General features: G+C 37.1%; 6 protein-coding genes across 7 annotated transcripts; 5 read left to right on the forward strand and 1 right to left on the reverse strand.

Moving 5' to 3' along the window:
• Positions 1-5,589: 5,589 nt before the first annotated feature.
• LOC115526203 (olfactory receptor 8G1-like) lies at positions 5,590-6,555 on the forward strand. Its single transcript, XM_030333685.1, has one exon. It carries the CDS (start codon positions 5,596-5,598, stop codon positions 6,553-6,555), a length of 960 nt encoding a protein of 319 aa, XP_030189545.1. The 5' UTR covers positions 5,590-5,595.
• A 5,689-nt stretch (positions 6,556-12,244) lies between these two features.
• On the forward strand, positions 12,245-13,183 carry LOC115525115. The gene has a single exon (XM_030332093.1). The coding sequence runs from the start codon at positions 12,248-12,250 to the stop codon at positions 13,181-13,183; it is 936 nt and encodes a 311-aa protein (XP_030187953.1). The 5' UTR covers positions 12,245-12,247.
• A 10,795-nt stretch (positions 13,184-23,978) lies between these two features.
• On the forward strand, positions 23,979-26,714 carry LOC115525412 (olfactory receptor 8G5-like). 2 transcript variants are annotated; one of them, XM_036064309.1, is made up of 2 exons: positions 23,979-23,997; positions 25,789-26,714. In XM_036064309.1, exons 1-2 carry the CDS (start codon positions 23,979-23,981, stop codon positions 26,712-26,714), a joined length of 945 nt encoding a protein of 314 aa, XP_035920202.1. The 2 variants fall into 2 exon arrangements, with proteins under 2 accessions (XP_035920202.1, XP_030188463.1); XM_030332603.1 differs by lacking the exon at positions 23,979-23,997 and having other exon boundaries at positions 25,742-26,714.
• Positions 26,715-30,931: 4,217 nt separating this feature from the next.
• Positions 30,932-31,870, forward strand: LOC115526090 (olfactory receptor 149-like). The gene has a single exon (XM_030333566.1). It carries the CDS (start codon positions 30,932-30,934, stop codon positions 31,868-31,870), a length of 939 nt encoding a protein of 312 aa, XP_030189426.1.
• Positions 31,871-48,009: 16,139 nt separating this feature from the next.
• On the forward strand, positions 48,010-48,933 carry LOC115525511 (olfactory receptor 8D2-like). The gene has a single exon (XM_030332734.1). The coding sequence runs from the start codon at positions 48,010-48,012 to the stop codon at positions 48,931-48,933; it is 924 nt and encodes a 307-aa protein (XP_030188594.1).
• A 19,221-nt stretch (positions 48,934-68,154) lies between these two features.
• Positions 68,155-69,084, reverse strand: LOC115525448 (olfactory receptor 8D1). The gene has a single exon (XM_030332650.1). It carries the CDS (start codon positions 69,079-69,081, stop codon positions 68,155-68,157), a length of 927 nt encoding a protein of 308 aa, XP_030188510.1. The 5' UTR covers positions 69,082-69,084.
• Positions 69,085-72,089: the final 3,005 nt, after the last annotated feature.

A 72,089-nucleotide genomic window follows, 5' to 3' on the forward strand; every position in this document is an offset into this window, starting at 1 on the left:
AGCGTTTATGCGGACATTTATTTTCAATTCTTGTATGTACTTAAGAGTAGGACTTCTGGGGGCGCCTGGGTGGCTCAGTCGGTTAAGCGGCCGACTTCGGCTCAGGTCATGATCTCGCCATCCATGAGTTTGAGCCCCAGTTTGGGCTCTGTGCTCACAGCTCAGAGCCTGGAGCCTGTTTCAGATTCTGTGTCTTGCTCTCTCTGACCCTCCCCCGTTCATGCTCTGTCTCTCTCTGTCTCAAAAATAAATAAACGTTAAAAAAAAATTAAAAAAAAAGAGTAGGACTTCTGGGTCATATGGTAACTTTTTGTTTAACACTTTCAGGAGCTACTGAACTGGTTCTCTAAGCAGCTGTATCATTTTGCAATCCCACCAGCACTTTATGAGGGATCTAATTTCTCCAGATCCTTGCCTATACTTGTTATTGTCTGTCTTTTTGATTATAGCCATTCTAATGTGTATTAGGTGGTATCTCATTGTAGTTTTGATATGCAGTTCCCTAGTGACAAAAGATGGTGTTCAGGTGCTTATTGGTCATTTGTGTATCTTCTTTGGAAAAATGTCTACTCAAATCCTCTGCCCATTTTAAAATTGGGTTGTCTTTTTATTGTTGAGTTGTAAGAGTTTTTATATTTTCTGTATACAGGTTCTTTGCTAGATATATGACCTGCAAATGTTTTCTCTCATCTGTTGGTTGTCTTTTCATCTTCCTGGATGATATTCTTTGAAACACAAAAGCTTTTAATTTTGATGGTATCGTTTATTTTTTACATGGTTTCTTGTACTTTTGACATCTTATCTAAGAAGACATCTCCTATTCCTAAGGCACAAATACTTACTTTTACATATTTTTTAAAGAGTGTAATAGTTTTAGCTCTTATGTTTAGGTCTAAGGCCCATTTTGAAGTAAGTTTTGTGTATGGTGTGAGGAAGGGATCTGACTACATTCTTATGTATGTAGCTATCCAGTTATTCCAGAACCATTTAATGAAAATATTATTCTTTCCTCATCAATTGTTCTGGAATCCTTGTCAAAATCAATCCACCACAGATGTATGTGTTCATTTCTAAACTCTAATTTCAATTCCATTGATATATGTGTCCATTATGTCCATTTTTATGTTAGTGATACACTGTCTTGATTACTGTAGCTTTATAGCAAGCTTTCAAATTAGGAAGTCTGAGTCTTCCAACTTTGTTCGCTTTCCAGTTTATTTTGGCTATTGTGAATCCTTTATATCTTCACATGAATTCTAGGAAGAGCTGTTCAATATCTGCAAAAACAACTAACATTTTGATAGAGACTGTATTGACTCTGTAGCTCAATTTGGGGAGAATTGCCTTCTTAAAAATGTTAAAGATTTTTTTTTAATGTTTTATTTATTTTTGAGACAGAGAGAGACAGCGCATGAGCAGGGAAGGGGCAGAGAGAAAGGGAGACACAGAATCTGAAGCAGGCTCCAGGCTCTGAGCTATCAGCACAGAGCCCAACGTGGGGCTTGAACTCACAAACCATGAGATCATGACCTGAGCCAAAGTCAGATGCTCAACCAACTGAGCCACCCAGGCGCCCCAAAATGTTAAAGCTTTTGATTCATAAACATGGGATATATTTTCATTCATGTAGGTCTTGCTTAATTTCTTTCAATAATGTTTTGTAATTTTCAGTGTACATGTCTTCTGTTTCTTTGTTTAATTTACTTCTAAGTATTTTATTATTTTTGATGCTATTAAACATGGAATTTTTTTTGGATTATTTATTGCAAGTGTATAGAAATACAGTTGAACATTGTATGTTGATCTTGTATTCGTCAACCTTGTTGAACTTGTTAATTACTTCTAAGATTTCTTTTGCAAATTCCTTAACATTTTCTATAGGTTACATCATGTAAGTTGTGAACAGAGATAGTTCTACTTCTTCCCTTCCATTGTGGATGTGTTTTATTCCATTGTCTTCCTTGATTGATATAGATAGAATCTCCAGTATAAGGATGAGTAGAATTAGAGGGATGGCCATCATTGCCATGTTCCTCATCTGAGGGGATGATATTCAATCTTTTTTCCATTAAGTATAATGTTAGCTGTGTTTTTTTTGTGGATGCTGTTGATGTTATTTAAAATATAAAACAATATTTTTTGACAGGGCATATGCTCTTCAAATTGCATCATAACATTTTAATTTTTAGTTTATTTTTTATTTTTTTAATATTTATTTATTTATTTATTTATTTATTTATTTATTTATTTTTGAGAGACAGAGAGACAGAACATGAGGAAGGGAAGGACAGAGACAGTGGAGTCACAAAATCAGAAGCAGGCTCCAGGCTCTGAGCTGTCAGCACAGAGCCTGACGGGGGGCTCGAACTCACTGACGGCAAGATCACATGAGCCGAAGTTGGACGCTTAACCAACTGAGTCACCCAGGTGTCCCAACATCTTATTTTTTTTTTAAATCAAGGCGGTCCTTTGAGTCATTTAAGTTTGAGAAATCTTCAGGACATTATGTTAAGTGAAATAAGTCAGTCAGAAAAATACAAATACTGTATGATTTCACTTATGTGAGGTACGTAAAGTAGTTAAATTTATAGAAACATACAGAATAGGACTTAACAGGGCCCTAGGGAGAGAGAGAAAAGGGATTTATTTAATGGGTACAGAGTTTCAGATTTGCAAGATGAAAAATTTCTGGAGATCTGTTTCACAACAATGTGAACATATTTGACACTACTGAACTCTACACTTAAAATGGTCAAGATTGTAAATTTTATGTTATGTGATTTTTTTTTTTACTACAAACAAATGAGAAAATCAAAACAAATTTAATTTTGATCATTTGAATAAAAGAGAATTTTACAGTTGTCATTATTCCTCTCAAGGGAGAGTCTGTTTCCTAAAGGAGGACAGGAGAGAAAGTTTTAGAGAAGATTTACAAACTCAAATACTTTCATGGGTCAAGTAGGTAGCAGAAGTATATAGAGGTTTTAAGTTTATAGAGAGTGGTGATTTGAAAACTGCATGTTCTGTAACATATTCTAAAGCTGTGCTATCAAGATAAAACATAGCTACTGAACTACTTCTGCCTAACTTGTTATTCCTTTTCTAGAAAGAGAGGAGAATGTGGCAGTCAAGCACTGGCCGCTGCAAGAAAGAAATTCCTTACACCATGACTTTGTAACATTCAGTTTGAAGTTGTATTCTGCCAAAGGTATAATCACTACATTACGACTAAGCCTTTAGTAAAAATGTATTATATCCAATGGTCATGTATTAATGGTGCTTTAAAAAAAAAAAGGAAGAACATCGTGGGCAGTTTTATCACTTCCAGTCATTAATGGGTGGCAAAGATGGGAAAGGCCCAACAAGGAGTTATTGTTGGAAAATGTACCTAAAGACAGCAGTGAGGCAGGCTGCAGTGTGAGCTGACTCGGGAAGATGTAAGACAAAAGCTCTTTTCCCAATACAGTTTCAAGAATGGTGACCCACTGTGGCACCTGGGTGGCTGGTTTAACGTCCAACTCTTGGTTTCTGCTCGGGTCATGATCTCACAGTTTGTGAGTTTAAGCCCCACATTGGGCTTTGTGCTGGCAGTGTGGATCCTGCTTGGGATCTTCTCTCTCCCTCTCTCTGTTCTTCCCCTGCTCTCTCTCTCTCTCTTTCTCTCTCAAAATAAATAAATAAACTTAAAAAAAAAAAAAAGAATGATGATCCAGGTGGGGAGGGAGTATAGGAGCAAATACATATATTACAAATTTCACTTTTTTTAAGTTAAATAAATTTGTGTCTAAGAAGGCAAACAGTTTTACATGGTGCTATCACTAAAATCTGGATAAATAACTTTTAAAAATCACAATTTTGCAGTGTCTTGCTACCTAAAGATGTCTTCACCATCATAAGTGAATTCTATGCCTAGAGATGAAAGTGCCAACAGTAAGAGAATGGCAGAAAACCATTTCCTATTTAAAAACATTTGAGATATACTTTTACATAACTAAGCAATAGTTAACAAAATCGTAAGCATGTGAAAACTGTAAATTCCAAAGACTGAGATTATTTTACTATAGAAACAATCATTAGTATTATACTAAAAAAATGTTGGAACTGGAAGACAGAGTACTACATAGAAGATTATATTTTGGCTTGATCTGTTTCCAGCCATATCTTGCACAGTGTAAACATAAATACCACAGACAGATATTTTAGTCACAGAATGGCACCGTGCTCCTAATAGTTTAAGTGCAACTGACAAAGGCTTTTTGTTTTTATTTATTTCATGCTGTGAACCCAGTTGGTTCCCTTTATTCATACACTATTCTTTGGGCAATCCATGCATAGATAGGTAACCAGTATCAGATTCATCTCTATAGAATCTTACCTAGACTCTGCTCTATTTAGAATCACTCAATAAATGTTAGTATCACTATTATGATTTTTTTCTCCATCTCTTATGTTCTCTGAACTAGCATGTGTTTTGTACATGCTTTGGTTTTAGAAAGAATGGTGTTTCTGGCAGATATCAGTATTAGCTCAAGCCCATTATTATCACTTTTATTTCTCGTGGCTATTTTGAATTTTTCACCTGTATTATTAGGAAACTATCATCCACACCTATAATGAAAAGCCACAGAGTCTCCACTACCAAGTAACTGAAGTCCCTGAATTTTAGTTTTCTCATCTGGGAAAAATAAATCAGATACCTTTTCTAAAGTGCTTGGACAGCAAACCGTTATGTACCTAATACACAGTAATATCACCAGTCTTTTCATTTTTGTTTTTTTTTAGTTTCTTTTTAAATTCCAGTTAGTTGACACATTGTAATATTAGTTTCAGGTGTACAATATAGTGATTCAACAATTCCATACATCACCCGGTGCTCATCACCACACATGGACTCCTTAATCCCCATCACCTATTTAGTCAATCCCCCCCAACCCACCTCCCCTCTGGTAACCATCAGTTTGTTCTCTATAGTTAAGAGTCTGTGTCTTGGTTTACTCTTTCTCTATCTTTTTTCCCTTTGCTCATTTGTTTCTTAAATTCCATGTACAAGTGAAATCATATGATATTTGTCTTTCTCTGACTGACTGATTTTGCTTAGTGTAATAATACTGTCTAGCTCCATCCATGTCATTGCAAATGGCAAGATTTCATTCTTTTTTATGGCTGAATTATATTCTGTTTTATATATATATATTATATATATATATAATATATATATATAAATCTTTACATTTTTATCCATTCATCTATCAATGGACACTTGGGCTGCTTCCACAATTTGGCTAGGGTAAATAATGCTGCATAAACATAGAAGTGCATAAGACAAACTTTTATAGCATAGAACAAAAAAGGGGTAGTTCTAACTGATATTTATTTACATGCCCCACATTATGGAGACCTCAGAGTCTTTGAGCGCTAACATAGATCAGGGACAGACAGCACTGAAGCTACATGGCTGAAAAGACAAATTCTGTTTCATACTACATTGCATGGCTGAAAAGACAAATTCTGTTTCATACTACACTGCATGGTGGGACAAGAAATATCTACTACAATTTTTCTTCTTCTCTTTCTACATAAAATTCCCAGAGAAAAATGACAGCAGGAAATCATTCCACAGTGACTGAGTTCATCCTTGCTGGGTTAACAGAGAGCCCAGAACTCCAGCTGCCCCTTTTCTTCCTCTTCCTAGGAGTCTATGTGGTCACAGTGGTGGGGAACCTGGCCATGATCACACTGATAGGGCTCAGTGCTCAGCTGCACACCCCCATGTACTATTTCCTCAGCAATTTGTCCTTCATTGATCTCTGCCATTCCACTGTCATTACCCCTAAAATGCTAGTGAACTTTGTGACAGAGAGGAATTTCATCTCCTACCAAGCTTGCATGACTCAACTCTACTTCTTCCTTGTTTTTGTTATATCAGAATGTCATATGTTGGCTATAATGGCGTATGATCGCTATGTTGCCATCTGTAACCCATTGCTTTACAATGTCACCATGTCTTATCAGGTTTGCTCCCGGCTGGTGGTTGGGGTGTATATCATGGGCTTGACTGGTGCCACAGCTCACACAGGCTGCATGCTAAGAGTGCTTTTCTGTAAGGCTGACAGAATCAACCATTACTTCTGTGATCTTTTCCCACTGTTGGAGCTCTCCTGCTCCAGTACTTATATCAACGAGGTGGTAGTTTTGTGCTTCAGTGCATTTAATATCCTCGCCCCCAGCCTCATGATTCTTAGCTCCTACATCTTCATCATGGCCAGCATCCTCCGCATCCGCTCCACCGAAGGTAGGTGCAAAGCCTTCAGCACCTGCAGCTCCCACATCTCAGCTGTTGCCGTTTTCTTTGGATCCGCTGCGTTCATGTACCTGCAGCCATCATCTGTGAGCTCCATGAACCAAGGGAAAGTGTCTTCCGTGTTTTACACCATTATTGTGCCTATGCTGAACCCCCTGATCTACAGCCTGAGGAATAAAGATGTCAGAGTTGTCCTGAATAAGATCCTTGAAAAAAGAAGGAAATGGGTATTTTGCTTGAGAAAAGCTTTGTAATTCTCGGAGAGGGTTTGATAAGGAAACAATCCAGAGACAACAGTGTATGTCCACAAGTAATGAAATTGTTCATTCTACTTGATAATTTTGAAGAACATTGCAGGAGGACTGGATTCATAGTGCCAGTCACAAGGACAGCATCACCATATGATAGGGTATATTAGACATTGATCTGGGCACCATGTGGACACGATAGCACACCAAGTGTATTGGACATAGAGTTAGAAAGCAAAGTGCATGCAAACAAAATTTGCAGAATTGGGATATCTCCTAGAAACAGGATGCATAACAATGGTTATTTGCTAACTTAAATTGATGAAATAAGTCAAGTACAATTCCTTTGATAATACTTATTGCCTTATATTTTAATATGTTTTTCAAGACTTAACTTCTACTAGTTATAGGAAAGGATGGTATATTGTAAATCAGCGTTATTAAAATATAGGGTTAATAAACTTTTAATTTTACATGTTTGGCATGAAGACTATGACTAACCACAATAGGTAACATACACTACCTGCCAGCCAAGGTCTTACCAGTAAGCTTTCCTTTCCCTCTTTTTTTTTTTTTTTAATTCAAATATAGTTGACACACAATGTTACTTCAGTTTCAGGTATAGAACATACTGATTCAACATCTCTGTACATTATTCTATGCTTGCCCCAAATGTAGCTACCATCTGTCCCCATAGAATACCATTACAATACCATTAACTACATTCCATTTGCTGTGCCTTTTATTCTTGTGAGTTACTCATTCCATAACTGCAGGCCTGTACCTCCCTCTTCCCTTCATCCCTTTTTGCTCATACCCCATCCATCTCCCCTCTGGCAACCAAAAGTTTGTTCTCTGTATTTACAGGTCTGATTCTACTTTTTGTTTATTCATTTTGGTTTTTAGATTCCACATATGTGTGAAATCATATGGTATTTGTCTTTCTTGGTCTGACTTATTTCACTTAGCCTAATACCCTTTAGGTCCATCTATGTTGTTGCAAATGGCAAGATCTTTTTTTATGACTGTGTAATATTCCATTGTATAGATATGCTATATCATCTTTATCCACTTATGTATTGATGGACACTTGAATGGCTTCCATGGACACTTGAATGGCTATTGCAAATAATTCTGCAATACACATAAAGGTGCATATATCCTTCTGAATTAATGTTTTGTTTCCTTTGGGTAAATATCCGGTAGTGGAATTATTGGATCATATGATATTTCTATTTTTAGCTTTTTTGAGGAACCTCTATACTGTTTTCTACAGTGGCTGTACCAATTTACATTTCCACAAACAATACACAAGTGTTCCTTTTCTCCACATCTTCACCAAAACTTATTTCTTGTCTTTCTGATTTTAGTCATTCTGACAGGTATAAGATGATACTGTAGTTTTGATTTGCATTTCCCTGATGATTAATGATGCTGAGTATCTTTTCATGTGCTGTTGGCCATCTATACATCTTCTTTGGAAAAATGTCTCTTCAGGTCCCCTGGCCATTTTTAATGGGATTAAACCATCGATTTTTATTACCAAACAAATAAAATGATTCAGTATTTATACAGAAATAAAATAATTTGTATAGCACACATATTTCTTTGCTCCTCATCATTTCTCTTTATTTTAGAAAAAAATAAAGCTACCATATCTCCTTCTTACTCTAATTAGGAACTTCCCAGGGATTTATGCAATATTTAGCATATGCTTTCACTTAGGCCACAAGTTAAAATATTCCAAACATCACTGTTTTCTGAGTACATTATGAAATCTAAATACAGTTAACAGAGACCAGTGAAAAAACTTTCAGATCTTACATAACCAGGTTGTTTTCCCTGATTTTCTACTTTGTCCTTGTGGGAAGGGACTTCAGAAAACTTTAGTGTATGTCTTATAAATTTCCTGAAATTTTGCATTTAAAAATGGCCTGGCATGAAATTCACCAGAGCTCTAACAGTATCTCTCACATCCTTGGTTCTAATGTGTAACCTAATAAGAACAATGAATAACACTTTTGTGACACTATTAAGCCCTTGAGTACCAATGGAGAAAGGGAAATTCTAATTGTTTCTTTTCCCATGAGTGGATACTTGTGGGATAAGATCCTAGTGGGAGGTCATTATCATTGTTTGCTCTTAATCAGACCTTTAGCATCTATACCCAGAGTGTAAAATCCTCAGATAATATCAACCAACCTTTGCAGGGGGACAGACAGTTTTGGGCATCAGCTTCACCAGAGATCAATATCAGTGACTAAAAACAATGGCCAAAGGAGACTTATAGGCTATGACTCCCTCAGCACTAAAGAGTCCTGCAAGGTTGGTACTCCAAACTATCCACCAGCATCGTCAGATCATTTTTCCCTTCAGAACAATGAAGAAGAAAAGTGCACGGCACTGAATTCTCTGTGAAGAAGGAAAGCTATGTCTGAATCACAGTCCTTGGATTTTAAAATCTTAGCTTTCCACTCAGGCTCCTTTCCCAGCGCACACAGAGATGTACGCAGCCATTTCATCCTCACCTGTCCTCGTTCTATTGTTCACACTTTCTCATGACCACAGGCCCCTTTGTTATCTCTCTGTCCCCTCTAGTATAAAATTATGGCAGAAACTTTTTTGTTTACTCATTTCAACTCAGGCAGTGTGAGGGCTTTGCCGACTTAGATTGAGTCTATGTTAATATATCTCTAACCTTCCTTCATAATTTTATTAAACACATATCGATTGAGGGTCACTAGATGCAAAGCACTGTGCTAAGTACTGTATTGATTTTACAGTCTAGTAGAGAAGGGAAACCAGTAAATAACTCATACTAATTAATATAAAGTAAGTGCTTATGTAAAACACAAGAAATGTATTCATAGGCACACACACAAAATGGTCATGTTAACTGGGGCTCTCCTACTAAACTTTTCAAATATTTTTTTAAATGTTTATTTATTTTTGAGAGACTGAAAGAGAGAGAGAGAGAGTGTGTGTGTGTGTGTGGCAGAGAGAAAGGGAGACACAAAATCTGAAGCAGGCTCCAGGCTCTAAACTGTCAGCACAGAGCCCAAAGTGGGGCTGGAACTCATGAACCCCGAAATCATGACCTGAGCTGAAGTCTGACGTTCAATCCACTGAGCCACCCAGGTGCCTCTCTCATATTAAATTCTTAACTAAATGATCCTAACTGCTGAATAAACGTCATAAGGTAGATGGAATGGAAGAAGAAAAAAGCTAAAGGGATATGGTGAGTAAAAACTAACAGTCTACCAAATAACTAAATAACATGGTATTTGTTGGGATATAAAAAAGAAAACTTTGTTGTTATTGTTGTAAATCTTTGAATGACAAATTAGTTTGAACTTTATATGGAGACCTTGGAAAATACTGATTATTTTAAGAGGTTACTATTCAGTAAAAAAGTTGAAAATCTCTGTATTATCATGTGTTCATGGAAAGAAACAACAAAAAGATCTGCTGAGGAAAGAAATTGGAAACTCTTACTGCCATTATGGGAATGACAGTGTTGGGCGAATGAAAAACAGAGCAGGGAGATACTTAAATAGATTACAATTGAAACAACACTGACATTGATCAAGTTCTTACCAAGAGCCAGGAACTGTGCTGGGGACCTCACTTTACAGGGATCATTTAATTTAATTTTCACACGGGACAGAAATTATTGTTTTCATTTTTCAGAACATTAGAGCAAATGTAGGACTGAATTTTTTGCATCAATGGCTACTATGCTAATATCAGAACCTATTAGAAGTACACAATTATGAAAGTTGGAATTTAAAGACATATTCAGGATGATTTAATCCAACCACCCATCTAAACCTTGCATCCATCAACAATATCTGCTCCGTGGCCTTTTAGGCTGTGCTCTAACATTTCTGGCTATAAGATCAGATTATATGTGACTGTAATGTTCTCTGATGTGAAACCAGATATTTCTTCTAATAGTTTCAAACAGGTCATTTGACTTCATTCTCTTGGAGACATATAAAATGAGTCCAATATCGAAATGGGGAACCTGGGTGGCTCAGTCAGTTAAGCATCTGACTCTTAATTTCGACTTAGGTCATGATCTCGGCTCAGGTAATGATCTCACAGTTCATGTGTTTGAGTCCTGCACTGGGGGTTTGTGCTGACAGCACTGAGCCTGCTTGGGGTTCTCTCTTTCCCTCTCTCTCTGTCCTTTCCCAATTTTAGCATTCTCTCTCTCTCTATCAAAATAAATAAATAAACTTAAAAAAATGAAACCAACATCTTTTGAATGTAGCATTATGTTGAACATTTGGCAGTAACTGTTATGTGTCACATAAATCTTTTTTTGCTAATAAATATCCTCAGCTACTTCAGCCATTCCTTAAAAGACAAGATTTCTGATACTTTTTCTGAAAATTTCCAGTTTTTCTAAATCACAGAAAGTATTGTAACCCAAATTGAAAACAATATTCCAACTGTTGCTTGAGTATTAAGAAAATAAATTTCCATTTTCTAGAATCTCTTTAATTTCTTTGCAATCTAAATGAAATATATATTAGCCTTTCTTAAAAAAATCACATTGTTGTCTCGTATTGAATTTAATCTAAAATTTGTAGTTGTATTTTGCACGTGTTCTAATAATCCATACCTCTATCATCTTTCAATTCTGTAGAGAGTACGTGAGAAATACATGATAAGAAGACACCAGGGTGTTTTTCTTCCAAAACCTTTCTCATATTTTGGGAATAAGTGTAGTTTTCTGGCCTCCACCACCAACATGAAGTCCAATTAACTTAAATTATTTATAATCCTCTGCTTCTCTGGCCATAGTGATGCAATATATTACCTAAATTTTGGCCATTGTGTCACTCCCCTGGGATTAGTTGAATTTATAAACAAAGGAAGACAGTTTTCACTATGGGAGAAGTTGTTGAGGTGTAAGTATGCTATGTTCTTACCTTATGAGGCAGTAGCTTTCTTCCTGGGTGAAGGAACCCTCGACAAGCAGACTAGCAGAATTCCAGGTGGGATGGTATTGGTAGTTGCCCAGTTCTTCAGGTTTTTATTCGGAGTTCGAATTCTAGTAAGGAAAATGATTCAGGTCAAAATAACAACTTTTTACAGACTTGTGAATCCTATGTTTATTAACTGTAGAAAACAAGTTACTCTTTCTTATTTTGAATTAAATGAAAATTTAATCATTATGCCATTTGGTAAGTATGACATTAATATATACATATAGGATACCCCAAAGGATATAGGAAAGAGTCATTAGAAATAACAGTAGCTGAATTACCATATTGTAACCTGAAACTAGTTATTAGACTGCATGTTAATTAACTGGAATTTGAATAAAGACTTAAAAAAAAAGAAATAATGGTAGTAACTTTCCTACTAACTAGCTCAAAAAAAATCTAAAACTTGGTGTTTTCTGTTAAAAATTAGAAATATCTTAATTATAAGTTTCTTGAATTTTCCTCTGGTCAGCTGGAATCATAGGTTGCCCTAGAGTGATGGAAGAGATTCAAGAGATACCAACATTATGAATGTCCCTTGATGAGGAATAAAATAATGATCTCCATAAAATTATTCTGTCTCACACTCTCTCTCTCTCTCTCTCTCTCTCTCTCACACACACACACACACACACACACACACACACCACACAAGTACACTCATTTTCTGTTTTTTAAGCTTAGAACCAGATGAGGGGATAATGGACCCTGGAAATAATTCCACAGTGACTGAGTTCATCCTCGCTGGACTAACAGAGAAACCAGAACTTCAGCTGCCTCTTCTCATCCTCTTCCTAGGAGTCTATGTGGTCACGGTGGTGGGGAACCTGGCCATGATCACACTGATAGGGCTCAGTGCTCACCTGCACACCCCCATGTACTATTTCCTCAGCAATCTGTCCTTCATTGATTTCTGCCATTCCACTGTCATTACCCCCAAAATGCTGGCGAACTTTGTGACTGAGAAGAACATAATTTCCTACTCAGCATGTATGACTCAGCTCTATTTCTTCCTCGTTTTTGCTATCTCAGAGTGTCACATGTTAGCTGCAATGGCTTATGACCGCTATGCTGCCATCTGCAACCCCTTGCTTTACAATGTCGTCATGTCTTCACACATCTGCTTCCGGCTCACAGTGGGAGTTTATGTTTTGGGCATCGTTGGATCTACAATCCATATGCTGTTTATGATGAGGCTCCTTTTCTGCCAGCGCAATGTGATTAACCATTATTTCTGTGATCTCTTTCCACTCCTGGAGATATCCTGTTCCAGCATCTTCATCAATGAATTATTGGTCCTAGTCTTGAGTGCATTTAACATTCTGACTCCTGCCTTCACCATCCTTGCCTCCTACATCTTCATCATTGCCAGCATCCTCCGCATCCGCTCCACCGAGGGCAGGTGCAAAGCCTTCAGGACCTGCAGCTCCCACATCTCCGCTGTTGCCGTTTTCTTTGGATCTGCTGCGTTCATGTACCTGCAGCCATCGTCTGTGAGCTCCATGGACCAAGGGAGAGTGTCCTCTGTGTTTTATACCACCATTGTGCCTATGCTGAACCCCCTGATCTATAGTCTGCGGAATAAGGATGTCAAATATGCCCTGAAGAAAATTCTGGGCAGTAGAAAATGTTCATGAATAGAATCAATATCATAATGTCATATCAGAAGCAGGTCTTTCAGATTTGCTGAGATATGTAATGTGTTAGGTTTATTGTACACATTTTTGGAAATCCAATGACACTTCCCCAAAGAACACAATTCCTAAATTCCCCTCTAGGCCACTCCTGTAAACCTTATTACAGTGATTATGTGTGGAGAAATACTAAGAATGAAATCAAAGACTCTTGAGTATGAAAAGAGCCTCAGGTTTATGTTTAATAATAATACACCCAACAATAATAACGATGATGATGATGATGAAGATAATAATTATAGCATATGTTATGACATCCTATGAAATTTGAAGTATTGTGTCAAGCATTTTAAGTAAATAACTTTATTTAATATTTATTCTGTCACAGAATGTGCTATTTTCCTTTGAAAGATGAGGATATAGAACCTTATTTGGTTTGTAGGTGCCCTGGTCCTAAACATAATAACGATCTTTCTACAAAATTGACTCCATGGCCCACAATTTTATTCAAAGTGGTACTTTGGCCCCGGATGATGGTGGATAAGTCTGGGACATCCTTGAGAATTTCTTTCTACATGTATATCATCTCCAGTTCCCTATGTGACTGATGCTTTCGTATAAATAATTTCAATGTGAACTGCACTTTTATTTCATGTGATACAAAGAAAATAATAAAAATCTTTCAAACCTGTACAGATCAAAGCCAAAACAGAGCAAACATGGAGACTCATTGTGGAATCTCTTTACAGAGTTTCACGTTATTATACTTGAAAACAACCAGTTTTGTCCTGCTCAGTTGTATCATTTTCTTGTGGTTCATGTTCTTTTCCCCAATAATTTAGAAAGAGTTGCCATTTCATGACAATTGTCTCTTTGAGACAACTCTTCTTTCCTTTCATATTTTGTTCTTCTGTTTTGGGGCATTTAAGATCTTGTAACTATACATTTACATAATAGTCTAAACTGTTGTCTTTTGTCTCTTCCTGGTTCACACCATCCACATCAGTATTGTCAGATCAATGTCCTGAGGATAATGTGCTGTTATTCACCTGATATAAAAAGTTGCAGTATTTACACATAGTTTCCAAATATAGGACAAAAATAAATATCTTACCACTCTTGTACCCATTATGTATCCACTCACTGATTGCAAACATTTATTTTCAAAAAGCCGTCATATTTACTATTTGACTTAATTTTCATCAGTTGTATGAAGCAAGGGAAAAAGGCTACAAGTGCACCACACACATTAGGTGTGATTCCTAGTCCAGTGTTCTGTCCAACAGACACAGAAAGACTCACATAGGACAAACAAAAAGAGTCCTGGTTGGTAGACCTTTGAATTACCTGGGCTTAAGCTTCTATATGAAATACAGACCATGTGAAAGGTAATGGTCTCATCGCTAAGAAGGGAAAAGCCTCTGCAGACCCAGAAAATCATGTTACATTTGGGGTGATGTGGCAAAGCTATGAAAAGAGAAAAGTTACAGAGGACAGTTCATGAATCACCTCTGGGTCACTGTCAGACATATCTCCTTATTTTAGTGAAGGGAGGTGCTACACATTTTTTAATCAGGGAAGTGAAAGAATTAGCTTAGCATGTTAGTAGTATCACACTTACGCTGGTTGGAAGATAATGGAAAGACAACAAGTCTGAATCAAGACCCATCAGCAGCCATTTGATTGTTCTAAACAGGACACTTCATGCAGTGACATTGGAGCTAGAAAGGAAGGAAAGTCTCAAGAGATTTTTGAAAAGTGGATTGTTCAGACATGGCTGAACCGAGGTGAGTTGAAGTTACAGGAAACTGTGAGAATGGATACAAATTTCTAATTTGGATTACTAAATGGAAGGATGACGATTGTTGAACTCTCAAGATTAAGCTCACTAAACCTAAGTAACAATTCATAGCGACGCAACTGGGACACGTAAGTCTTGGTAACATTCAAATTTCTGTCTCCTTGTTTCTCTTTATATATTCTCTCCTGAATCTGTACATATACACTGACACAATGAACACTATAGCTACTATGAATTTAATATTTTCATTATTGTGCAATCATTTATGGAAAGGTCTGTTCCTACCCTTCCCTTTTCTGACTTTAACCAAGTTCCAACTCCCTTCCCACTTCTTTCGTTCAGGACACATCTTAGTCTGTTCACTTGTAAGGTTGCTTTCCCGACACATAGTATTCTACCATAAACATTCCAGAATCCTGCAGCCACTGCTATTCCAAAGATGAAAAGCTTTGTAATGCATGGACATGTGGGACCTTGCTTGAATTTGAAAGAATTATAGTGGAAGGGATTCAAAACAAGAGATCATCTAACATCTTGTTCCTCAATGTGATCCATAGGCCAACAGCATTGGAATAGCCTGAGAATTTGTTAAAAATTCACAATCTCTAGCCATACACTAGATTTACTAATTCAGAATCTGCATTTGAATGAGATCCCTAGATTATTCTCATGCACACTAAATTTTGAGAAGCTTTTTAACAAATATTGATATCTGACCTTGGACTTTAAAATTTTGATTTAATTGCTGTGGAGTACACCCTTGGTATTGAGATTAATAAAACTTTTTTTTGATGTTTTAAAATGTGCATCTAAAATTCGAAAATTGAGAAACACTAAGATGCAACCAACCTTAAACTTCTTTAAAGAGAATTGAACCTGATATATTTAACCATATTTTATAAGAGTTTCCCTGATGTGAGCATCCAATTTACCTTGATTCAGATTGGAATGCTTTCAAATATTCCTATTAATGAAAAAAAGTCTGAAAATATATAATAAAGGAAAGGAATATGAAACATAGATGCCTGATAATAAAATACAGTAAAACCTTGGTTTGAGAACATAATTCGTTTCAGAAACGTGCTTATAATCCAAAGTGCTTGTATATCAAAGCAAATTTCAGGAACCATGGGCTCAGTTGTGATCACGTGACATTCGACCTCATGTACTACTTGTATTGCAAGACATGGATAATTTACCAAGTTAAAATTTTTCAGAAATGTTTGCTCATCTTGTGGAACACTCACAGAACAAGTTACTTGCAATCCAAGGTTTTACTGTACTGTCTTTAAATACACAATTTAGCAAATGGAATTATTAGTAACAGGGACCTCAAAAAGGCAAATATTATATCAATATTCAGAGTTCTTGTCCCATAACTTCAAAATTCAATTATACACAGATTTTACTTTTGAATCAAGTAAGTATATTACCTACTTATGCATAAAATAAATTACACATATTTTGTGCGAGGAAATAAATGGTTTAATCCATTATTTTAAAATTAGTAACCCTATTCCACATAAGACGCCTTGGCAGGATATGCCCTGACCCTCCAAAACCTGCTATTCACAGTGTGGACTGTGAACCAAAAGCACTGGCTAAGAATTTGTAAGAAATGCATAATCTGATCCTGCTGGATCACTCTCTGCATTAAAAAAAAAATCCTAAGGTGCTCCTGTGAGCAAATCTTCATCACTAATTGGTAAGTTCAGAATTGAAAAAGAATCTCTCTAGAAGGAAAAAATTACACAACTGGGAAATGCCAACTGCAATTGCTTCTTTTCTCAAGAGTTGGTTGCCTGAGACATGGAAATCCTCAAGAGTATTTGTCCCCACGTTATTTGGTGCCTGGCATGCCTAAATCCAGGACCAATTTTCAGAGAGCAGCGATCAGAAGTGATCAGGGAACTGTGAAGGTAAGGGGTTTGCTACTCTGAAGCTGGAGAAACACAAACTGGAGACCTACAATTGGAGACGCTGGCCTGTGTCACAGACCTGCTCAAAAAGTGGCTCAGGGACCAGTGGCTGTGCCTGCTGTCTTGGCACTAAAGATAGCGGAGTGTTGCATCCCCAGTACCAGCATGAGTGTTTTCTGCTCTGAGAGCATGTAGAAATACAATTTGGAATTGAGGTTTCTAGGAAGAAGAGAGGTGACTGTGCCCATCTCACCTTTGTGATTTGAGATGATTAAGTCTGGAAGTAATTACCTTGGAATTCAGGCAAATATTCCTCAATACATTTATTGATTGATTGATCTATAAAATACTTCTGGCAATTCTCCTTAATGTCCCAAACATTGTGCTACACACTTGGGACACAGAGGAGAAGAGGTCTGATTTGGTCCATCATCTGACTTCTAGGGTAGTTCAAGTCTGAAAATGTGCTGTTTAGAAATGACAGTTTTCTGAGAATGCAGTTGAAAGGTCTGATCAATTACAAGGAATTGGATAATGTTTCAAAAGTTTCTTCAATTTAAATGAGATTTGAAAAGGAAAATGATATTTAACAGACAACAGAGAGACAAAGAATTGGTAAAGCCATTTCATGTGAAAAAATAGCAAATAAAAAAAGGTAGACAGTTGAGAAAACATCCCATATTCCAGGAGCTGACAGAAGCCAAATGTTTTGTGGTGGAGGAAGACGATACAAAAACTAAGGGTGGAGAAGGGCAAGAGTGTGGATTTTTGTACTTAATCCTAAATTCAATTAAGGACATCTTTTCTCCAGTGTCCCTGAATGTGGATTATCAACTGGTTTATGGTTGAGTGTATTTTATCACTAACAATAAATAGCTCATTCCATTTCTAATAAATGTTAGAACATTTTTCCTTACATTGGTTAAAGGGTATATATATTCATGAATGTTTCCAGCACATACACACAATGAACTCTATTCCCGTTTGATAATGCAAGTTATCCCATTACATTCAAATATTTTCCAAACTCTTGATACTTCTGCATGCTTTCTATAGTGTCAATGCCCCTCCTCCTCAAAAAAAAATCCATAATTAATACAGAACTATTGATATAAATGGATATAAGTGTAGCACAGTGCTTCCTAGCCTCATGGCACACCTGGAATATTTAATATTGATGTGGCATAATGGGGTAAGGGGATGAGATAGTTTGTGGCTGTTGGTGACCAGCTAAGAGGCTCTGTATGTCCTAAGCTGCCCCCACTATCCTGAGGGCTAAAAAACAATACTTCACCATTGTGATCATTTCATGATATTCCAATTCTTCAGCGCTTGAGTTGGGGGGAAGCTGTATTATCGATCTTATGTGGATTATTCATCATCATAGTCTAGCATTTTTATAAATGAAATCAAAATCTCCCATTGCCATTTCTTTCACCCACTATTCTATGGGCTTTACTGATTTATTAAGGAATATGCTTATTTTATGTTTCATAAGAATTACATTCAAACCACATACCGTGTACAGGAAGAATTTTTTTTAACTTACGTTAGAAGTTAACAATTATTTTCTCCACCAAGTTCTAACTTGTTTGCTTTAACTATTTTCTTTTTTTTTAATATGAAATTTACTGTCAAATTGGTTTCCATACAACACCCAGTGCTCATCCCAACAGGTGCCCTCCTCAATGCCCATCACCCACTTTCCCCTCCCTCCCACCCCCCCATCAACCCTCAGTTTATTCTCAGTTTTTAAGAGTCTCTTATGGTTTGCCTCTTTCCCTTTCTGTAACTTTTTTTCCCCTTCCCTTCCCCCATGGTCTTCTGTTAAGTTTCTCAGGAACCACGTAAGAGTGAAAACATATGGTATCTGTCTTTGTATGACTGCTTGAACTATTTTCAGTGTCTGGGTTCATTTTCCTGGTAGTCCTTTAGGGCAGAAGTTATAGTTATATGATGGTATTGTTGATGGTACGATTTACACCATACGACGAGGGAGTGGCAATTTCTCAAACCAAGCTGAACTCACAAAAGGAAAACTCCACAGAGTTTGATTCCACAATGCTTTTTACAACCGTACTCCCCACCATGACTACTACAGTCCAAGTAAGTAAATGGTAGAAGGAAAAGCCTTCAATATTTATGATGTTCAGTGACCTTATCTCATTCTTTGATGTTATATGATTTATATTCTAAACTGGCTCTGGCCGGACTTTTTATTGCCATTACCATATATGCTGAATTTTTAATGACCAAACTTGAATGTAATAGACAGGGACCCCTATATGCTTAATTTGTCTTTATGTTTATAGGGGCCATAGGTTTTTTCACAAGCAAAGATATTTTTCAGAGCCTTATATTGATCCTATGGACATTAGGTTATGACAAATTATAGAAAATACATTTTTACACTTGATCTTAGTCAAAAGGCTGAGAAATGATTAGAAAATACATTTTTAAATAAATAAAAACTCAAATACATTTAGGTTCATAACTCTGAATCAGTTAAGGAAACCATCCAAAATTTTTATTTCTCTCTGACTTCACTCTGATTTTATTGCCACATTATGTCTAATTATAAGGAATATTAGGCCTCCTTAAAATCAAATCTCTACACAATATTTTCTCTAGCTATTAGCACAGGTCTGTTGGGTTGTTTTAAAAGTCAACTTCACTATTGATTATTAGGCTATTCCTCCCAAATTCATTTAATCCCTAAGTTAGATGATCACAACATTTGCATCTTAATCTTTAGAAGGTATTGAAAAATATGTAACAAAATAGGAATTAGATTTTAAATTCTATTAGAGCAAGGAGTATGTCATTTTACTTTTCATATCTCTATACCTCAGCCCAGTGTCGGGCACTCTGTTGTCTCTCAGTAATTTTTGCTCAATTAAACCAAAGAAAGAGAGAAGCTCTCCATTTGAACCAATAGACTGACTTTAATTTCTTAATCCAATTATTCCCCAACAATCACCAGAATTACTCTGATAGTTTTGTTTGTTTTCTTTTAATTTTATTTTTAGAAAGTTCAGTTCTATAAACTTTCTCACCCTCAGAGATTCTGATTCACAATGTCTAGAATAGGGGTGGAAATTTTATATTAAACAAACTCTCTCCAGATGAGTTGAGAGAATTTTGAAAGTTATGAATAAAGGAGTTTTGAGAATATTTTTAAATATGCAAAAGTGATTAAGAAAATATCAAAAATAGAATCCAACTACTAGATATTGGAATGAGAGGGAAGGTGATGGTTACCACTTTAACTTTTTAATAAAAAGTAATTTTACCTATGACATGGAAAGTTTGTTTAATGTTCAAAGTTGATAATTCTAGAAATAGCAATATGAACACATTATTTAGAACTCTGGAGGTAACCTTCAGAAAAAAATGGAAAAGAAAAAAAACTTTACCAGAGATATTCTGCAGACATTACGTTATTGCTCAGGAACAGACCAACAGCACAGGGAGGGTGATTCAAGAAATTCTGTTTTTCATTATAATTATGTTTACAGTCATCATTTTTGTAAATACTGTAATTTCCCTAGATAACCTCGATCAACCATATTGAGGAATCCTTGACCACTCTGTGTTCAGATATGGTCTTCTACATCTGGCTGAAGTCTAGCACAGTCTGTAAAGCAACCAGCCCATGGAATTCTGTATTACCTACAGCTTATTAGTATTATTACCTGTGCCACCTGCCTATATGAAATAACAATAAATTGTGTCTGTGTTCATATTGAACAACTGACATAAAATTCTTCTGACTTGGACAAATAGGATTCTAGAAAGAAAGGCATTTACTGATCCAATATGTATAAATTAAGTAAAAACAGATATAAGGAGAAAGGGATATAGAGAATGAAGTCTAGCACAGGAAAATGTGCTTGAGTTTCTATAGTACAATATTTAAAACCTTTTGAGAATCAATATCATGATTCTCCTCTGATATGATACTAAGTTGGTATTTCCATAAATCCATGAGATGACCAGAAGTAGCCAAATGATCCCTTCAGGACCCTACAGGTGTGTTAATATACTGATTATCTGTTTAGAAGTTCTATCTAGAAAGAGTGCCTGGGTGGCTCAGTCAGTTAAGCAGCCAACTTCGGCTCAGGTCGTGATCTCACTGTTTGTGAGTTTCAGCCCCACGTTGGGCTCTGCACTGACAGTGCAGAACCTGCTTTGGATCCTCTGTCTCCCTCTCTTTCTCTCGCACTTTCTCTCTCAAAAATATACAAGTAAACATTAAAAAAGGAAATTATATCTAGGAAATGAAATATGTTGAAACTATCCCTATACTTGAGAGGGATATCTTTACACTATTCAGTTTTTTAATCCATGCATATGGCAAGTTTCTCTCCTTATTAAGGTTTTTTCTAGTTTCTCTCAGAATTAGTTATAAGTTTTAGTGTATAAACATTGCACAAATTTTCTTAGATTTGATGTATTTGATGTTTACCTGTTCTTATTTTATGCGATGCTATTTTAAAATAATTGTTTCACTTGTTGCCTCTTTCAAAAAATATGCAGAAATATTAAATAGATGGACAATTAAAGGCTTTGCAAACACTAGCCAAAAATAAATTTCATGATGATGTATTAATATCAGACAAAGGAGACTATAACCAGAACACATTACTAAATTTAAAAGGGGCCATTCCATAACAATAAAAGGTTTAATTTAAGGCTTGAACAACTAAAGGGATAAAGAGACAATCTGAAATTTGGTAGGAGACACTGACATACCTAATCCCAATAACTATTAGAATAACAGACAAAAAAAATCATTATGCATATGCAAAATCTAAACAACATTGTTAATAAGTGACAGTGTATTATTTCAATATGTGATTTATTTCAATAATTGTAATAATATATAGCACAAGACCCTCAAAAACAAACAACATGCCTTAAGATGCACTGGTAATACTTATAATAACTGACCTTATACTTCATTATAAAGAATTCTAAGCAATTTTCAATAATTTAGATAATTCACAGTATGTTCATCAGACATAATGAATTTAAGGCAAACATCTAAAAACAGGACTACCTAAAAAAAAAAAGAAAAAAGCCCAACTTCTGGAAAGGTAACAATTCACTTCCACATAATCCATGGAGCAGTAAAAATAATGAAACAGAAATTATATTTTAAAGTAAATGATATTGTACATTTGATGTATCAAAACGTGAGATTCAGTGAAGTGGAGTTTAGAGAGAAATGTATAACTTATATGTACACACTAGAAAAAAAAAAGCTGAAGATACTGATTTAAGCTTCCATTTTAAGAAGTTAGGAAAAGAACAGGAAATCATGCTGAAGAAATTAACAAAGAATAAAAAAAATAGTTATTAGAAAGTAAACTAAATAGAAAATAGACATATATTTTATAAAATCAACATAGCCAAAAGTTGATTTACTGAAATCAATTCATAAAATTGAAAAACTTCTAGAATGAGAAATCAAGGAAAAAGAGAAGTACCATACTTTGCTGATTTTAGAAATGAATAAGCAGAAATCTCTGCATAATCAAAAATATTTTTCAATGTTAAAGAAATCATCATGAAAAACCCAATACCACACATTTGATCATTTTCAAAGTGGATGAATGCGTTGAAATTTCATTTTAGGAAAACTCAGAAGAAAGAAAAAATAGGTGGTATCTATTAAATGAATCCAATCCTTTGCTAAAAATTCTCACACAAAGAAAACCTGAGTACTATTCCATTCTCTGTATGTATGTATACATATACGTGTGTGTGTATATATATATGTGTGTGTGTGTGTGTGTGTGTGTGTGTATGTATGTATATGTGTGTGTGTGTATGTATATATGCAATGTATTTTACAACTCATCCATCTATTCATCAGTTGATGAACATATATTTGAGTTGTTTCCAATTTGGTGTTGTTATGAACAAAGCTGGCATGCACATTTTTGTACAAATTGTTGTAGATATAAATGCTTACATTTGTTTTGGATAAATGAATTACTGGATTAAATAGATCTGTTTTAATTTTTTTACTTATTTTAATGTTTATTTTTGAGAGAGAGAGAGAGACAGAGACAGAGACAGAGACAGAGCATGAGTAGGGGAGGGACAGAGAGAGAAGGAAACACAGAATCAGAGGCTCCAGGCTCTGAGCTGTCAGCACAGAGCCTGACACAGGACTCCAACCAGGAACTGCGAGATCATAACCTGGATGAAATCTGACGCTTAACAAGAGAGCCACCCAGGCACCCCTGATTTTACATATATATATATAATAAATATATTTATATTTTTTATATTATATATACATTTATGTTATATATAATTATATATAATTATTTACATTTATATATATTTATAAGTATATTTATATATAATTTTTATATTTATATATGTATATATATTTATATGTAATTATATTATATATCTAATAAATATAATATATTTATATTATATTATATTATAGTTATATATATATATATATATATATCGTGACCACTTGCTATTATCTATTGTTGGGAGCACACCTTTTTTTTTTTTTTTAAGTTTAGTTATTTATTTTGAGAGAGAGAGAGCCTGAGAGAGCGTGTGTGAGAGCAGGGGAGGGGCAAAGAGGGAGAGAGAATCCCAAGCAGGCTCCACACTTGTCATCCCTAGATCTGTTTTAATGTGGACTTACTTTAATTGTTGGATTGTCTATTTCAATCTACAAGAAATTGCCAACTTCTTCCCCAAAGTGGCTGAACCATATTAGTATCCCACCAGTTTTGTATCAGTCCAGTTGCTGCTCACCAGCATCTGGTATTGCCAGGGTATTTGTGGTTGTTCATCACCCAATCCAATGTAGGTGTATAGACGTGTCTCGTTTAGTTTTAAATTTTCATGTCCTTGGTGACTAAGGATATTGAGTATATTTTCATATACCTCTTGACTATTCAAATGCATTTTTGTGAGGAATCTGTTCATATATTTTAAACTTCTAAAAGTTGCTTGTATTTACATTAAAATTGCAAATATTGGGATACCTGAGTGGCTCAGTTGGTTAAGCAACCGACTCTCGATTTCGGCTCAAGTCATGATCTCCCTATTGGTGAGTTCGAGCCCCACCAACTTAAAGCTTGTGCTTTGGGATTAACTGTTCATTTTCTTTTCTTTTCCTTTTTTTTTTTTTTAATGTTTATTTATTTATTTTTGAGAGAGAGAGAAAAAGAGAGAGAGAAAGAGAGAGAGAGCACAAGTGGGGGAGGGACAGAGAGACAGGGAGACACAGAATCCAGAGCAGGCTCTGGACTCCAAGCTGTCAGCACAGAGCATGACACAGGGCTTCAACCCATGAACCATGGGTTCATGACTTGAGCCGAATTCGGACACTGAGCCACCCAGTCTTCCCGCTTTTCATTTTCTTAATGGTCATTTTTATTTTTATTAATATGAAATTTATTGCCAAATTGGTTTCCATACAATACCCAGTGCTTCTCCCAACAGGTGCCCTCCTAATTTTGATGAAGTACAAGTAAACAATTTTTATGGTTAGTTTTTTGTTGTTTATATCTTTTGTTTTTGTTATTCTTGTGTATGTATATATATATATATATATATATACATACATATATATCCTTTTTAAAAAAAATCTAAAACTACTCCATGATCTAAAAGATTTTCTTCAGTCCCTTCTTTCTGTTGTTTTAGTCTTTGTGCTCAGATCTGATTGCAGGTTTATATTGGAGCAGAAGTGAGATAGAAATTTTTAGATTTTTTTGTATTTTCTATATTTACATAAATTCAACTCTAACCCATTTGAAATGTTTACTTTGGTGCACGTAATGGTAAAATAGTCTTTTTGCCATTTAACTGAATAAGGAGGACGTTTGTAATTCTGTTTTCTAATTTTATGCCTCTGCTTTGTATCAAAGATGAAGGAACAGAAAGAAGGACTGAGATACTAACATTTCTGTTTCTGTAATTTGAAGTAAGTTACAGCTTATTTTGCAAATGATAAACTGTTAATCATGAAAAACAACACAGTAATTGATTATTTTCACTTTCTGATTGATAAATCTCTCCCAATTTTATGACAAAGTGGATAATATTGTTATTTCTCTTTTATAGATTTAGAAGGCAAGACACAAAGAGATTGATTGACTTGTTCCAAGGGTATCAGCTACTAACTAAATGACGCTATCAGAATCTGAATTTAAGGCCTGCCTTTTAACCACTACTCATACTGCTTTCTTTTAAGCAAAGGCAGAAGTACTTGGTCCAGGACCACAAAGCCACTAATGGTGGGCCAATCCACTTGGTAGATTTGTACAATGATAGCTGTAGGTGTTGTTTCATCTGAATAATAGTATTTAAACATCTGAAGACTTTATGTAGAGATTCAGATTTCCTGATAATTATTTTTAAAATGTAAAGATCTGAAAATCATAAGATCTCATTCATTTCTGCCAGAAATTAATTGCAGGCTATTAACGCTTAGAGTATTTGGTCTCCTCAAGGTGTCATGAGGCCAGTTCTACTCATCTACGCTGGCTTCTCTAAATATTTAGGTTTCTGAGCCTCAACTAAGAAATATTGGCTTGATTATTGTTGAAATGTTCAAAATGGGAAACACTTGGCAATTTTTAATGATTTATAAACATGGTTATTTTTATATAAATACATTTATTATATTTGAAAATGAGGCTTAATAAATATTAAATCATGATGAATTTCACTTATGTAAGTTGACCTAGAGTTAAATAACCATATAGACCAAGAGGATATCTAAAACAAGAATCATCTACATGGGGCATCCTACTCTAAATAGAGAATAATGAAGTTTTCCCAACAACCATGTTTTTCTCTGTCCCCTTCAGAAACCACTCACGGGAACATGGCAGCAGAAAATCTTTCCACAGTGACTGCGTTTATCCTCACTGGGCTAACACAACAGCCAGAACTCCAGCTGCCCCTTTTCTTTCTCTTCCTAGGAGTCTATGTGGTCACAGTGGTGGGGAACTTGGTCATGATCACACTGATAGGGCTCAGTGCTCACCTACACACCCCCATGTACTACTTCCTCAGTAATTTGTCCTTCATTGATCTCTGCCATTCCACTGTCATTACCCCCAAAATGCTAGTGAACTTTGTGACAGAGATGAACACCATCTCCTACTCTGAATGCATAACTCAGCTCTATTTCTTCCTTGTTTTTGCTATCTCAGAGTGTTACATGTTAGCTGCAATGGCATACGACCGCTATGTTGCCATCTGTAGCCCCCTGCTTTATAATATCAACATGTCCCATCAGGCTTGTTTCTCCCTGATTTGGGGAGTGTATATTATAGCCCTGGTTTGTGCATTTGTTCATACAGGCTGCTTGTTTAGGGTTCACTTCTGCAAATTTGCTGTGATCAACCATTATTTCTGTGATCTTCTTTCCCTCTTAAAGCTCTCCTGTTCTAGCACCCACGTCAATGAATTACTGATTCTAGTCTTTAGTGCAATTAATATCCTCGCCCCCAGCCTCATGATTCTTAGCTCCTACATCTTCATCATGGCCAGCATCCTCCGCATCCGCTCCACCGAAGGTAGGTGCAAAGCCTTCAGCACCTGCAGCTCCCACATCTCAGCTGTTGCTGTTTTCTTTGGATCCGCTGCGTTCCTGTACCTGCAGCCATCATCTGTGAGCTCCCTAGACCGAGGAAAAGTGTCTTCTGTGTTTTATACTATTGTTGTGCCTATGTTGAATCCTCTGATCTACAGCCTGAGGAATAAAGATGTCAATGTCGCACTGAAGAAAATACTAGAGAGAAGAATATTCTTGTGATTAGAAATAACATGAGGATCATTTATTAGTCTCAGTCATTGTCTGTTACATTGTATGAATCAATATGTTTAATTTCAGCCCATTTGTCAATACACATCCTCAGTTAGTGGGATTCTATTCACATTATTTCTTACTCCTGTGGCCTTTTGATGTCACTGCTCTCTGGATTTTTCTCCCATGAGTATCACTGAGACACAGATTAGAAGTACTAAGGATGACCTGGATACATGAACCCACTAATGCCACTACCATCACCTCCTCCCCTTGTCTTCGGTAAACTGATAAAAACTCCGTTTGCAACCATAATGAAAGTATCTTCCAGAAGTGCTTAGCCATATCCTTTTCTTCTATGCAGTCAAAAATATAAAAATCATAGCAATGTAATGACTGTAATCTCTAGTTTTTGCACACCTCTAATCTGGGAAAACCTCTTTCCCACTATATCCTACCCTGTACTTTCTTTTTCTGAGTTATTTCCTCTACTTCATACTTAAGAAACTTAAGAAACTTTTTTTCTCTCTTTCATACGTAAGAAACATTTTTTCTTTTTATGCTGAAGGGAAATCTAACTTTTTATTAGTTCCATTTTTTCTTTTTTTACTGGTTATTAACCGTGGAAAAGCACAGAACGTTAAATCCGAGTTACAGGCCCATGTGGGTGTTGTTATTGTCCCCAATCCAATATCCTCTGCTTTGGCATCCGTTAATTAGTTTGCAATGATCTGTGTATTGTCCAAGTTCACACTAGACTGTAATCTCCATCAAGGTAGACCCCTGTTCATGCAGTTCAGTGCCATATCTCCAAATAGCATAATGCCTGCTACCTGGAGGGTCTTGATAATTTTCTTGGTAATTACTTTCCCCCTATAAATTATTCATGTGAAAACTAATATTTATCCAATGTAGGTCTTCACCCATTAACCCCTTCAAGTGATATATGTGGCTTTCTGGTTTCAGTTTCAATCAATGAGGTGTAACTTTGGAGAATTCTCTAAGGATCTCTAAGATAACATGTAGCATCCCTAGTTGTTTCTGTACAAGGACTAAGAAATACTAGTCCTGGGGTACCTGGGTGGCTCAGTCGGTTGAGCGTCCAACTTTGGCTCAGGTCACGATCTCACGGTTCGTGAGTTTAAGTCCCACATCGGGCTCTGTGCTGACCGCTCAGAGCCTGGAGCCTACTTCAGATTCTGTGTCCCCCTTGTTCTCTGCCCCTCCCCCACCCATGCTCTGTCTCTCTCTGCTTCTCAAAAATAAAGAAACGTAATAATAATAAAAAAAAACTAAGAAATACTAGTCCTGAGATTCTTCTGTGGCAAATCCCAGCACAGATATGTGCTGAAAATACCTGATTTTTTATGTCATTAACCTGTCAACAATCAAGGAGCCCCTAAAGCAAGTCTAATTATTCATGAATTTAAGTATGCAGCCTTAGAGACTCAAAAAAATTAAGTAGATTTGAAATCAAATGGGTCAACATGGCAAATCATGTGGTAGAATGATGTCTGGGGCCGAAACAACCCCGTCTGGCCACCGTACCCAAATAATTCCACCTACTGGCATAGAGGAAATTCTTTGCTATTTAAACTTAAGAAGAAAGGGCATTAAATATTTAAATGTAAAGCCTTGGTTATTGCTTCCAGCAGTAGAGATACATTATACTCTTTTTTTAAAAATTTGGTCTTTGATTTTCCCCCTTTTATGTATTTTTATTATTTTTATTTAAGTATAGTTGACACACATTACATTAGTCTTCGGTGTAGAACGCAGTGGTCTGACAACTCTATACATTATGCAAAGCTCACCACAAGTGTAACTACCATGTCTTGCCATAAAACACTGCGACAATACCATTGACTATATTCCCTATACTGGATCTTTCATTTCTGTGATTTATTCATTTCATAAGTGGATGCCTGTACCTCCGTCTCCCTTTCGCTCATTTTTCACATCCCCTGCCTCCTCCCCTCCAGCAACTATCAGTTTGTTCTCTGTATTTATGGGTCTATTTCTGCTTTTTTTTTGTTTTTGCATTTTTTTCTTTTTAAGATTCCACATATGAGTGAAATCATATAGTATTTGTTTTTCTCTGTCTGACTTATTTCACTTAGCATAATACCCTCCAGGTCTATCTGTGTTGTCCTAAATGACAAGATCTCATCCTTTATATTGCTGAGTAATATTCCTTTATATTGCTGTGTGTGTGTGTTTCTACACAAGCATGCATGCATGCGTGTGTTTGTGTGTGTGTGTGTGTGTGTGTGTGTGTCTCCACCTAACTTTGCATTTGAGCCCAGACCAGTTGTGCTCAAAGGCCTCCTCTGCCCTGTAAGCATGCCCTCTTACTCATACTTAAACCCTTATAGTGATAGAAACTCAATCCTTCACAAGTTATTTTATCCCATTAATTTTTTTCTTTCTACACTGAAACGAAATCTAACTTTTTATTAGTTCCATTTTTTTTTACTGGTTATTCACCGCGAAAAAGCATGTAATAATTCTAATTAGCAGCTGCTCATGAATTTGAAAATAAGTGTCATGTCTCTGCTTTTGTATGCAAAACGTCCCAGGAGCTTTCATAGTGGAAAAGTTTGAAGCTTTGGTCTGGAATCAGATCTGGAAAAGATCTGAGATTTAACCTCAGCTCACTTTGCAGCTATGCGATCAAGTTCTAAAACTCCCAGTGCTTTTATTTCCTCTCCTATTTAATAAAATTGTTTTGAGACCTAAATTTAAACATAAAAGAACAAAAAATAATAAATTAGCATAGTACCTGCCAAATGCTCAATGTATATTACTGTTATTTTTATTAAATCTTTTTCATACAGGATGGTTTAAAGACACTTTACCGATTTATAATCTTCCTTTGAAAGTACTTAGCTTATTAATGTTTTTTTTTGTAAGGTGCATTTGCTAGAAAAAACCACATAAGATGATAATTAAATAATTCCTTATTATTGATTATATCCTGTCTGCAACAGTGATACTCATTGTAAATATCTACATAGTCCTAAAAATGTTTGCGTCCTTGAAAATAAGGTGTTGCAATATTACCACATGTAAAGACAGGCAAGTAAAGGAGGCAAAAAAAAGTACTCAGCCTGAAGCCTTGAAGTCAAGATTGGAGTCCATTCTCCAGGCCAGCAGACTTGAAAGAGATGTAGATGTTTTCCATTTCAAAACATCTATAATTATTTTGTCTTGGGGGTAAATGTGGTTAATTTTAATCAAATTGTTCCCTCAGAACTACCACTGTGAATCATGAGAAATGTCCAAAGGGATCTGAAGGAGATGACCCAGAGGGAATGAATGTGTTCAAGTCTTGAGGGTACATGATCTTGGTACCTTATTTTATAAACACCTAAATCTCAGTTCCTGTGGCTGGGGTACTTTGTGTTCTTCTGGGAACCAGAGAGTGTGACTTGGGTTATCTTGTTATTGTACTACAGAAAATTCCACCGTGTTCCCTGTGAACAGGGTGCGTGTTCAGATTTTTTCTCACCTCACAGACATCTTTCGCTTCTTATTCACCGAAGTGTTGGGATCCAGTTGTTGGGAGTTGTTAGGTTTTTAATTCTTGAAGATGACTCTTACTTGAAAAGGACTGAGAAAACAAGAGGATCATAGATTTGTTGTCTTAGGGATAGTAAATTATCCCTGGAATGGAGCCACCGCACAATTCTGCAATAGTGACCCCTCTCAGCTCAAAAGCACAAGAGAAAGAAGGAAAAAGTGGAAGCACAGGTGTGGGGGCCTCTCCTCCAGGTTTTATTTCCTTTTCACAATCTGCTTCCTTCTGTTTATGTTCAAAAGTTTTTAGGTAAATACATTTTGTGTTTTGTCTGGTGGTTTTTTTTAAGTTTTATTTATTTTAGAAACCTCTAGACCCAACATGGGGCTTAAAGTCTCAATCCTGAGACCAAGACTTGCCTGCTCTTCTGACTGAGCCAGCCAGGTGTCCCTCCAGAGTTTTTAATTGTAGTCTCTGGGGAAGATAGAATATAGTGAACTGAATCTAACTTGGCCCAAACCAAAGTTTTCAGAATACAGTAAAAAAATTTTTATTTTATCTTTTGATGTAGAAATGCCCTTACATAAGGTTTACTGTTGATTGTTAAAACATGAAACCTACACGTCCATCCGTTGGAGAGATTCTCAGTTTTACATCAGTGTTCACACTTTGGACACCTATGTTCTATTTTGAAGTCCAACATCTGATGAAGATGGGGAATGCTTCAGTGGTGACCAAGTTCATCCTGCTGGGCATCCCACACACGGAGGATCTGGAGACTACGCTCTTTGTCCTGTTTTTGGGCTGCTATGTCTTCACTCTTATGGGGAACCTGCTCATCCTACTGGCGATTGTCTCCTCCACTCGGCTTCACATCCCCATGTACTTCTTCCTGTGTCAACTGTCTGTGTGTGACATATTTTTCCCTTCTGTGAGCTCCCCCAAGATGCTCTTCTACCTCTCGGGGAACAGCCGGGCCATCTCCTATGCGGGCTGCGTGTCCCAGCTCTTCTTCTACCACTTCCTGGGCTGTACCGAGTGCTTCCTGTACACGGTGATGGCCTACGACCGCTTTGTCGCCATCTGTTACCCTCTCCGCTACACGGTAATCATGAGCCACAGGGTGTGTGCCATCCTGGCCGTGGGGACCTCTTTTTTTGGCTGCATTCAGGCCACCTTTCTAACCACCCTCACCTTCCAGTTGCCTTACTGTGGCCCCAATGAGGTGGATTACTTCTTCTGTGATATCCCGGTGTTGCTGAAGCTGGCTTGTGCTGACACCTCAGCCCTGGAGATGGTGGGGTTCGTCAGCGTGGGCCTCATGCCCCTCAGCTGCTTCCTTCTCATCCTCACCTCCTACAGCCGCATTGTCTGCTCCATCCTGCAGATCCGCTCTACTGAAGGCAGACGCCGTGCCTTCTCCACCTGCAGTGCCCACCTTACTGCCATCCTCCTCTCCTTTATGCCAGTGGTCCTCATCTACCTGCAGCCCACCCCCAATCCCTGGCTCAATGCAACTGTTCAGGTCCTGAATAACTTGGTCACCCCTATGCTGAACCCCTTGATTTACAGCTTGAGAAATAAAGAAGTAAAATATTCTCTGAGGAAGGTACTACAACAGGTAGCCTTCCTTCCTGAGCAATGAGAGAGATTAGTGACTACACTTCAATAGCACCACATTGCTAGGACACAGATGTTATCAATGGCCCTTGGATAGATAAAGAAGCTAAGGTTTGGAGCACGTGGGTGGCTGTCGGTGAAGTGTTCGGCTCTTGGATTTCAGCTCAGGTCATGATCTCATGGTTTGTGGGTTCGAGCCCTGCATCAAGCTCTGCACTGACAGTGAGAGAACTGCTTGGGATTCTCTCTCTCTCTCTCTCTCTCTCTTTCTGTCTCCGCCCTCCCTCAAAAATAAACATTAAAACAATTTTTTTTAAAGAAGCTAAGGTTTGAAGTCATAAAGTGGATTGTTCAAAGCCACATAACTAATAAATTATGCTGCCTACAAAGGATTATCTCTTCCCATTTTGCAAGAAAGCCTAGTTCTGCTATTCCTCATTCTGTTTTCTTTTCCTATTTTCCTCCTCCCACATCCTCTCCTTCTTTTCCCTTTTCCCTTACTCTAGCACTCCCTCATCTTGGCATGATTATCCAATTATTCTCTCAAATGCCTGCATCAGATACGCTGCCATTTGATGGTCTAGGAGTTTTTGAAATAGTGGGGGGGGGGGGCTTCAACCACATTGCTCCAGGTGACATTCTGTGACTTCTGGAATGTAAAGATGCTGTGTCAAGGAAAAGGGCTTCTCTGGATGAGACCTGAGGCAGGCTTGTTATGGGTGAATCAGAGATAACCTACAAAGCCTATCAGTCTTGGATCTAGAAACAGTCCATTGGCTGGGAGGTGGGGCAGTGGATGAGAGGCTAGAGAATGTGAAGAGGCTAGACAGGGAGAATCTGTGAAAGGGTGACTAATCCTGTTGTTTTCAGTATCAGAAATTTGAGTTGGTCTTTGAAATCTGCAGCACAGCCAGGGGTCAATGCAAAAAGTCCAAGCTGCTACTGCTGTCTGCGTTTGGATTCTCTGCTTACCAAAAGGCTGTGACTTTAGCTCTCTTTGCTAACATTCTTTTGTTCTTTTACCTACTGAGCTTAGCATGTGAAATGTGCCTTTCTAATACAAACAATAATTTGAAGAAAGGAAAGAAAATGATTGGAAGAGAAGGGGATGATGGGAAGGGAAGGGGAGGAGGGAAGAGAGGGGATGATAGGAAGGAAATGGTGTAATGGCAATGGAAGAGGGTGATGAGAAAGAAGGGGGTGATGGGATGAGAAGGGGGTGATGGGAAGGAAGGGGGAGATGGGATGAGAGGGGAGATTGGGAGGGAAGGGGGCAGAGGCAAAGGCAAGTCTCTCCTCTTGCTTCTTTCTGGCATCAGAGTGCAGTCAGGGAATCTGCCAGACTGAACCAGTGTTTGGGGCCTCATGTGAGGGTGATAAGATGATTCATGTTTTTGAAAGGGAGAACATTTTTCCTACTCACATGTCTTAAGCTCTGTGCCTTTTATTCTTTCTATCACATGTGCTCCTTCCAGAGTCTTCAGCTGGTCAAATTCATTCTTATCATCAAACATTTAGTTAAAATATAATTTTCTATGTGAAATTTTCCTAATCCTAAGCAAATCAGTCTCCCATATCTGTATGCTTTGTATCAGACTTTACAAGCTCATTACTCCATTATGCTAGACTAAGTGGTGGCAAAGCATTTTCCAAGAGTAAAAGTAAAGTAGGTTTTGGAGTGTAAGGATGAAGAAAGACTCTGTTGGGGACTGACAGTACAGAATTGTACAGTACAGATGAAGTTCTGAATCCCAGATGAGTTTTTGTTGTGGTTGGTGAGGCAGAACCTCAGTATCCTCATATCGGTCAGTTATTTGGTACCAATTAAGTATCTCCAGGATACTGGGAGCAGATTAATATTCTGACTCTTGGGATGAACCTTCAATGATAGAGCTCTTGTCTTTTAAAGAGCTTTCATCAAGTAGAGGAAACATGGCGGTAGTCATATTTTCCATTCATTTAACAAATCCACATTTGTGTAGAGCCCTCCCTCAGGCCAAATGCAGTGCAGTAAAGTAGGCAGGGGAACGGAGCAACACTCAGCAAAGTGTAGTAAGTGAACAGATCTGGACATGCTGAGATACTGAGGAGACCAAGACCCTTTTAGAGTACTCCCTTCTTCTCCTAGTTACTTAAACTCTGGTATAAAGGAAAATGAGTTGTTGAGGGGTGAGGAAATCTTTAAGAAAACTTTAAATCACCATGTAGACGAAAGAAATCATGGCACTTAATAAGTAGGAGGAATAATTCACCTATGTTTTTCACTGTCCCTCACTAGTTGTGAGCCTTGTTTACTTCCTCCGTAACATAAAGATAGTACTTTTCTTGCAAGTGCTGTTGTACATATTAAACAACACAAAAGCAAAGTATTCATCTGCCTTATTGGCGGTGCTCCAGAAACTTAATTATATATATTTTTTCTACTCTTCTTGCTATTTCCATAGCTTACTCCCTCACTTCAGTTAAGTCTTTGATGCTCAAATGCCACAAGCACAGAGAGGACTCCTGAGAGCATACTGTTAAAACAGTCACCTACTTCATCACATTTATTTCTACTTATTGTTTGTCTTTCTAACTAAAACATAAACTCCATGAAGGCATGGATTTTTCTTATCTTGTTTCTTACTGTCCTTCTACAACCTAAAGCAGTTCCTTTTACATGGATGCCCTAAAGAACTTAAAGTTCTGAATTCATGGTATGTCTTGTTCCTATGACCCAGATGGTTCCCCATCCCTCACTTCCTTTTAAATGCTGCATTCCTATTTTGTTTTCCTAGACCAGAACGTTTGCTTTCATTTCCACCTGGCATTGCTCCAAGAACAGGAATTCTGTCTTCTGCATCAGGACTTGACTGGGCTAGACTCCTACCCCTTTTCTCTAGGTTCCATTCTTCTCCATTACTTTTAGTCTCTGTCCTGACACTGAATCTCGCTTGCTTACACCTTGCTTGAAAGCCAAACCTTTTAAACCCTATTTTCACCTTTCAGACATGCATTTGGAACCTATCAGCCACCACTGTCTTTAATAACCTACTTGCTTGAAATTTCTTTAGTTGTTTGTTCCTAAGATTATCTAAAATACCTGCTCCAAAACAATAGATTTCCACTTTACCTTTTAGTAGGTTTTCTACTTATGTGTAGCTCTTATTCTGATAGCAACAGAGGCATTTAACATAGCTTATTGAATGAGGCATATTAAACTCTAAAAGTACTTTGTGAAACAGAACAATGGCATGACTATTATATTAGAACCAGTATAATGGGAAAGCAGAAATTAGCTATATTGTTTAATTTCTGACTATGTGCCAAGACGTTCTCTTTAAGAAATCCCTATACATTATTTTATTAAACCTTCACATTAACACTTCAAAATATATATTATAGTCCATGTTTTTTCAGATGTGGAAATTGAGTTCCAGTTTGGTCAAAGTAACACTCTAACATCATATTAAATCAGAGAAACTGTAATTGAAGGTAGGATTTACCTCACACCAAATTTAAGATTTTTTCTCATACATTTTGCTGATTCTATCTAAAACACTAATACATAAATAAAATACATAAACATAAATAAAATTCTTCCTGAAACTAGGAAGGATTCCATAAATTTTGTCTATGACTTTTTATTTCTGTAATTCCATGAGGTCAAGTTTCTTGAGAGTTTGTGAAGTGAATGCCAATATAGATGTCAAAATAAAAGTACAGGGTTACTTGACATTTACATCAAGATCTTAGTTGATCCGTACCTATATCCATATATAATTTTATAATTAGATAATTTTTAAAAAGTAATTTAAAGTTATTTTAAAAATACTTAAAAAGTACTTATCAGTACGCTAGCCATATATCAAATACTCCACTTGGATTTTCTAATTTAATTCCTGTAAATACTCTATGGAGTGAGAATTATTACTACTCAAATATAAGAGAACAGGACACTGGGGCATCTTGGTGGCTCAGTCGGTTGAGCATCCCACTCTTGATTTCTTCTCAGATCATGATCCCAGGGTTGTGGGATCAAGCCCTATTGTCAATGATGTTCACAAAGGAATCACAAAGGAATCAAATGAAAAAGAAGTATCAATTCATAAAGAAATAACTGTTACAAAACTTAACAAAACTTGCTCACTCTGTAAGCTACCAGAAAATTTAAGTTTCATATATGTATATATGTATGGAATATATACATATACACACTACAAAATGGCATAGGATTGTGATACCTGAGAGAAGAAAAAACTAGATGAGCCTTATGCTCATTCTGGCTTTCTGCTTTGGGGCAATTTCTAGTCGGTGGCTCAGAAAAGTCATTCCAATAATAACATAGAAGTCGTGCTGAATTGGTAAGGTAGAAGTCAGAGTTCCTGAATGTCAAAGTGACAAGAATTTGTGGAGTGGAGCATTAAGAGGAGGGGGCTATTCACAGAAATCAACACGGGACCCTCTTGCATGAATGGCTCAACACTAATTTGTGAGTGCATAGGGTGAAATCCCACAAGGCTAGGCAAAGAAAAATTTCTGAAGCATTTACAAGTAGGGGCTGTAAGTAAAAATACTGCAAATATTTGCTTAGAGCTAGAAATCATTCAAGTTCTGATCTTCTAAATAGAGAAGATATGGGACATTTAATAGAGATCCAAAAAGGTCATGATTTAAGTGTGTGGGGTTTAATTAGCCCTAAAGTAAAGCTAATCTAGAGACATAATAAAGAAGCCTGAAAACAAGACATTGATATATCAAGCTGATCCAGAAGTAACATAACTGCCTGTCAGAACAAGATCCAACTCTCTAGAGGGACATAGCAAAATACAGCACTCTCGAGAAACCACTAGAGCTAAGAATAGTTTGATATTTCCACCACCAAGTGTGGAAAACTTTTGTGTTACGCAGGGCACTGAACAGAGTTTTTACAAAGGTTTTGTCTCAGTAGTGAAACAAACTACCAGCAGAAAGAAGGCTATTTGGGTTCTACCCCTAAACACATAAGAGCAAGCCTTGAAGAAATCAAATTTTTCAGAAAAAACTTAAGAGCACTGTAGAATCGAAAATTTCCAGACATGTAACACTTACTGCAATGAGCCCTGAGTAATGCACGGAATTGTTGAATCACTATATTGTACACCTGAAGCTACTATAACACTGTATGTTAATTATACTGGAATGAAGATAAAAATTTTAAATTTAAAGTTAAAAAATTCCAAAAATATAGAGAAATCTAGACAAACATAAGGCCCATAATTAGGATTTTTTAAAAAGTCAATATTCAAAGACCCAGAAGAGTCACACATAATGGAATTAGTAGACAAAGACATTAAAAGTTAATGTTTTAATGAAATATTGAATATTTCATATTTTCAAATGATGAAAAATTGAAATATTCCATATTTTCAAAAGGTAAAGAAAATCATAAGCATTATGAGAAATATATGGATGATAAAAAATCACCTAAATCAAAATTCTAAAGATTAAAATACAATGTCCAACATGAAAAATTCACTGGATTAGAGTGGTAACAAATTAGACACTGCAGAAAATTTGCAAATTCTGTCGTAGCAATGGAAATAACCTAAACAAAATACAGAGAGAAGAACTATTGAAAAACAGTATGAGCAGAGCATCAGTGAAGCAGGGGACAATTTCAAGCAGCCTAATAATATAAGTATAATTGTAGTCCTCAACAGAAGAAGGAGAGGAAGAGAAGGGAAAAAAATACTCAGAGGAATAATGAGCAAAGTTTTTCAAAATAGGAGGGCAACTAGAAGTCAAAAGAATGAAGAATTCAACAAAAATTAATCTGGAAAATAACCAAATATCTGGAATGGTTGAAAAAAGACACTGAAAGAGAAAACACAAAGGTTTTTGAGCTGAATACAATAAAATAGAAATGTATGGGGTACACCTAACACAGCACTTACCATGAAATTATATCACCACACTAAAAAAGAAAGATCTCAAAACAATGACCTCTGTTGTCAACAGAAGAGCATGTTAAAATATACATAAGCACTGTATATATGTGTCTAGAAGGAATTCTAAGACCCAGGGGGGCTAAGTGGCCTTTATAAGATAACATGGAAAAACAGCATAAGTGCAAAAATAAAAATGAGGTCCCGTTTCAGCCATCCAGTGTTATTCCTCATAAAAAATTAATATTTAACTTTAGATTAAGAATTCTAATGATCTTGTCTGTTTTAAGAAAATGATGGATAATACTTATTTTGTACGTATTCAACTCATAGTTTGAAAGTGCTCTGAGAAGAGGATCATGGGCTTCATACCTACCACTAGCTTTATCTCTGTATTTCCTAACACGGTTAGAACAAAGGCTTGAACGTAGTTGATGCATTTTATACATTAAAAATTTTTTTAAAATATTTATTTATTTATTTTTGAGAGACAGAGAGAGATTGCGTGCGAGCGGGGGCGGACAGAGAGAGCGGGAGGGAGGGAGGCATAGAATCCCAAGAAGGCTCCAGGTTCTGAGCTGTCAGCACAGAGCCCGATGCCGGGCTTGAACCCACAAACCATGAGATCATGACCTGAGCTGAAGTCAAATGTTTATCCGGCTGAGCCACCCAGGTGCCCCTTATACATTTTTTTTTTAAGTTGAATTATTATACTCAACCCACCGGCAATTACATCATGTGTACAGCTAAATCTTACCAATTTAGCAGGACAAGGGGAATGCTCAAAGACCAATCTCTGTGAACAAACTTAGTTTGAATGCACCTTAACTATATTGCGCTTTACTGTGGAAAAACACACACTTTTCACACTGAAGTGAACAATTCAGTGGCATTTAGTGCATTCACAAATTTGTGCAACCGTCACTACTCTGTTTGCAGAACATTTCTTCACTCCAAGAGGAGTAAGTTGTTACTTCCTGTTGCCTCTTTTCCCAGCTCCCGGCAACCATTGATGTGCTTTCTGTCTCTGTGGAGTTGCCTATTCTGGATATTTTATGTCAATTGAATCATACTATATATGGCCTTTTGCGTCTGGCTTCTTACATTTAGCATAATGTTTTCAAAGTATATCTATGTGATGGCATATATTGACATTACACATTTGTTGTTAAGTAGAAAGAGATATCAAGGAATAGATCCTGTTCACGATTGCACCAAAAACTATAAAATACCTAGGCTTAAACCTAACCAAAGAAGTAAAAGACTGTACATGGAAAACTACAGAAAGCTCATGAGAGAAATTGAGGAAGGCACAAAGAAATGGAAAAACATTCCATGCTCATGGATTGGAAGAACAAACATTGTTAAAATGTTGATAGTACCCAAAACAATCTTCACATTCAATGCAATCCCAATCAAAATAGCACCGGCATTCTTCTCAGAGCTGCAACTAACAACCCTCAAATTTGTATGGAACCACAAAAGACCTCGAATAGCCAAGTAATGTTGAAAAAGAAAACCAAAGCGGGAGGCATCACAATCCTAGACTTTAGCCTCTACTACAAAGCTGTAATCATCAAGACAGTATGGTATTGGCACAAAAACAGACACATAGAACAATGGAATAGAATAGAGAACTCAGAAATGGGCCCAATATAGATGGTCAACTAATTTTCAACAAAGCAGAAAAGAGTATCCAATGGAAAAAAGTCTCTTTAGCAAATGGTGCTGGGAGAATTGGACAGCAACACGCTGAAGAATGAAACTAGACCACTTTCTTACACCATACCCAAAAGTAAATTCAAAATGGATGAAAGACCTAAATGTGAGACAGGGAACCATCAAAATCCTACAGGAGAAAACAGGCAGCAACGTCTTTGACCTCAGCCTCAGCAACTTCTTACTTGACATGTCTCCAAAGGCAAGGGAAATAAAAGCAAAAATGAAATATTGGGACCTCATCAAGATAAAATCTTCTGCACAGCCAAGGAAAACATCAATAAAAGTAAAAGGCAACTGACAGAATGGGATAAGATATTTACAAATGATATATCGGATAAAGGGTTAGTATCCAGAATCTATAAAGAACTTACCAAACTCAACACCCAAAAAGCAAATTATCCGGTGAAGAAATGGGAAAAAGACATGAATAGACACTTTTCCAAAGAAGACATCCAAATGGCAAAGAGACACATGAAAAGATGCTCAACATTGCTCATCATCAGGGAAATACAAATCAAAACCACAATGAGATACCACCTCACACCTGTCAGAATGGCTAACATGAACAACTCAGGCAACAACAGATGTTGGCGAGGATGCGGAGAAGAAGGAACCCTCTTGCACTGTTGGTGGGAATGCAAACAGGTGCAGCCACTCTGGAAAACAGTGTGTAGGTTCCTCAAAAATTAAAATAAAATTACCCTACAACCCAGAAATTGCACTACAAGATATTTACCCAAAGAACAAAGTAGAGGCTCTCAGTTTATCTTCTCTGTCTCTTAACTTCCTTTTTGCTTTTTTAAATCATTTTTTCTCTCCCTGATGCATTCTGTGTGAATCCTTAGGACCTATTTTTCTGATTCTCTAATTCCTCAGTGATAATGTCTAGTTCCCTAGATATATCTTCAACTATATCCAGTCCAGAGTTTAATCCAAGTATTAATTAATTTCTATTTCAATAACTATATTTTCATGCCCAAGTATATAATTGGCACTTGTTTTATTTCTTCTAGTTTTTATTTCTTTTATTTTTTCCTTTTTTTAAATGGAAATTTAGTCTTTATACATTTTAACAGTTAATATGTTTAATTAAAGTTTTATAAATAAATTAAAATAAAATTCTTAAAAAAATTTTTTTATTAAAAAATTTTTTTAATGTTTATTTTTAAGAGAGAGAGACAGAGACAGAGAGAGACAGAGTGCGAGCAGGGGAGGGGCAGAGAGAGAGAGACACAGAATCTGAAGCAGGCTCCAGGCTCTGTGCTGACAGCTCAGAGCCCAACGTGGGGCCCGAACTCACAAACTATGAGATCATGACCTGAGCCGAAGTTGGATGCTTAACTGACTGAGACACCCAGACGCCCCAAAGTAAAATTCTTTTTTAATGTTTTTAAAAATTAATTAACTAATGAATTAATTTTTTGTGAGAAAAAGAGAGAGGGAGCACGTGCACAAGTGGGAGAGGGGGTGGGGGGAGACACAGAGTCCGAAATAGGTTCTAGGCTCTGAGCCACCAGTGCAGAGCCAGATGAGGGGCTTGAACCTATCAACTGTGAGATCATGACCTGAGCTGAACTCGGATGCTTAACTGACTGAACCACCCAGGCTCCCCTAATATAAAATTGTAAAAAAAAAAAAAAAAAAAAAAAAAAAAAAAAAAAGTAACCCATAGGAAGTCAAGAAAGGGAGTCAGAGGAAAGAAAAACAGAAGAAAAAACACAAAAATAATAAAATGGCAAACTTAAGCCCTAACATAGCAATAATCAGTTTAATCGCAAATGGTCTATAATTGTCAACTATCCACTGAAAAGCTAAAAAACAAACTCAACTCTATGCTGTCTACAAGAAACACGCTTCAATGTTAGATAAAGTACACTTCAGAGCAATAAGGCAAGTAGCAACAATGATACCAACAAACTAGTACACTTCAACTAGTTCAGAAAGAAAGAAGTAAAACTTTTTAATGATACATGATAGCCTATGTAGAAAATCCTATGAGAACTACAGGAAAAAAGAAAAAAAAGAAGGTATTGTCAATGGCAATTGAGTTTGGCTGGATTGTAGGAAACAGAATCATTATATAAAAATCCATCATCTTCAATAATTACGAGTGAACAAAAGGAAACTAAAATTTAAAATATCATTTGCATACAGCACCAAACCTGTGAAATCCTTAGTGCAAAATCCTATATCTGGCAAAATATGTGCAAAATCCTTATAAGCAAAACCTTTTTGAGAGAAGTTGAAGGAAACCTAAATATACTGTGTTCCTGCATCAGAAGGCTAATTATCATGATACTAGTTTTCCTCACATTGATTCATAGATTCACTATAATCCTATTCAAAAGCCCAATAGGCATTTTGTAAGGATTGATAAACTGTTTCTAAAATTCATAAGGAAATACAAAAGGTCTGGGATGAACAAAACAACTCTGATAAAGAACAAGGCCGGAGGCTCTACATTATAAACTTCGAAGCATATTCTGAAGCTACAATTAACAAGACAGTGTGATACAGGCATCCAGATAGATGATAGGTTAATGGAGTAAAATAAAGAGCTAAAAAATAGATGAACACATAGAGGGTCAATTGATCTCAACAAAGTTAAATGTCAAGGCAATCTGAGAGTACTAAAATAATTAGGCATTCTTATGCAAAAAGAAAGAAAAAGAAAGAAAAAAGAAAGTAAAAAAGAAACTATCAATACACATAAGATCCTGAGTGAATCTCAAAATAATTATGCCAAATAAAAGAAGTCAAGCAAAGAGTATATATTGTATGGTTTTGTAAATAAAATATTTTTAAAAATGCAAACTCCAGTGACAGAAAATAGATTCCCAGTTGCCTTGAGAAGGGGTGGAAGAAGGTTGAGAGGGAAGGATGACAAAGGGGGTGACTGTGTTCATTTTTGTAATTTTGGTGATGTTTTCATAGTTATATATACCGAATTTACGTAATTGTACACTTTAAATATGTGCAATTTATTGTATGTCATTTTTACCCCAATAAAGCTGTGAACATTTTGATAAAGAAATGAACAGACCATTCATGACAGTTCAGATGGGCAAAAATGTCACATAATTGAAATTAGGACTGACCTGGAAAATTGCATGGGCACATGCTTCCCACATCTTTGAAGCCCAGGTTATACCTTTTGAAATCACAGAAAGAAAACAGGCCACTTATTCTTTTTCTCCACTTATAATCCTCTAAAACGTTTAGATAAGAGTAAAAAGTTCTTCTGTGTTTGCAGATGATGAAATGGGTTTGGATGGATTATAGATCAAAAATGCTAAGGAAAATGGAATAACTTTGTGGTTTTGATAAAGCAATTTAATTGTTAATATTTGCTATGGAATTATTACCATTTTTCTTCCATGTTTTAATTTAAATTCCATTTAGTCAACATACAGTGTAATATTAGTTTCAAGCCTAGAATTTAGTGATTCATCACTTACATACAACACCCAGTGCTCATCACAAGTGGGCTCCTTAGTACCCATCACCCACTTAGCCCATCCCCCACCTCCACTCCAGTAACCTTCAGTTTACTCTCTGTAGGTAAGAGTTTGTTTCTTGGTTTGCCTCTCTCTCTTTTCCTTCCCCTATATTCATGTGTTTTGTTTCTTAAACTCCACATATGAGTAAAATCATATGGCATTTTTCTTACTCTGACTGACTCTTCTAATTTAACATAATACACTCTAGCTCCATCCACATTGTGACAAATGGAAATATTTCATTCTTTTTTTTATGGCCGAGTGGTGTTCCATTATATGTATATACCAATCTCTTCTTTATCTATTCATCAGTTGATGGATATTTGTGGGTTTTTTTCCCCATAATTTGGCTATTGTTGAAAATGCTGCTACAAACATCAGGGTGCATATATCCCTTCTAGTCAGTATTTTTGTGTCCTTTGGATAAATATCTAGCAGTGTAATTGCTGGATTGTAGGGTGGTTCTATTTAAAATTTTTTGAGGAACCTCCATACTGTTTTTCAGACTGGCTGCACCAGGTTGCATTCCCACCAACAGTGTAAGAGGGTTCCCCTTTTTCTGCATCCTCACCAACATCTGTTTTTTCCTATGTTATTAACTTTATCCATTCTGACAAGTGTGAGGTGATATCTCACTGTAGTTTTAATCTGTATTTCCCTGGTGATGGGTGATTTTGAGCATCTTTTCATGGGTCTGTTAGCCATCTGGATGTCTTCTTCAGAAAAATGTCTATTCATGTCTTCTGCCAGTTTTTTAACTGGATGATTTGCTTTTTGGGTGTTGAATTTTATAATTTCTTTATATATATTTGGATACTAACCCTTTATCAGATATGTCATTCTCTGATGCTATGGAATCATTATTAATCTTCTTAACACTTGGGAAAAAAAGTTTGATGTTTATTTGAAACACCCCAGGGATCAACTACACTGCCAACAAATATGTATTTTGTAATTGTTCCTTCCCTGTAGAGTCCAACCATGCAGATGACAAGCCCCTAAGGGGGAATTTCACTTCAAATCCCTCTTTCAGATCCAAATAGATCCAAATGAAACTTTCCTTCAATAATAGAGGACTGAGGGTCAATGGGATTATTTTCTTGCTGTGCTTAGCGGGTGTCAAGCTACTACCCTTCATCAACACTTCTTGATTCTTATGCAAAATCAACTCCATGATTTTGCCAGAATAAGTGAGATTCTGGGCCATTAATGTTTGGTATCTTACAAATGTGTGTGTGTGCACATGCGTGCACTGTGTGAGACCAAACAAAAAAACTCATGTAGGCCCAGCATCACTTTACCTGGTGGTAATATTCAGGTAAGTCATTAAATTCTATCTACCTCTTAAAATTAAAAAAAAATTTTTTGATGTTTATTTATTTTTGAAAGAGAGAGTGAGACAGAGTGTGAGTGGGGGAGGGCGAGAGAGAGAGAGAGGGAGACACAGATTCCAGGCTCTGAGCTGTCAGCACAGAGCCCGAAGTGGGGCTCGAACCACAAACCATGAGGACATGACCTATAAACTACTGAGCCACCCAGGTGCCCCTAAAACTTTTTTTAAATGTTTCTATATTTTTAAGAGAGAGAGAAAGAGTGTGAGCAGGTGGGGAGCAGAGACAGAGGGAGACACAGAATCCGAAGGAGGCTCCAGTCTGAGATGTCAGCACAGAGCCCAACGCGGGGCTCCAACTCACCAGCCGTGAGATCATGACCTGAACTGAAGTTGGACACTTAACCAACTGAGCCACCCAGGCACCCCTAATTCTATCTGCATTTGATAAGATATTATAATTGAAACTGAAGTTTGGAAGACAGTTAAAAATTCTCATTACCCATGCTATTTGGACAAGAATGCACAGGCATGAACTGTCTCCTTCAAGGCAGATGAGCTCAGAGTGCAATGCGTGGAAATCATTTCTCCTCCATAATTCTTTGCTTGCTCTCCTGGCCTCAAACTCACTTTTTGTCCCAATGACAAGTCCAGTCATATTAATATTTCTCATTCATATTGAATTTTGAAGCTTACAGAGCATTTGCACATGCATTAATAATGTAGTATTACAGGGCTTACTCAGGAATTCCTCTTTTATTAAAAGGACACTGCCATTACTTGACTTACTATCCAACATCTCTGAGCCAGCAATGGGCCAACCTATGAATAAAAACCCAAGCTCCTGACTCTTAGCCCCCCTCATAAAGTGCTATACTCAGGGTTAAAAATGATTTCCTTCCCCACTTAATGCTTTTTCAATAGTGGATTCACAAGAGTCCCTAAGTCTAACCTTAAAAATGAAAGGAAGAAACTCCTGGCATTTCCTCTGATACTTTATTTATTCTGCCCACTTTTCTCTACTGGTTATAATTCTAGCATGAGAAACCTATTCCAGAACTTTAATTAAATTACACATTTCTAACAAAAATTATTAAAATTTTTTTTGAGGCTTAACCATCCTAATCCTCAAACTTCTTCAAATGCCCATACTCCTTAGAGACATCATCACCCAGAGTTCTTATTGTACTAGGAGTCGTTTGAAGAATAATTGAATCTACTTCTTGGTCCCCTTCACCTAGTTTGCTCATTCGCCCACCCTCCCCTCTGGTAATGACCAGTTTGTTATTTATGAGACTATTTCTAGTGTGTGTGTGTGTGTGTGTGTGTGTGTGTGTGTGTGTGTTTGTCTAATACTTTGTCAAGGAAAGAGTGATCAAATCATTTCTGTTAATGTCACAGGCCACACAAGTATGTTTTTAATATTTATCTGAAGTGTAAATTTGGAATAGCACTCATCAACTCACATAGTTACAAAATTGTGTGTTATGAGAACTTTTAATATCTACTCTCAACAACTTTGAAATATACAATACAGTATTATTAACTAGGGTCCTCTGTGTTGTAGTTTACATGCTGAGGACTTATTTATCTTATAACTGAAAGTTTGTACCTTTAGACAATTTTCACCCATTCCATCCAGAAAAAAGCTTTTCTGCAGATACTGACATGGCTGTCCCCTGTTAGTTCACAAATTGGCCCCTTACAGAGAGGGCATGGAGGGATGGTAGAAAGAGGTAGTCCATTCCAGATAGGTAGATGGCAATTTAATAAGCAAAGGAATCTACTAATGGGCTTGTCTTGGACAGCCTCAGGACACTAGATTTCTGCACCTGCTTGGCAGAATTAAGTTTATATATGGACCTTAACTGGGTTTAGTTACATATACATTCCAGATGGTCCCAACAACAAGACTGCATCCTTAAAAATGGCTTCTAATGTGGGAATGATGGGCAAAGAATACATTCCAAGGACATGGGAAGGGGTGAGGGGCAACCAGTTACCTGGGTCCAGCTGTGTGTCCACCAGTGGTCACATCCTTTCAATGACCTCCTCTAACAGCCTCTCAGTTCATTCTGGACTTAGCTTAAACGTCACCACTTCAGAAAGTCCTCCCTTGAATAGCTCTCTAAATTTCCAGCCTCTGCTCTTACACTACTTTATTTTCTTCATAGTATTTCTCATAACTTGACTAAATTCTACATCTACTTCTTTGTTGGTTTGTTGACCTCCCTCATTGGAACGTAAACTTCACGAGAGTGGGAATTTGTCGTATTCAATGCACAGAAGTCTCTCAATATAGCTGTTGAGTGAATGAAGAATAAACCATTTCAAAAAAACATATATAGTAGGAATTTTCTCTGTTTTAAGATGAAGAAACTGGAGTTTATATAGGAGAAGGAACTTAGAGTCACAAAACTAAGAGATAATCATGGGTAAAAATTAATCTAGTTTGATATGATGTGATACACTCAGCTCCTCAGCACCTCCCAATGACTAAACCACAACTATACTATAAGAAATTACATTATTTTCTCTGAAAGAGTCACAGAGTGCCTTTGGGGAGAAAGAAGTTGGAGCAGCAGAAGTTTCATGGAGGAATTAGAAACAGTTTCATGGAGGAATATACTTTTTTTAAGTAGTAAAGCGAGGCTTAATGAATTGTATGATAACAAAACTTTAAAATACATGAGTTGATAAGACCAAATATTTAAAAAATTTTTAAATTAAATTAAATATAGTATAACTTTAATTCTAGTATAGTTAATATACAGTGTTATTTTAGTTTCAGGTGTACAATATTGTAATTTAACATTTCCATACAGCACCCAGTGCTCATCATGACAAGGGCACTCCTTAATACCTATGACCTATTTCAGCCATCCCCCTGCCTGCGTCCCCTCTGGAAACCACCAGTTTGTTCTCTATAGTTAAGAGTCTGTTTCTTGGTTTGCCTATCTCTCTCTCTTTTTTCCATTTACTTGTTTGTTTTGTTTCTTAAATTCCACATATGAGTGAAATCATATGGTGTGTGTCTTTTTTTGACTGATTTATTTCACTTTACATCATAATCTCTACCTTCACCCATATCATTGCAAATGGCAAGATTTCATTCTTTTTTATGGCTGAATAATATTCCACTGAATATGTATATATATCACAAAAGAAAGGAAAGTCAAAACCAGCAACTCACAGAAGAGATGGAAAGCTTGGAGGGAACCAAAGCTCTGTGAGATGGGGGTCAGACACTGAATGAGCAAAATGAAGATGCCAAAGCCAAAGGGGAATCCCAGGGATACCAGTAAGGGAGAGGTTAAGCTCTGAGACATGAGAAGAGGACACAGGCTGCTGCAGATTAAAAAGCAGCAAAACCTGGCAACAGCACTGTACGGTTTCTCTAAAGGTTACTGAATAACACAAGGATTATTTTTCATTTGTAGGAGAATCTAAGATTCAATTTGTGGAGACAAAAGGATTTTTACTTCACTATGTCACGTGGCAGCAATAAAAACTGAAGCCAAATGCACCACCAATGTCTTGATAAGGGCTTCAACTAAGATTTTAGTCTTGTTTTTCAGAAATTCTGTGCCAGTTAGAAATTATGTAATTCATCAGATCTGGGATCACTAAATTCTGTCAGATGACAGTGTTTGTCTAATAAAAGCCTCTTTCCTGAGCTACTCAGCCTAGCACAACTGGGAGAAGAATGGATACAGGAAACCATTCTTCAGTAACTGAGTTTATCCTTGAGGGGTTAACAGACCAGCCAGGACTCCAGCTCCCTCTCTTTTTCCTGTTTCTATTGATCTATATGGTCTGCATGGTGGGAAATTTGGGTTTGATCTTTTTAATCAGGATCAGTTCTCAGCTTCACACGCCCATGTATTATTTTCTCAGTAATTTGTCCTTCATAGATCTCTGCTACTCCACTGTCATAATTCCCAAGATGTTGATGAACTTTGTGTCAGAGAAGAATTTCACCTCCTTTCCTGAGTGTATGACCCAGCTCTTTTGCTTCTGCTTCTTTGGTATTGATGACTCCTACATGCTGACAGCAATGGCATATGATCGTTATGTTGCCATCTGTAACCCCTTGCTCTACAATGTCATAATGTCCCCAAGAATCTGTTTTCTACTGGCCACCAGTGTGTATACAGTGGGGATCATTGGAGCCTTGGTCCACACCAGCTACATATCTAGTCGATCCTTCTGTGGAATGAACATCATCCACCATTACTTCTGTGACATCCTCCCTCTTCTGAATATATCTTGCTCAAGAGACTACACCAAGGAACTCTTGGTGATGATTTTGGTTGGCGTAAATGTATTTGCATGTGCTGTAGCCATCTTCATCTCTTATGCTTTCATTCTTTCCAGTATCTTATGCATCTGCTCAGCTGAAGGCAGGTCCAAAGCTTTTAGTACCTGCAGCTCGCACCTTGCAGCTGTTGGGGTTTTCTGTGGCTCCATCATTTTCATGTATTTTAAACCATATACCAGTGACATAATACAGGAGAAGGTGGCCTCTGTGTTTTATACCATAGTGATTCCCATGCTTAATCCCCTTATCTACAGCCTTAGGAACAAGGATGTCAAAGAATCCCTTAAAAGAGTTCTTAATGGTGGGTAACTTTCTGGGTCTGTGTAGAAAAGAGCACTTTTTAAAAGAAAAAGCACCTTTGAACATAGATCTTACCTTATGTTTTATTCCTTCTCGTTTTAAGAGAAACTGATTAGTTGCAAATCAAGGGCTGTCTTAAACTAAAATGTCCTAATGATTTATTTTCATGACACTCACTTTCTCTTTAAGTGCCCCTACTCCCAATACACAATGACCCCTTTACTCTCTCTAGTCAAGCCACTCAAGAAACAGACATCCTAGCCTACGTTCTTACTCACTCTAAATATATATACATCAGAAACCTTCCTTTGTGTAATTGTCTTTGCTAAACAGCAAACACCTAATCAAACCTGTTATAAAGTTGTAATGTCTAATGATGGCTGAATGTGTAAATCCCCTCAGGAACTGGCATTTTAATACACAAGAGGGTTACAGAAGCAATGGACATTTGTTAGTAGAATTTTAAGGGAATATAGTTACTAGTAAATAAGAAGAAATAGGAATTTCATAAGATTTCTAGCCGTTGTTATAACCACTGAAAATAGGATCTGTCTTGTGGAGGGGTCAAATGAGGTGAAGGTTGGGGAGGGGATGGCAGAAAGGGACAAAATGATTTGTTATTTTTAAATTTTCACTATAACTTTAATGTTTATTTATTTTGAGAGAGAAAATGAGAGAGAGAGAGAGAGAGAGAGAGAGAGAGAGAGAGAGAGGAATGGAGAGAGAGGTAGAGAGAGAATCCCAAGCAGGCTCCCACTGTCAGCACAGAGACTGACATGGAACTCGATCTCATGAACCGAGAGATCTCCTGAATGGTGAGATCATGTCCTGAGCCAAAATCAAGAGTCAGTCACTTAACTGACTCAGCCACCCAGGCACCCTTAACTTTCACTAAAATTTTATTTTATTTTATTTTATTTTATTTTATTTTACTTATTTTTAACATTTATTTTTGAGAGACAGAGAGAGACAGAGCATGAATGGGGAAGAGAGAAGGAGACACAGAATCTGAAGCAGGCTCCAGGCTCTGAGCTGTCAGCACAGAGCCTGACGCAGGGCTCGACCCACAGACCATGAGATCATGACCTGAGCCAAATTTGGGATGCTCAACTGACTGAGCCACACAGGTGCCCCAATTTTCACTATAATTTTAATTTACATATTTTATTTCCAAATTATTCCATACTTTGACTCCTTTCTGTTAGATCTCAAGATGACTTCCCTCTGGATGACTCCCTTAATTATTCACTATTTATTCTCTCACTATTAAGAATAATCCCAGAGCCTCTATACACCATTAAAATTCATTCATTTAGCCAATCAATAATATTTTCTGCACAACTATGTGTCAGACAAACAAAAATTTCTATCCTTGTTGGAAGCAAATAACGAACCCATGAACAAGAAAACATGTATTATCCAGTGATGATCAGTGCTATAGGATAAACTAAAGCAGAGAAGGGGGATGGGCACTGGGAGGAGAAGAAGCTTGCTCTTTCAATCCCAGAGGTCAGACTCTGAGAAATATGATATTTCCTAGAAGCCTGAAGGAAGTAGAGAATCAAGCTATGTGACTGAGAGAAGAAAACTTCAGGCAAAGAGAACATCAAATATAATCTCTGAAAGAGGAGCATGTTGGGGCACTTTTAAGTAACTGTAGTTTGGAGAATGTGCTTTAAAGAGAGTGAATGGGGGGCAGAGTCATGAAAAGTAATATCAGAGGGATGGTGGAGGAGGGAGACAAAATCTGTAAAGCCTGAAGACAAGTTTGAAAGGTTTGACTGTTCCTCTAAGTGAAATGGGAAGCCACTGATGGGTTTGAACAGAAGAATGATCTGATCTGATCAATAAATCATTCTTGCTCTTTCCATTGAATGGACCTAGAAGCAATGAAATCCAAGTAACAAAGTTCATGCCTATTATCCAATGATAATTTGGTTTCTATCACAACCCACTGAAAGAAACAAGGACTTCATGAAGAAATGGTAAATTCCAGGGTGGGGTACCTAAAATTCAAGATGAGCCTAGAACATCTTAGTATTGCACAGAATAAATAAGTGCCCCCAAGTTTATACAGATGTGTCAAAAGGGAAGACAAATTTACTGGACAAATTTAGGAGAATTTGAACATCAAAATGAATTGCTTCTGAGAATCTATGGTTCCTTACTGATACAAACATACTGACAATAAAATAAAAAGTATTAGAAAAGGGAAAGCTCTTTACTGAAAACACCAGTTAATAAATTCAGAAGAAATTATATAATTAGAAACACAGAATATTACAGCGACCATGCTAATAACAGAATTAGGTAAGAATCATCAATAGAAACTCTATGTCAAGTCTTGGTTATTTTTGTATTAGTAAATAATTGAAGGGATTTTAAAAATTTTCTTCACTTAGATTCTATGAGGATAAAGGATATGAAGTTTTCTAAGTTTCTACTTTATGCCTAAACACTTTAGAATGTCCTACCTTGTTCATTAAATAAGCTTGATATTAGCAAAATGCAGAAAATTCTAGAAAAATAACACAGGTCTCTAATGGCAGTGAAGCATATCTAATTGAACTTACCTTAGTGATAAAACCTGAGACTGAGATAAGTTCTTCTTTTCTCTCCATTTTCCCTTCTGTTTTATTCCTATTTGTGTCTCTTGAACTCTGTATATTCACTCTCTTATAGTTCCCCCCATCTCTTCCCAGCCCCACACGTATGAATGAGTTCGCTTTCTGTTTAAGTTCCATAGTATCCATTTACATAATATTGAAAGAAACAAAAATGTGAACCTGACTTACCAGTAAGAATGATAAAATAAACACAAATTACAGAATACTAATCTGACATATATAAAGTGAAATACAAAAAAAAACTAGTTAAAAAATCCATGAAATGAATGTCAAAATATGGCAGTGAAGGAAATTGGTGTACTCACAAAATTGTGAGAATTCTTACTAATGCCATCATTTTAGAGAGAAACAGACTGATGCTGAGGACAAATCCATATTCCTTTTCCTCTTTCTTAATCACCATTAGGAAGAGATATTACATATGGATGAGATTAGGAAGAGATACAACATTAAACCAGTGCTGACTCTCTAATATAGAGGTTCCCAATTCCTTTGGGGGATCAAAGACCATTTAGGTGGTCAGATGAAGAATCAGCTTCTTTCTTAGAATAATGTTTTTAACTGTATAATATACATTTGTTAAAAAAATTATACCACTGATATCACAATATTTAAAATAAATTTGTGGCTTCTTTATTAGTGAAATAAATCACAAGAGCTGGTAGCAGATCAAATAATTACTATAATTTGAGGTAGCAGTGGGTACAAATGGTCATGATCAGTACTCCATTTCATCCTAAGGACCCCTGTAACATCCCTATAACATACGTACAGCAACCTCAATGTGATAGAAAAATAGATGTGATTCTGTTGGTGACAAAGTCATAGATAATTACATATTTTAACATGATCAGTTACTAAGATGCTGACTTGACGGTAATGTTAAAATTTAATTAGAGATTAGTGAAAATAAACTTCCTATTGAAGTTTTCATACCTGTACACTCCAATTTAAGAAGTGTTTCTCTACTGGAAGCAAAGTCTCCAGGGCTCCATACTCAGTTTTAGTAACTAAATTATCTTAGTGATAAAACCTGAGACTGAGAATCCTAAGACTATCCCAGTGGGCATACCTTCCTCTCCTGCGTAGGTGGAGTGAATTTGGATTCAACGCATGAAACAAAATCTCAGGAAAAAGCAAAACACCCAGTTCATCAAAGATGAGATACACACAAAATTCTTTCCCCCATCTGCCCCCATACTCCCAGGTTAAACAAAAGTGCAAAAAACATAATAAGTCCTTAAATTATACCTCAAAGGGGAGAAGGCATAGTTCTCAGATAATCTGGAAGAGGATTCCATGTGAATTCACACACTACATATATCCGAGATATACAGAACTGACTGCATTGGAAGTGAGCAAATGAAAAAGATCGCAAACGGTGACTGCACAGAAAATAAAGGAAGGAAGGAAATAAGAAAAGTGAACAAAACAGACGAAAACACAAGTTTTTGTGAAGGACCACTGCACATACCCAAGAACACCCCTTCTCTTTCTAAAGAGACAGCAGGTACCTGTTCAGTGGAGACAAGAAACTCCCATAACCCCATAAGATATATATCTTATGGGTTATACTAATCAGAAGCTAAGCAATTTCTTCCATTTAAAATTGGGTTACTTTGTTTCTTCTATGATGATGAAAATTTATAAAATATTTTGTTTACGAAAGCTTGCATTGTGTAAAACCATTTTAATAAAATGATTTTGACCTGTTACTTCTGTGTAACTATCTGGGTGTGCATTTGTCTCTGTATATATGATTACTTACTGGTATTTTGCTTAGTATGTGTATATAAGCAAATGTGAGATGACTTTTACTCCTTTCCCATTTTACCTTTATCTTATTTGAACATCTTTGAAATTAGCATAAATCATTTTGAAAAATATTTAAGTGATTCTAAAAAATAAAATATCTAAAGGTTTGACCAGATAAAATAAAGCACTGTCATCTGTTCCCTGTGCAAAATGCCAGAAATTTTTGTTTCATTTTTCAGTAATTGTTGTTGTTGTTTGGTGTGTGTGTGTGTGTGTGTGTGTGCGTTTTAGATTGTTGAGCCGGGAAAGGGTTGTGCTGAAAAATGCAACAGAATACCACTATATACTGTCTCCTTAACTTTTGCTAAACTGAAGAGTAAGTGCAGCATTAAAACAGAATTGATGGTATTAAAACAACCAGTAGATAAATTGAGGGAGACAGTAGTTATTATTGAGACTGCTTTCCTAACACTTAATAAAACGTGATGTCCCAGCACTGAGGGCTCCAGCACTGGAAGATGCTGTCTCCGCTCAATCCATAATTGCTGAGAACCTATTTGTTCCAGACACTGAGGAATCTTTGAAAGTAGGACAGCTTTGACCTACTCAGATACTTGCCAATAATATTAAAGATCAGATTGTATTGGGTTTTTTTTGTTTGTTTGTTTCTGCAAATGTTATGATCCTCTTTACCTAAATGTAACATAATCCTGACATGGAAAGTACAGTCATAATTCTGAACATAATTAAATTAAAATGTAGTTATAATAATTCACTAGCTTATATTTGACAACCTATTTAAATTCGATGGTGAGTTGTATTTCCTGTCACAACAATCACAAAGCAATTACCAATCATAGAAACATAGATTTTTTTAAATCCTGTGATTTTTCTTTTTTGAGTTTCATATCCCCTGCTTTCTGAACCAAATGACCAGGTGCAATTATTCCAGGATGATTGAGTTTGCCCTTGAAGGAGTCACAGATTGAACCAAAAATCAAGCTGCCTTTCTTCCTCCTTAGATCCTTTCTGGGGATCTATGGGGTCCCTGTGGTGGGGAATTTCAGTATATGATCCTGAAATCGCTTTCTATTTCAAACTCCAATATCCCAAGTACTTATTTCTCCATAATTTGTCATTCTTAGATCCTTTCATTACTCACTTGTGACCCCCCCCCCTCCAAACTCCTGGGAAATTCTGTATGGGAGCAAAATGTTATCTCCTATCCTGGTTGTATGGCATAGTGTTTTTTCCTTTTGTTTCATTTTGTTTGCTGAGCTCCTTATGTTGTCTGCCATAGCACGTGACAGATACATAGCTATCTGTAGTCCATTGCTCTACAGTGCCACCATGTACCAAAAGGTATGCAATGTGTTGGTGACTAGGGTCTATATGGTGACAGCGTTAGGACCTATAGCCCACATGATCTCCATGATCAGGCTTTCCTTCTGTGGGGGAAAATATCATCTACCATTACTTCTGTGTCATACTGCCTCTCTTAAAGCTCTCCTGCCCCAGCATCTACTTAAATGAGCTCCTCAAGATACCTGTAGGTAAATTCAATCTGTTGGCAACAGCTATCATCATCATCTCTTACCCCTGCATATTCTCCAACATTCTTCGAAAATCCTCAGCTGCAGGCAAGCCCAAAGCTTTTAGTACCTGCAGCTTTCATTTACAGCTGCTGGAAATTTATGGGTCCATCATATTTGTGCATTTTAAGCCAATCTCCAGTAGCAGCAACATGGCTCAGGGGAAGGTGGCCTCTGTATTTTACATCTCTGTGATCCTTATTGATCTATTGCTGAATCCCTTGATCTATAGCTTGAGAAGTAAGGATGTAAAGAATATGCTGAGAAAAGTCATGGGGAAGAGGTATGTAGCATCGTAGGGTACTAGTTATGGTCACAGTGTGTTTCTTTGTTTCTCTGAAACTAACTTTCTTCTCAGTTTCTTAAAAGTAACATCCTGGGTGGGGGCACTTGGATGGCTCAGTTGGTTGAGTGTCTGACTCTTTGTTTGGCTGAGGTCATGATATCATGGTACATGGGACTGAGCCCCACATCAGGCTCCGCACGCACATGTGCATGCTTTCTCTCTCTCTCCCTCAAAATAAATAAATAAACATTTTTTTTTAAATAAACATTCTGTTCTCGTCCCTTCCACTATAACTGGCAGATGTTACCCTTTTGTTGGAGTCGATGAACACACACACACACACACACACACACCCCTTGAGAAAACTATTACATGATATGATTCAGTGGGCTCATGATGAGGCTTGATGAAGTTTATTTTGGAATTCTTCTCAGGTGAATTTTCATTGTCCTCCTTATCTATTGAGAAAAACTGGGGTAGAATATTTTTCCTTGAGTTATTAAAATAATTGTATACTTGTATGATTTGACAAGATTATATCAAGAATAAATATATAAGTACAGTTTAATAATAAAAACTCAAAACCCAAATAAAAAAAATGGCAAAAGCTTTAACCAGACACTTCACAAACAAGATAGAGGAATGACCAGTAAACACATGAAGACATGTTTAACATCATCAGTCACCAAAGAAAGCAAATGAAACTAGCTAAAATTTAAACAAAACAAAAATGTATGAAACCAAGTGTTGGCTAAAATGTGGACCAGCTGTGAGTCTTATGCATAGGTAGTTGTTGAAAATGTAAGATGTACAACCATATTAGAAAACAGCTTGGCAGTTTCCTTTTTTTCTAATGTTTATTTATTTATTAAGAGAGAGAGAGAGCAGGGAAGGGGCAGAGAGAGAGAAAGAGAGAAAGAGTCCCAAGCAGTCTCCATTATCAGCACAGAGTGGTTGTGGGGCCCTGTCTCATGCCTGTGAGACCATTACCGGAGCTCAAATCAAGAGTTGGACACTTAACCGAGTGAGCTACCCAGGCACCCCAGTTTGGCAGGTCCTTAAAAATTAAATACAACTGGAGTGCCTGGGTGGCTAGTCTGTTAAGCACCCGACTCTGGATCTCAGCTTGGGCCATGATCTCTGGTTAGTGGGATTGAGCCTCTGTGCTGACAGGGTGGAGTGTGCTTGAGATGATCTCTTTCTCTCTCTGCCCCACCCCCAATCATTCTCTCTCTCTCTCTCAATAAATAAATAAACTTAAAAAAATTAAGCATATGACTGTCATACTACCCAGCGATTCCACTAGAAGGTATTTATTCAAAATAAATGAAATATATGCCCTGATAAAGACATGACACAAAAAAAATTCACACAAGCTTTATCTGTAATAGTCCCAAACTAGAAACAACCCAAATACCCATTGTGGGTAAGTAGATTCTACTTACATAAATGGGTTAGAAAAAAGCTTAGGGCAGAAAGCTACCACCACGGGGCAAAAGCGCCCCATGCTAGGTAGCGAGATATTGGTAGTGAGGTAATGGGATCATGAATAAAATCACTTTCCATCTGATACCAATGTGCTTTGAGTACAAACTCCACTTGCTCCCTAGACCCTTTGCTTCTTGCATACACAAGTTAATGATTACTGTCTGATTGTTTTCTCCACGTTCATGTGTGTAAGATCTTGTTTTCTTCACGTTCACCACGTGGGTAATATCTTGTGAGCTCAATAAATACGGACACAAAACCCTTGTTTGGGACTCTTGTCTCCTCCCCGACATTAGCCTCTCTCATATTCAATTCTGCATCTGTTCTCTTGCTGGACAAGAGAGAAGTCCAGACTCATAGTCTGTGCCAGATGGTGACCCCAATGTGATTGAAGGCAACATGACAGAAGGCAACGTCAAACCAATGTGATTAGAAGAAAAGCCAATGTGATAGAAGGCAACGTGAAGCAGACATGATAGAAGGTGAGGTGGCTAGAAGAAATGCCAACGTGACTAAGAAGTTGATGTGACAGAAGGGGTTGTGATTAGAAGCCGACGTGGCTGAGAAGGTGACGTGTCTAGGAGCCAACGTGGCTAAAGAAGCCTACATGACTAGAAGTGGATGTGGCTAAGAAGCCCATGTAACTCAAGGACCGCAGAACACGTGGAATGACTAGAGCTTGTAAAAAAAAGAAAAAGTGCACCGGACTACAATCTCTCCTGACCAGGTAAGAGAAAAGCGAAACTATATTAGGATTCGCTGCCATGGAACTTTTGAAAGAATCATTATGGGAGACTCCCTATCTCTAGAACAAGAACAATACATTCATATAGCACTCCTTAAATTATTAATAATTAGGGGCGCCTGGGTGGCGCAGTCGGTTAAGCGTCCTACTTCAGCCAGGTCACGATCTCGCGGTCCGGGAGTTTGAGCCCCGCGTCAGGCTCTGGGCTGATGGCTCAGAGCCTGGAGCCTGTTTCAGATTCTGTGCCTCCCTCTCTCTCTGCCCCTCCCCCGTTCATGCTCTGTCTCTCTCTGTCTCAAAAATAAATAAATGTTGAAAAAAAATTTTATTAATAATTATCCAGCAACATTACCCTTGGTTTCCCGAGCAAGGAACCTTCAACCTAGACATTTGGGAACAAATAGGTAAAACAATAAAGGCACGCCATACAGAAAGCACCAATGTGCTGCTTGAAGTTATTCTTACATGGTCTCTTGTCCATTTGGCTATTCTCCCCCTGAGTGCAGATGATGTTTATGAAGATATAGGCCCACTCAAAGTAAATAAAAAATTTTCCAAGGAACTTAAACCTCCTTATTGTCAGCCAGCCCTTTCGGCACCCCTACACCCAGAGAACGCTGGCTCCCCCTATGTCATTGGGGAAAATCTAACCTTTTAAAGGAACAAAAGATTCCCTTTGATGATGTCCTTACCACGATGCTACTGCCTATTAAGAATGCCCTTACAGTGTTTACAGATGCCTTGGGGAAAACTCACAGGGCTTCTTGCCTTTGGAAAACTGGAAAAAACTGAGAACATGTATTATACACTGGACTGGGTTCTACCCAACACTCAGAACTGTGAGCCATATTATTAGCTATAGAAATCTTTTCCCTACCCTTATCGGCTCTGAGATGTCAAGGAGCAAAGACCACCCACTTCAGATTTTCCCATCAGTATTCCAGGTAAAAGTTAACCATGGGGAACAAATTGTCAGGTGGACCCAAACGTAAGTTTGTTGGTTTGAAATAGACTTGTTTACCAAAGGTCAAATAAGTTCATGTTATCTCTATTCCGATTCATTAGCAAAAGGATGACTTAAAGTAATGGTTAACTTTGTCTCATAGTTTTCACGGGTAATTGTTAAGATAGCTTTAGTAACCTAAAAAGTTTTGCTTGCATGACAAATTGGGATTGAATTCATTGGACATCTAGGCCTTTTCTAAATGGGATGGGATGCTAAAGCATTGATTACTAAACAAGGCTTATCTGCTTTTGGCTCCTTATTGCAGAGAAACTAAGGATATTTGGATCTGGTGGTAAAGTAGCTTGGTGTTTTATATCTTTCTGAATTTTTTTTAAAACAAATTTTCCAAGATTTAAATTGTAAATGAAGTCTTTTTGACCAATTAAGCTTCTTTGGTATGTTAAGTTACTTCAGAAGTATTGTCAAACAAATAGTAAGTCTTAGGTTACATTGAGTAAATGCTCTAACTGTTCTAGAGATTATATGCAATTCCTAGTTTTAATATTTTTTTGGTATAAGGTCATCACTTGATATTCTGAAGTGTTATGTGCCACAGAAATGACTGAATTTCCTTGTCAATTGCATTAGATCTTTTAATTATGTCCATTTTTTACTCTTTTTGCCATAGTTCTGTGAGTCTTGTTGGAAGACTTCTTCACTGCTATACCTCTCAGTAGACAGGTGATCCTTTCTACTCAGGGATGCTCTGTTTCCCCTGAACTCTGTCTTTCCCTTTTGTAACTCCTCTATACCAACCCCAACTGAGCAATGTTGGCCCATAGGTAGGGATCTCTCTATGCTCCTATTCAGCAGGAAGAAGTTACAGAAGAGAACACCATCCACCCTCAACAACCTTAAATATTTTAAGGGTCAAAACTGTTCAGAGGGGGGATGATATGGGAAACAAAGGCAGAAGGAAATGGCAGATAAAATTAAATTTCCTTATAATCCACAAGGCCATGCAATTGTAGAATGAGCACATAACAAACTTAAAAATGTGTTAAAAAAAAAAAAGGGGGGAATTACCCATGGCTGTCTTCATTACAACCACAACTTCTCAATTGTGCTGTGATCGCTCTTAACTTTTTAAATCTTGACCCTCAAGTACTAACCACAGCCGAGCTACATTCTTTAAAATCAGATAAAACCTCTATATGCTTGTGTTCTTTCAGATTCCTGACCTCTGTGGATTCCCTCAGTTGGTGAAGCCATATCATGACATGGTGGAGACCCCAGATACCTTTCAATCAACCAGGACTCTGAATGGGCAGCCACCACTCCCATTTTTCAAGATGGAAGAAACATCTCCATTGACTTCTCATCCTGAAGCCACTCCACAAATGCAAGTCCTTGCCCCTGATATAACATGGGGAAGCCTTAAACAATTCTGACATTTATTAGGTATTATATTACAGAATCCTATTATTGAAAAACCTGTCATTTTTGTAATACATCCTCTTTCGTCTGGGCACATTATCTTCTTAATTGTGCTGGATTCTGTTTAGAAATATAATATTTAGGGGGTTCCTGGGTGGCTTAGTCTGTTAAGCATCCGACTCTTGATTTCAGCTCAGGTGGTGATCTCATGGTCATGGGATCAAGCCCCACGTTGGGCTCCATGCTGTGTGTGGAGCCAGTTTAAGAGTCTCTCCCCACCTCTCTCTGCCCCTCACCTGCACGCATCAGCATGCACTCTCTCTCTCTTTTGCTCTCACAAAAAGAGAAATATAGTTTAGTAGTTTTGCTTTGATATTCTTAAATGTTATTTCTTCATAATATTTTTTTTTGTTCTTATTAGTTTTAGGTATCATGTGTTACTTTCTTCATAAAAAAGTTTGGAAATTTTCCTTATTTGTATTCTCCAAATTTTTTATTTTTTATTTATTTATTTATTTATTTTTTTTTTAATTTTTTTTTTCAACGTTTATTTATTTTTGGGACAGAGAGAGACAGAGCATGAACGGGCGAGGGGCAGAGAGAGAGGGCGACACAGAATCGGAAACAGGCTCCAGGCTCTGAGCCATCAGCCCAGAGCCTGACGCGGGGCTCGAACTCCCGGACCGCGAGATCGTGACCTGGCTGAAGTAGGACACTTAACCGACTACGCCACCCAGGCGCCCCTCTCCAAATTTTTTAAAGCATTGGGACTATTTACTTTTGAAGTTTTTCTAGAATTGTCCTTTGAAACAATCTGGGTCTGGTGTTTTTCTCTGAAGTAGTTTATTGATAACTTTAATTGTTAATGGAAATTGATCTCTATCACCATTGCTCATAATACAATTTTGGTAAACTGTGTTTTTCTAGAAAACTAGCCCTTTTAACTAAGTTTTGAAGTTTGTTTGCAGAATCTCAAAATTTTTTCTCATGGTTTGCTTTCATTGCTTCTGTTTTAAGGGTTTATTATTGTTTCTCATTATTTCACATATTTATTCTCTTTCATCTTGATTAATTCAGTCATAGATTTATATTTTTAAATTTTTTTTCTAAAATCAATAGGATTTTGATGTTCAAATCATGGTTTTTCTGACCTCTAATAATTTCTTCTTTTTACGTGCCTTTGGTGCTTATTTTCTGTTGAATTACACCCGCCAAATCGCTACGGTTCTTATTTCTCCTACCTTAGGTGAGTTTGGCCTATGATAGATCTTCATATGTATTTTATGGACAAGATTTACTCTTTGAGATAATTTCCTGTAATCTTAGTTCATCCATGCTCTCTTCTGTAGATGCAGAGACACGTAGTTTCTATTTTCTTCAGGAGAGGCAAAGGAAAAGAGATTGAGTGTCCTTCTTTAAGCTTTCTTTAATATTTATTTTATTTCAGGACTTTACCTTTCTCTGCTTGCTTTTCTTTTCCCCTTTCCTTCCAGACTCCAAAAGCTTTCTCTTCCTTTATCGAATCCTCTTCTCTCCTGGAAGTGTTGCCTCTGTAACATCACATCCTTGAATACTGTGTGCACCTGTTAGATTTCTTCCCTATAGTCAATGTTCTGGTTTACCAGGTCTACTTTTTCAGTATTTTTTTTGTATTTAAGATGGACATTTTAGTTTTCATGGACCAATATCTTTGCTAGAATCTAGGTAATTTGAAGTTGGTAGTGTTATCTATTATCTAGCTATGCTGAAGGTGTAGTGTTTATGTCATTTTACCTGTTCTTCTAGTTGAGCTATATAGCTTTTAGGAGGACATATGGAGAGATTTAAATCTAAGCGAGTATTATTATTTTCTGTTGAATTACAACCACCAAATTGCTACTGTTCTTATTTCTCTTACCATAGGTCAGTTTTGCCTGTGGTAGATCTTCATACGTATTTTACGGACAAGAAAATACATCATTACTTCAGCTACCCCAAAGTTCTGGACAAAATACTTTGCAATTAAAAAGGTATAGCCAAATAGTCAAAGTTGAAAAGACTCACAATACTATGTGCTGGTAAGGATCTTGGGTAGCTGGAACTCTCATACATGGCTGGTGGCTGTATGGCACTACCAACCACCTTTGGAAAATAGTTTGACATTATTTTCTAAGGGTAAATATTTTCTAAAGCTAAGTAACCTACTATATAAACCCAGTAGACATATACCCAGGAGTGGGTATATACCCCAGAGAAATGATTATATATATTAACCAAAAGACAAATGAAAGTATATTAATAGAAGCATCAATCATAATGGCTCCAAACTGAACATGTTTCCAAATATCCATTAAACAGGAGAATGGATAAATAAATGTGCTTATTATTTATACAAGGGAGACTATACAAACATGCTACAACATGGCTAAGTCATATAGAAAAATTCTTGAGTCATATAAGCTAGACACAGATGAGTATATACTGTATGTTTCCATTCATACGAAGTTCAAAATAAAGCAAAACTATTTAATTGTACTCTTGGTAGGAAGTGGGCACTGACTGGGAAGAAGCATGAGAAAGCCTTGAGTGTGAAGCTAATGTTCTATTTATATCTTTATCTGGATAGTCACTAAAGGGGTATAAACATAATTAAAAATTCAAAGAGCTGTATTCTTAAGCATTTTGTGTATACACATATATAAAAATTCACGAGATGCAGTGGAAAAATGTCTTCCAAATGCTTCTGGTAGAAGATAAGACTACTTCAATACCTCTGCCGTCAACAATACCTCTTCACACACAAAAAGAACTTTAAACCATACCTATAACATTATCCTTATTAATTTGCATGCTCTATGATTATTGTAGCTGGAAAAAGAAAGAATCTTAATGCATTGGGGATTTTTTATCCTAGTGATTCATGTATGTGCATGCCATTTGCCATGCACATCTTTTTGTTTTTATTTATTTATGATTTATTTATTTATTTATTTATTTCTTCATGCATGTCTTTTTAAATTTCAATACACATTGGATATATTCCCTATCACAAAGTAATGTTCTATTCCTGCTTTTTTTCTTTTTAAAATTTTTTTAATCTTTATTTATTTTTGAGAGACAGAGAGAGAGAGAGAGAGAGAGAGGGAGAGAGACAGAGTGCAAGCGGGGGGCAACAGAGAGGAGACACAGGATCTGAAGCAGGCTCCAGCCTCTGAGCTGTCAGCACAGAGCCTTATGTAGGGCTCAAACTCACAATCCCTGAGTTCATGACCTGAGCCGAAGTTGGATGCCCAACAGACTGAGTCACCCAGGTGCCCCTGCTTTTTTTTCCTATTGTTATATTTATACCATATTTTATTTAAGCCGATATCTCTGAGGGTTAATTAATTCAATCCATTTTTTTCAATTTCAATAGCAAAGCAATAAATATCATTGTAGCTCTGTTTTTGTCAATATCACTTTTATTTTTTTAAGCATACATGACTAAAAATTCAATAACTTGGTAAAAGCTCACAAGAATTTACAGTTTAATATATTTAATATATACTATCAAACCACCTTACAAAAATTAATATGGATATTTAAGTATGCATATTTGAATTTTTATTTCTAATAGATTTGGACAAGTTTAATGTGCTGATTTGCATTTATATTATTTTTTTATATTTGTTCACTGAACAATTTTTGGCTACTTTTCTATGGGGTACTAATCTTTTTTTATATAAATTTATAATGAGAGTTTATATATTCTTATTTTGGCCAGCTAAAATTCTTTTGCTCTTTTCCATTGGCTCTGACTTTTCCTTCTGGAGTAAGAATCATCCTAATGAATTTTACAAATAAAGGTTTTTAAGCATAGAAAAGGTCTTCTGTCATTTTCCACAAGACTTATTTAGAATTTGTCATAACTTAATTTTGAATCTTCTTTCTTGATTCTATTGTTACTCAGCATAGACTTGCCTTTTTCTTTTTCCTGAATTGACAGGAATCTGTTTTTCTAAATTCTAGGAGTCCATGAAAGGGGACTGAGACACCCCTCCCCCATTCCTGATGTTCCCATCCAGGGGGAGGAACATCTATTACCCTACCCCTCCAGACCCACTTCCTACCCCCAATTCACTCCTCCTGGGGACGTGGAATGACTTATCTGAGTGGTGAGTTTCAAAGGACAAACTATTCCTTTCTTTTTCACTTGCTTTCTGAAAGTTAGCATACTTTCAGAAAGAAAATGTAATTGGCTACTCTTTCCCATGCAATCCTACCTTTAGGCAGAGACCTGAAGAAATCCAAAATTCTCTGTGATTACAGTAGTAAGTGTGCCTGCTTGCCTAATTCTATAGCTTAGCTTTAAAAGGTTTGTTTGCCCCAAAGTAAACCATTACCCAATAATAAAGATTTAATAAATATATTTTGGTCTTCACTCAATAGATTGTTTATTCACCTTTTCTATTAGTGCAGAACAAGGGGACTGTATTTTACTTTCTCAAACTACTGTACCTTGTATATTGAACCAGAGCTATGAGGAAGTTAAGAGGAAAAGTAGATTTAGGAGAAAAAGTGTACCTAGGAATTTTGGGGTTTTGATAAAGAGGGGAATTTTGACTCAGTGGCATGAATTCACACTTATTTTGCAATATTTTTATAGTTTATAGTTTATGCATAACTTTTAACTAATAAGACCCCAGAAAATGGCTGAGTCTAAGGTTGCACAAGGTTGAATTCTAACCTTCATAGATGCAATACACAGCAGATTTGTTCAAAGATGAATGAATAATTTTATGCAGGTGTACATTCACTTCTCCAGAGGCCACACTGCTATTTCTGAGCCTTAAGCAAAGGCAAATGTCTCAGTAGAGGTAACGCCCCTCAAAAACTGAGCTAAGTGAGCCTCCATAAAGCCATGTGTCCTATGGTTCTCAGAAAACATAGGTTGGTAAACTGAGCTAGTCTCATAATTGCGTGAGCAAATATTGCTGCAGTTTAAATTTGGGCATACAGTACATAAAAGAAGGGGCTTTTTCAAACACATAATGATTTCATTATAGGGAAAAGAGAACCTTTCCATACAAAATTTTTTAGACAACAGCGGGGGGGGGGGGGTGAGACAATTGTTATTGTTTCCATTCTACTTTTCAGCCATGACCTCAAGAAATACTAAGTTCCAAGACTTATATGACAGGGTTGTTAGGCTGCTTTCAATTTTTTCACTCTTTTATGTTGCTTTAACCTGCCTTTGTGACCCAGACATGGAACTGTGGAGAGCCTGACCTCGAATTCTTGTGGCTAATGCATAGGTTCAAGAGTTAGCTTCCACTGAGTGGGCTCAACTGGTCCCTAAGTTTCTTAAATACATAAGCTCTGACCAGGGCTTTAGTTTCCCATCGTCTAATCAGGAGCTTCCCTTTAAATGGGTGGTAGATTTCATTAATGAACCAATAAAAATGGGGGGGGGCACTTACCATAAAAAGAATATGCCATCTTCTATTGAGAAAGAAAAACAGCTCAATGAAATTATTGCAAACTTAAAGACTAAGAAGGTAGCCTAAAGATCTGCACTTGAAACATTCAAAAAAATTTTTTAATGTTTATTTATTTTTGAGAGAGAGAGAGAGCACATGTGCAAGGCAGAGGAGAGGCAGAGAGAGAGAGACAGAAGATCCAAAGCAGGTTCTGCACTGATAGCAGAGAGCCTGATGTGGGGCTCAAACTCGCAACTGCAAGATCATGACCTGAGCTAAAGTTGGATGCTTAGCTAATTGAACCACCCAGGTGCCCCTGAAACATTCTATTTCTAGGAATCAAGTCTGTTCAGGAAATCAGTGATTTCTAAAGGCTGCTCCTACATAACAGGAGTAGTATTAAAAAAGGAAGAAAAATAAAGTATAATAAGTTAATTAAACTAGAATAAGAGACAGGGAGGGAGGGGAGGGGTGGGATGGGGAAGGGAATGGAAGACACTATAAATATGTGGTGGAAAATAGTTTGAAAGCCAGGAGCTTTGATCCAGGAAATTACTCATTGCAATATTAAAGCCACTGAAAAACAGTAAATAGCACACGTTTGTCTTAAATACAGAAAGATCTTCAGGGAATGGAAGGCCTGAGAAGATACAGATACTACGTGGACCATGAGAAAACATATGAAAGAAATATATGGAGCAAGACATAGAGAAGAAAAGCCACATTAAGGGGCAGGTGGTCAAGGCCATGACGAAAGCCTAGGACCTCGTTAAACAAACCAGTGGGAAGATGTGTTCTTGGTGGGATTATCAAAAAGGATGGAGCTAAAGATAGATAAACTTTGTTAGAACAGTGGGATTTTGGCAGATCCAGACCTACTGATTTCATATTTCTTGAGTAGAATAATTTCCCAAGACAAAATCTAGAGAAGTGGGTGATGGGCATTGAGGAGGGCACCTGTTGGGATGAGCACTGGGTGTTGTATGGAAACCAATTTGACAATAAATTTCATATTAAAAAAATAAAAAATAAAAACCATACTGGCAAAGGCAAAAAAAGAAAAAAGTAATTGGAGAAGGCCACCTCATTTCAACTGCTGGTTTAATATATAATAATGGGTGAAAAGAAGCAATGTGAGATGAAGGTTAAAACTCTAGAAATTCCACAGAACATTCTTTGGAAGTAGAGGTAAACAGCTGAGGGATGCAAAACATCAGAGGCATATCTCATTTCAACCTCCCTCCACAACAACAAACAAACAAACAAACACAGAAGAAATGGTACATGAGACTCAAGATGTGGGGAAACCCGGGAAAACATTGTCCAGAGTGTGTGGTACTTATTCATACATTAAGAGCACAAGCTTGGAAACATCGACCACAGCCTCAGTTCAGGAATTCACTGAGAGCAATCTCAACTGAAACAAATGTGGGGGTTATACCCTCCCGGTGAGACAGGTTTCACAAAATTATTGTAATGAGTAGTGTAAACCCCACACAGTCCTGAAAATGTCTGCTCAGAGGTCTCTTAGTACAGAACCATTGTGTCATGAGAGAGAGACAGAAAGACAGGGGGTGGGGGGGGGGGGGCGGAGAGAAAAGGGAGAGAGAGAGTCAACAAAGAAATGGAACAGAAATGAAGAGATTTTGAGTATGCTGAATAAAAAAAAAGAGCAAAAGCATTTTGCCATTCTCGCTCTGAAACTGTTTTTTCTTTCTTTCTTTCTTTCTTTCTTCCTTTCTTTCTTTTTCTTCTTTCTTTCTTTTCTTTCTTTTCTTTTCTTTCTTTCTTCCTTCTTTTTCTTTCTTCTTTCTTTCTTTCTTTTCTTCTTTCTTTTTTCTGTCTTTCTTCCCTCTTTTTCTTTCTTCTTTCTTCTTTCTTTCGTCTTTCTTTTTCTTGTGTATTTGCCTCATTCCCTCAAGAATTAATGGAGATCCAGGGGCGCCTGGGTGGCGCAGTCGGTTAAGCGTCCGACTTCAGCCAGGTCACGATCTCGCGGTCCGTGGGTTTGAGCCCCATGTCAGGCTCTGGGCTGATGGCTCAGAGCCTGGAGCCTGCTTCCGATTCTGTGTCTCCATCTCTCTCTGCCCCTCCCCCATTCATGCTCTGTCTCTCTCTGTCCCAAAAATAAATAAACGTTGAAAAAAAAAATAAAAAAAAAAAAAAAAGAATTAATGGAGATCCATGGGGCACCTGGGTGGCTCACTCAGTTAAGCTTCTGACTTCAGCTCAGGTCATGATCTCACAGTCTGTGAGTTTGAGCCCCGTGTCGGGCTTTGTGCTGACAGCTCAGAGTCTGGAGCCTGCTTTGGATTCTGTGTCTCCCTCTCTCTCTCTGCCCCTCCCCCAGTCATGCTCTCTCTCTCTCTCTTTGTCTCTCAAAAATAAACATTAAAAAAGTTTTAAACAAAGAATTAATGGAGATCCCTAAATTCTACTCCTGAAACCAATATTGCCCTATAAGTTAACTAACTAGAATTTAAATAAAAACTTGAAACAAACAAAAAAAGAATAATGAATATCTGGGATGGAGTTACATACCTCTTAGCATTCTTATCAGGGGACAAGTTACCACCTTCTACACAGCAGGTATTCAATAAGCAAACACAGGATGTTAGGAATAAAAGAATAACACTGGAGAAAATATGAATTCTATCCTCTTCTACCACAGTAAGTGAGAAAAAATAAAACTATCTAAACTTCAGTTTTCTTGTCCAAAAATAAGAATACTAATACCCATTTTACTAAATGCCTTTTTATTTCATTGAGAAAATGGAATCAATTACAGATGGGGAAGTATTTTAACAATCCAGATAGGATGCATATTATAACAGAATAGCAGGGCAAAATGAACAAAAATAACATGCTTCACTAGAACCTTCATTTCTCCCATCTATAAATCTCCAAAAGCAAGACTCATTTCCTCACCAAAACCTTCCTCAATGCTTTCTTTACATCCTTGTTTCTCAGACTGTATATTAAAGGGTTCAGCATGGGGATCACTGTGGTGTAAAACACTGAGGACACCTTCTCCTGTTCCAGGGAGTTACTGGAAGGGGGCTTGAAATACATGAATGTGATCGACCCAAAGAAGATCCCCACAGCCATGAGATGAGAGCTGCAAGTTCCAAAAGCTTTGGACCGGCCCCCTGAGGATTGGATGTGAAGGATGCTGTGGAAGATGAAGGCGTAGGAAATGAAGACAGCTAGTGTGGGCACCAAGGTGTTAAGTCCCGCAATGATAAAAAGCAGCTGCTCATTGAGGTATGTATTGGAGCAGGAGAGATTGAGGAGAGGAAGGACATCACAGAAGTAATGGCTGATGATGTGGGATCTGCAGAAAGACAGTTTCATCATGGCACTTGTATGGGCCATGGCAGAGAGAAAGCCCAGGATGAAGGCAACCAGAACCAGCAGTGAGCAGACCGGAGAGGACATGATCACACTGTAAAGCAGGGGGCTACAGATAGCAACGTAGCGATCATATGCCATCACAGTCAGGAGGTAACCCTCAGCCACTACAAAAACTACAAAGAAAAACAGCTGTGCCATGCATTCAGAATAAAGGATCATATTCTTCTTCCCTAAGAAGTTCACCAGCATTTTGGGCGTAATGACAGAGGAATAGCAGAGATCGACGAAGGACAAGCTGCTGAGGAAGTAGTACATGGGGGTGTGAAGCCAAGGGCTTACTGTAATCAGGAGAATCAAGCCCAAGTTCCCCACCACTGTCACTATATAGATTCCCAGGAACAGGAGGAAGAGAGGCAGCTGGAGCTCTGGCCGCTGTGTTAAACCCACTAACACAAACTTAGTTGCCGTGGAATGATTTCCTGCAACCATTCTCCAGAGATGTCTGTGGAAATGGAAAATCAGAAGTCCATTAACGCGGATTTTTACTTCCGGTCTAAACAAAACCAGACTTGCAAAAGGAAAGTTTACAGGAACACAGACTGAATCGTAGCTCTCATTATCGTTGGTCCTGTCTCCCTAAAGCACCCTGTGTTATTTTTATACTAGTATACACTTTTCCTTTTCCTTTGTTTCCCTCTTCCGTTCACAGAGCCTTTAATGAACGTCTCCCCAGTTAACTTGCTATGTGCTTGTATAATTTTACACACGCGCACACACACACGTTTTGTCATTTGTTTAGAATGCAGGATAATATTATTACACACAATTTATCTTTGAGTCTTCCCTTTCTCATTTAGAAAAAACTTTTAGAATATTCTTCCAAGGCAACTGATGATTATAAATAGTGGTGTAATATTCAGTGATGTAGATATACCGCTATATATTATATCTTCTTATTGATGTGTTAACTTTTTTTCTGGATTAAAAAATTGCTACCATCGGGGCGCCTGGGTGGCGCAGTCGGTTAAGCGTCCGACTTCAGCCAGGTCACGATCTCGCGGTCCGTGAGTTCGAGCCCCGCGTCGGGCTCTGGGCTGATGGCTCAGAGCCTGGAGCCTGTTTCCGATTCTGTGTCTCCCTCCCTCTCTGCCCCTCCTCCGTTCATGCTCTGTCTCTCTCTGTCCCAAAAATAAATAAACGTTGAAAAAATTGCTACCATCAAATACATTATCATTTAAAAGTGTACACATGAAAATTTGTGTACACACACATACACATATTAGTATTTTATTTCCATAGAATAATTTCCCAGGAGAGATATTTATGGGTCAAGAAGTTTTATACATTTTTACTTCGTATAAATGGTACAACATCGATTTCCAGAAAACTATAATAATACACATTTTTGATAGCAATACATGAATGCCCTTTTTACTGCATCCCCACTAGCAATATGTATTATCTGTTTTTGCCAGTGTGTTGAGTGTTCCATGGTAAGTCATTATTGCATTAACTTGTCCTTTTCTGTCTTCTAATGAATGTATCATAGGATACTGGCCATTTGAATTTATTCTATAAATTTCCTTTCGTATTATCACTTTCTTCATAATTTGTCTATTAGAGAAATTAACCTGTCCTCTGAATTGTGATATTCTTTTCAAATGTATTGTTTATGAATTAATTTTATTTGTGGGTATCATTGCTATATACATTTTTAAATCTTTAAATAACCACATATATTTGGTGTTTTTAATTTATAGATTCTAGATTTTCAGTCTTGATTAAAAAATGTTTCTATAAGTGAAATTTAGAGAACTCTTGAAGATTAAAATTAAGCTCCAATGGTGGCTTCAGAATGTGCAGATGTGGATAGGAACATGAGGTATGGGATGGTCAGAGCTTGATTATATGCATGAAATCATACATATTTTAGTCCTCTTGGAGAAACCACCAACATCACATATTATATCATTTTTTGTATGGTTTGAAAAACAAATCCATGAACTTAGGTAAGAAATATTACCATGCTAATATTGTCCCTGGAACGTGGAAGGCACTAAGTGCAATTGTTCTGCATAAAAAAAAAAAGTCTGTTCAAAATATTACCCTATTGATTTCCCTTCCCAGTGTGAGAGCCACAAATTCCTTTTTGGGGGGGGTCAAAGAAAGAGAGAGCCTTGGATGAAGTGAGAACAATCCAAAATCAACTGAGAACCAAAGAATGTGAATAATTCAATAGGAAGAGTAGGGAAAGAGACCAGGCTTGGGGTCAAAGGATTATTGGTGGGAAATTTCAAAGAGGAACTCTTGAAATGAGCCCAGGCTGATGTTCATTAGTCATCACTGAACAGCAAATACAGATAGAAGATGACTCTCCTGAAATGCTTTGCTGTCACATCTTCAAGGGGAATGAAATAGACTTCCTACTGAAACCCACTGAGGATACATGTTTGAATTTTGTTAAGGAATTTATAATACCTAGAGGAGGTGGTCTACCTATAGAAAAGGAGACTAGAAATGATAATGATTCCTCTTCCTTATTGATTTAATATTCCTTCTAAGTGCTTTACATGTATTATCTTACTTAAGTCTTCAAAAACCCTTGAAATAGTAGGTACTATTTTAATTCCTATTTTACAGATGATGATACTGTGGCACATAAAATTTAGGAGTAAAATCAGGATTTAAATTTAGAGAATCTAGTGCCAGAGTCCATGTTCTTTTCCACTAAGCTCTTCTTCTTTTACTTAAATCTATTATTAACATCTATTATTAAATCTATTATTAACATCTTTTGCCTTCTAACTCATTATAAAACCCTAAGAGATAGACTGCAAGGAAATTTGGAATTATGAGATGTTGTAGAATGGTTCAGATTTCAAAATGTTTCAAGGAAAGGACAAACCTTGATGATGTGCCATGACAGGGATGGGGGTTCATGGTTTGTGAACAACATGGGGACACTGCACCCCCTGAAGTGGTTTAAAACAGGCCTAATAGAGATCCAGTGCAAACTTCTTGATCTCAGAATTTTACCTAATGCTGACTGTGGCTTGGAGGAAATACAGAAAGGAAAAGTATATATTTTTGGCATTTAAAGAACCTATTATCCAATAGAATATTGAATGTACTCAAAATTGCTTAAATAACGGGGCGCCTGGGTGGCGCAGTCGGTTAAGCATCCGACTTCAGCCAGGTCACGATCTCGCGGTCCGGGAGTTCGAGCCCCGCGTCGGGCTCTGGGCTGATGGCTCAGAGTCTGGAGCCTGTTTCTGATTCTGTGTCTCCCTCTCTCTCTGCCCCTCCCCCATTCATGCTCTGTCTCTCTCTGTCCCAAAAATAAATAAACGTTGAAAAAAAAAATTAAAAAAAAAATTGCTTAAATAACATTTCCGTAGCACCTTTAAATGGGCACACTGAAGCACTGTGTGTTCATAGCCTACAGCTATGCATTTCCCAGACAATGCTCATAATGTTCTGTGAAGGAAAAAAAAACA

Source organism: Lynx canadensis, chromosome D1 (assembly GCF_007474595.2).
Source record: "Lynx canadensis isolate LIC74 chromosome D1, mLynCan4.pri.v2, whole genome shotgun sequence".
NCBI lineage: Eukaryota > Metazoa > Chordata > Mammalia > Carnivora > Felidae > Lynx > Lynx canadensis.

Bases quoted from the DNA above. Each gene is read 5' to 3' on its own strand.
- LOC115526203 (XM_030333685.1), top strand. From the start codon at position 5,596: ATGACAGCAGGAAATCATTCCACAGTGACTGAGTTCATCCTTGCTGGG.
- LOC115525115 (XM_030332093.1), top strand. From the start codon at position 12,248: ATGGACCCTGGAAATAATTCCACAGTGACTGAGTTCATCCTCGCTGGA.
- LOC115526090 (XM_030333566.1), top strand. From the start codon at position 30,932: ATGAAGATGGGGAATGCTTCAGTGGTGACCAAGTTCATCCTGCTGGGC.
- LOC115525511 (XM_030332734.1), top strand. From the start codon at position 48,010: ATGGATACAGGAAACCATTCTTCAGTAACTGAGTTTATCCTTGAGGGG.
- LOC115525448 (XM_030332650.1), bottom strand. From the start codon at position 69,081: ATGGTTGCAGGAAATCATTCCACGGCAACTAAGTTTGTGTTAGTGGGT.